We start from the raw sequence: 72,089 nt of genomic DNA, 5'->3' as shown, positions 1-72,089 counted from the left end.
CACTGGCCATCAGAGAAATGCAAATCAAAACCACAATGAGATACCATCTCACACCAGTTAGAATGGCGATCATTCAAAAGTCAGGAAACAACAGGTGCTGGAGAGGATGTGGAGAAATAGGAACACTTTGACACTGTTGGTGGGACTGTAAACTAGTTCAACCCTTGTGGAAGTCAGTGTGGCGATTCCTCAGTGATCTAGAACTAGAAATACCATTTGACCCAGCCATCCCATTACTGGGTATATACCCAAAGGACTATAAATCATGCTGGTATAAAGACACATGCACACGTGTGTTTACTGTGGCACTATTCACAATAGCAAAGACTTGGAACCAAACCAAATGTCCAACAATGATAGACTGGATTAAGAAAATGTGGCACATATATACCATGGAATACTGTGCAGCTATAAAAAATGATGAGTTCATGTCCTTTGTAGGGACATGAATGAAATTGGAAATCATCATTCTCAGTAAACTATCACAAGGACAAAAAACCAAACACTGCATGTTCTCACTCATAGGTGGGAATTGAACAATGAGAACACATGGACACAGGAAGGGGAACATCACACTCTGGGGACTGTTGTGGGGTGAGGGGAGGGGTGAGGGATAGCATTAGGAGATATACCTAATATAAATGATGAGTTAATGGGTGCAGCACACCAGCATGGCACATGTATACATATGTAACTAACCTGCACATTGTGAACATGTACCCTAAAACTTAAAGTATAATAATAATAAAATAAAAAAATAAAAGTAAATAAAATAAAAAAAAGAAAAGTACATGAGTCTTCTCCAAAGCTTTCTCATAGCACTAAGTGTCTGTGCCATGATATTTCCATCAGTAATTGACAGTTTCCATAAAGCTTTCTTATCTGCCAAGGAAACTTGAAATTGTATAAGATACACTAGATCATTTGGCCAAAGGAGCAGAAGAGCTGACACTTTTGCTTATACTTGATAGGAAGCCTTCTCTTTCTTTGCCTGCCATTCAGAGCTGAAAGCTTTACAAGCCACTTGGTAAATGGATTATTCTGGGAGAATGACATTCCAGGCAAATGGCACAGCACATGCAGAAGTGGTTGTGTCACTTCTATTATCAAATGTGGCCAATAAAGAATTGTGCCTCTCGTTATAGTACAGAGTACAAGGTACACCAACTGGCCCTTTAGTTGGGGGTGAAACACTTTAAAAAAGCTCAAGTTCATCCTCTGTCAGTCTAAGTTTCTGTCTATGATGGCAGAACTTCCCATAGACTTGTTTTGAATATTTATTGTGGGCATATGATAACTATTTTATGCTAATTAATTCAGGGTTTGTTTTTGAATGCAGTAAAACCTAGCTTATCCCAAGTAATAGAAATACAACAATAATGTCAATAATTAAAACTAATTCAGAGTTTTCTTTTATATTTATCTAAGCCAATTTATTCATTTGTATGCTAGATTTATTTGAGGGCTTAGGTTCTTTTCCAGATACTGTGATTAGGGCAGTTAGAGAAAGAGAGCAAGAGAGAGAAAGAGAGAAGTGCCTAAAAACTTGCCTTCCAGAAATAGAAGACAAATAGAAAAATAAATTAAAAAATAAATTATGTATTAATGGTAATAAATTTGAGAAGAAAAAATAAAGAAGCAAAATAAAGAGTGTTGGAATAGAAGTTTACAATTTTTGACAAGTGCCCTTACTAGAAAACATTTAAGAAAATACTTGAAGGAGTTATTCAAGAGGAAATGCAGTTATTTGCAACTCCAGTTAGAGGGTACATAAAATCTAAAATCCCTAAAAAAGAACAGTGCCTGATCTTTTTCAAAGAAGAGTAGAAAGTATGGCCCCTTGAAAATTTGCTTGAGTTCCCTGTAGTTTCTGGATGTTAGAGCTTTGTCAGGTGGATAAATTGCAAAATTTTTCTGCTTTTCCGTAGGTTGCCTGTTCACTTTTACGATAGTTTCTTCTGCTGTGCAGAAGCTTTTTAGTTTAATTAGATCCTATTTGTTAATTTCTAATTTTGTTGCAATTGTTTTTGGTGATTTTATCATAAAATCTTTGCCCTTGCCTAGGTCCTGAGTGGTATTGCCTAGATTTTCTTCTAGAGTTTTTATAGTTTTGAGTTTTACATTTAAGTCTTTAATCTATCTTGAGTTAATTTTTGTATGATGTATAAGAAAGGGATTCAGTTTCAATTTTCTGCATATGGCTAGCCAGTTCTTCCAGCACCATTTATTGAATAGGGAAATCTTCCTCCATTACTTGTTTTTGTCAGATTTGTCAAAGATCAGGTGGTGGTAGGTGTATGGTTTTATTTCTGAGTTCTCTATTCTGTTCCATTGGTCTATGGGCCTGTTTTTGTACCAGTACCATGCTGTTTTGGTTACTGTTGGATAACATGATGTCTCCAGCTTTGTTCTTTCTGCTTAAAATTGTCTTGGCTATACAAGCTCCTTTTTGGTTCCATATGACTTTTAAAATAGGTTTTTGTTTTTCTAATTCTGCGAAGAATGTAAATGGTAGTTTAATATGAATAGGATTGAACCTATAAATTGCTTTGTGCTGTATGGCCATTTTCACAATATTGATTCATCCTATCCATAAGCATGAAATGTTTCTCCATCTGCTTGTGTCCTCTCTGATTTCCTTGAGAAGTGTTTTGCAGTTCTCCTTGAAGTGTTCTTCACTTCTCTTGTTAGCTATATTCCTAGGTATTTTATTCTCTTTGTGGCAATTGTGAATGGGAGTTTATTCATGATTTGGATCTCTGCTTGTCTGTTTTTGGTATGTAGAATGTGTGTGATTTCTGCACATTGATTTTGTATCCTGAGACTTTGCTGAAGTTGCTTATCAGCTTAACAAATTTTGAGGCTCAATGGATTTGGGTTATGGGATTATGTCATCTGTAAACAAAGACAATTTTACTTCCTCACATCCTATCTGAATACCCTTTATTTATTTCTCTTGCCTGATTGCTCTGGCCAGAACTTCCAACACCATGTTGAATAAGAGTGGTGAGAGAGGACATTCTTGTCTAGTCCTAGTTTTCAAGGGGAAAAACTGGGCAAAGTGTATGAGCAGATACTTCTCAATAAAAGACACATGTGGCTAAACATATGAAAAAGCTCAACATCACTGATCTTTGAGAAATGCAAACCAAAACTACAATAAGCTACCATCTCATGCCAGCCAGAGTGGTGATTATTAAAAAGTCAAGAAACAATAGATGCTGGAGAGGTTGTGGAGAAATAAGAATGCTGTTACACTGTTGGTGGGACTATAAATTAGTTCAACCACTGTGGAAGACAGGGAGGTGATTCCTCAAGGATCTAGAACCAGAAATACCATTTGACACAGCAATTCCATTATTGGGTATATATCCAAAATAATATAAATTATTCTCTTATAAAGAAACATGCACGTGTATGTTCATTGCAGCACTATTCACAACAGCAAAGACATGGAATCAACCCAAATGTCCATTAATGATAGACTGGCTAAAGAGAATGTGGTGTCTATAGATCATGGAATTCTATGGAGCCATAAAAAATAATGAGATCATGTCAGGGACATGGATGAAGCTGGAAGCCATTATCCTCAGCAAACTAGTGCAGGAACAGAAAACCAAACATCAAATGTTCCCGCTTATAAGTGGGAGCTGAACAATGAGAACACATGGACACAAGGAGGGAAACAACACTCACTGACATCCATTGGAGGAGGGTGGGGCGTGCGGGAGAGCATTAGGGAAAAGAGCTAATGCATGCTGGGCTTAACACCTAGGTGATGGGTTGATAGGCAGAAAACCACCATGACACATCTTTACCTATGTCCCAAACCTGCACATCCTGCACATGTACCCCAGAACTTAAAAAAATAAAATAAAAAAAATTGTTAAAAAAGAAGTATAGCCCTAAGGATAATTTTTCTCTACTTTGAATATTTTATTTCTAATTTCTCTACATGATGAAATAGTCATTCAAGATCAGAAAAACTCCTTTGGAAATCTTATCACTTGTCCATCGTTTCAGTCAATATTTATTTTTTCCTCTATATCAAGTATCCTCACCACCCAGAAAAACTGCAGATAAATATGCTTACAATAATGCACAAAAGCATGATGGAAACATGCTTCAAAGGGGAAATGGAAAACCAGTTTCATGGTAATGGAATATATGTAGCTATTGGCCAAAGGGTAAAAAGGGATGAACCTGAAAAGATAGTTTTTAGGGGCTCATTTTTACTTAGTGTTGGCTTCACATAGAAATATCCTCTGCTACACATTTTGAGATGGGAAGCAATTTCAAATTTGCCTCATCTCTCTACTTTTCATCTGTTAGTGCTGAATCTGTGAGTACATTGTAAGTTATAAATAAACTCAAGTATTCAACAAATTGTACCACACTTTAATTTTCTAATACAGCCCTCAAATTTTATGATAGTAATACAAAAATATATTTTGTGGTGGTCATAATTTTCGAATAACTTTTCATAATATCATGAATTCATTGTCCCAGAAATGAAGCCCTTTTGCCTTTTCCTTTTTCTTATTCATCTCCATTTCTTCTTTACTTTTTCTGTTTATCCCTCCTTTTTAACTTTGTTATTTTTGAAGAGAAGGTATGTTCCTGAGACCTATTGCTAAACAAATGGATTTACCTGTTAGCATATTTTTAAAAAAATTCTATGTGAAATAAGCACTAAAGCTGGACTATTGTATCTTTTAAACTGTGTAACCTAAATAAATAAAACATTTGTACCTACTGGGAAAACAACCTTTAGGATTAATTTTGGCATTGACAGATAAACATCCAAAGGAGTTCAATTTCTCAGTAGTTTCTCTATTACACTTTAAAGCCCAGGAATATAGAAGGTAGATTTTACTTATGGACAGATAACTTTTACTGAGGAGAAGAGTTTGAAATATGAAAATTGCAAAAGAAATAAATGTTCACTGTGAAATAAACTGAACAAATAAACAAGTGGTTTGTGACTAATACTGCAAACAGAGTGACTTTTATTTCGTGTTTATACAGTTCCTTTGAAGCTAGCCCCATGTGATTGATCCTGAATCCTTGCTAAAAGCACCTATACATTTCAGTTTTCTAGTCATGTGGAGATTCAACTCTACTGTGTTTTCTAGAATTAATTTAGTGGATTGATTGTGTTCATGGGCCATCACATTCTAAAGAGGGAATTTCTTTTAATAATAAAAGAAATCTTTAAAAGTAGGGTTATATGAGACATTTCTAAATGTCATCCCAATGAATATATCATGATTTATTCTTATGAGTACATTGTAGCAATAAAAATCTATTATTTCTCAACATTGGCAAGGAAAAAAAATGAAATTGTTACAAAGTAAAGACCCTAAATCCTAATTCAAGAAACATTCATTTAAAATATAGCTGTTATGTAAAATACTACGGATCTCTGAAAAGATTTGCTTATAATTTATGATCAACATTTTTATTTCAGTGTCTGTTATAGTATTATCATGCATAATAAGTATTAAGAATAGTAATTTTGGCAAGTTTATTTTTTTTTATAAGTTGAAATTACCACTGCTATGTATGTGTACACTTTTGCATATGTATACACAGATGCATCCATACATATACATATATACATACATACATATTAAATACAATTTTCAGAACATTTGTGCATTATACTTTCTGGAAAGTGGATATTGAACCATGTATTGTACACTAAATCTCATTTATCGCAAAATAATATCAGTGTGTTATTGGAGTTCTTCTTTCTAATTTATAGCTGTCTAGGTATGTCTTCATGCTTTTTTTATTTTCATTTTTTTTATTATATTTTAAGATCTAGGGTACATGTGCACAATGTGCAGGTTTGTTACATATGTATACATGTGCCATGTTGGTGTGCTGCACCCATTAACTCATCATTTACATTAGGTATATCTCCTAATGCTATCCCTTTTCCCTCCCCCCACCCCACAACAGGCCCCGGCATGTTTTTAAAAGCATACTTAGCCAAATATACTAGGGGTAAAAAAGGCAAGTTAAATTACTTTAAGAAGAAATATATATATTTCTCAGTAAAGACATTACAAACTTTGTATGATAGTTATTTACTATGCTAAAGTCTTAGAGAAAATGAGAACCCACAGAGATAAGCAGAGAACCAGAGATCATTTGCTTTGGGGTCATTTACAGAACCAGGTTTGGGCTTTAGTTTCCTTTTTAGGCTGCTGGGAATAAAAGGCAAAGCCCAAAACCAAAGGGAGAGTTAAATATGAGACAAATCCTTTATAGCAGGGATCCCACAGGTTTATCCCTTCTGGAAGCAAACAAATTTGACCTCACAACCTTAGCTGACTGCAGTGAAAATACTATCACACAGTCAAGGAATTAAAATAATTCTCCGTGCGAAGTTATCATCATAAACATGCCCTCATGTGGATTTGCAGCACAAATTCATATTATCTGCACGATGAAAAACAAAACAAATAAAACTAAAAACATCAAGCCATGAATTTATTTAAAATGGTCATGGACTAATAGTTGCCCAGTTGACTATCTGAAAGATGTAAACCCCTATGCATTCTGGAGGAATAATTTATTATCCAAGTCTTGAAATAATTTTCAGCTATTTTTCCAATGAAAATCAGAAACACGTCAAAAAAATCTTTGTAAATGTGTGAATATTTCAGTTGTCTATGTGTGTGTGGATGGAGATGGAGAGATAGAAAATGATGCCTTTCTATCGCCCCAGCATGGATCATGATACACAGTGAAGAGGCAGTAGATAATACTTAAACTGGAAAATCAGAAATAATAAAGTGGCATGCATAAATAACCTACTGGATGAGCTGAATTCAATGTGGTGAAACCTAGAAAAAAAAACTATATTTTCTTTCTCTTTCTCTTTCTGAATACTTTATGGATTATTTCTTCTTCACCATTTTAGAAAGAACTCTCCAACTGGCCTTTCAATTTTGGTGTACAATGGCATCACTTTCAGCCAAGAAGAATCTATACTCAGTTAACAAAATGTCCAAGCCAGTGTCTTTAAGGGGAACTCCCGTTCACTTGGTCTCCTCTCTCTTCTAAGCTGTCTCAAACCTATGAATCTTTGTAGTAGGAGTGAAGGGGTGTAGTGATTGGCTGTTAAGTTCATGGCTGTGTCTCCTCAATTTCCTTGAATTCCGACTACTTCTCTGAAACTCCACCCTAGTGCTTAACCCCAACTGTTGTCTTCTCTGGCCTGAAAATGTGAACCATTTTGCTTTTTTTCTTTTCTTTCTTTTTTTTTTTTTTTTTGAGACGGAGTCTCGCGGCACGATGTGGCTCACTGCAACCTCTGCCTCCCAGGTTCAAGCAATTCTCCTGTCTCAACCTCCCAAGTAGCTGGGACTACAGGCACCGACCACCACACCAAGCTAATTTTTGTATTTTTAGTAGAGACAGGGTTTCACCATGTTGGTCAGGCTGGTCTCAAACTCCTGACCTCAGGTGATCCACCTGCCTCGGCCTCCCAAAGTGTTGGGATTCCCGGCATGAGCCACCACGCTCAGCCTGAACCATTTTTCTTATCTTAAGTTTAACTCCCTTGCAACCTATTCCCTATAACACAGCCAGGGAAAATTATTATCTGAGGACAGAAAATTATTATCTGAAGACAGATAATAATTATTGTATTTCCTTTGGGAAAATGGAGAGCATCTTATGACTAAATCCAGGACAAATTTTATTGAAACAAAGTCAGGTTTATTTAGTTTGTTATAAGATGAAACACACCCCAGGGAACAGCCAGGACGATTTTAATATGGAGCAATTGGGAGGGACTTTATAATATTAAAGAAGTAATTCAAAAGATGGGCCATTTTCTGAATTTGAAGTGATGTTAATTTGGTGATTGGATATCTCAATAATCTTTATCCGTAGGCTGGAATATTAAAGCTTGGTGAGGTTTGTCACTGGTAAGGAAGTAGTGATAATTCAAAAACAGGAGTGCTATGCATAGGAAGAGGAGACAGTTTTTTGATTGCTGTGTTTCGCGTTTGGTTGCCCATAGGGTCAATTTCTATTTCCTTGGGAAGAAAAATAGAAATAATTGACTGGGAGTATTGATTATCTAATTGGTCTTTGAGATCATAAACTTGTAGGGTCATAATTATGTCTGCTTTAATGATAGAGGCAAGACTTTGCAAAATATTTGCAAATCATAAACTTGTAGGGTCATAATTATGTCTGCTTTAATGATAGAGGCAAGACTTTGCAAAGAGGCAAGACTTTGCAAAATGTGAAATAGGCGTTTTGTCACCTGAGGACACAGAAGTGAATTGAATAAAGGAACTTAAAGTGCTGAAAAGCTTTAGGTAGAGTGATATACTGTAAAATATTTACTGAACAAAGAGGAAAATGAAGAAGGAGGAATCCAGAAAAGATAAAGACAAGAGAGATTTGAGTTTTGGGAGAAGTGGTTGATAACCACTGTCAATAGCAAGAATGTGGTCACACAGGAAAGGAATCACAGCATTAATATTTTAGATGTGAGGAAACTTCTGGGTGTTGATTAAGGCCATGATGTAGCCACGATAAAGGAGAGCTGAAATAAGGAGAAGGTGAATAGTATTAGAGATAATGTCAGGTTCTGTTTAAGTTACCCAGCTTGATGTCAGCATGGAAAGGCAGATGTAAGGCCAGTGCTCAGTAATTTAATGAATGAGGAAGAGTTAAGGAGATGTCAGTAAAAACACCAAGGTCACGAAAAAACAAAGATTGAAAAATTATATCATCTTAAAGAGGCCTTAAAAGAATGATAAATGATGACAACCTGAATTGAATTCTAGACTAGAAAAAAAAAAAAAAAAGAGCACCAGTGGGACACACTGGTAAAATTAAAAAATAATCTATGCATTATATAAATAGTACTTTATCAATTTGATTTTGTGATATCTGTCAGTAAACTGTGGTTATTTGAAATAATGCCCTTTTTTTTTTTTTTTTTTTTGACGGAGTCTCACTCTGTCGCCCAGGCTGGAGTGCAGTGGTGCGATCTCAGCTCACTGCAAGCTCCGCCTCCTGGGTTACACCATTCTCCTGCCTCAGCTTCCCGAGTAGCTGGGACTACAGGCGCCCGCCACCACGCCTGGCTAATTTTTTGTATTTTTAGTAGAGACGGGGTTTCACCGTGTTAGCCAGTATGGTCTCGATCTCCTGACCTCATGATCTGCCCGCCTCGGCCTCCCAAAGTGCTGGGATTACAGGCATGAGCCACTGCTCCCGGCTGAAAGAATGTCCTTTTAATAAACACACACACAATTATATACAAAATCATTCACAGGTAAAGGAGCAGCTCACTTAGAATTTACCCTCAAATGTGTGTATGTGTGTGTGAGAGAGAAAATACACAGAAATTGAACAGAAGTTTGGTAAAATACATAGGATACAAGTAAAACTTGTATACATGTTCTTTTTAATGTTTTTAATTTTTTTGTATAAATTGAATGTCTCAAAATTCACTGTTAAAAATTGAAAAGAATATGATATATAACACAATGCTAAGAGCTTCTAATTCACAGATGATTTCACATAAAAGTGGAGAAGTTATAATTTGGAAATAGAATCACAGCAGCAGGGATCGTGGAGGTTCCTATATAATCTCCTTGACCCCCAATTTTGTGAGAGATGGAAAATGAGCAACTTCTACTTGAGAGAGCTTAAGATGAAGTGCTGTGTTCAGGAAATGATAAGCTAAAATGCTTTATCAGTAGTAGCAGTATTGATATTATTATTATTTTATTTAGTAATGAAGTAGAAACTATTTCCTCAAGCAAAAATATGAAAGTAAGCTTGCATATGAATAATTTGATTTTTTCCAGTTAGTATTGAGTTTAAAGATACATTATGTAGTTACTGTTCCTATGTGAAACAAAGTGGCTTCTATTGGGACTGGGCATATATCTTTGGCTTCATTAGAATATACCTACCAATTGAGCCAAATGCCCAGATCCTGTAAACCTACACTTCACACACTGAGTGATTAATAAAGTGGAACTGGAGAAGGAAATTGATAAATTAGTACTTAGGTCCCAGTTTAGAAAACACAATGAAATGAAAAGTAAAGGAAATAACATACTCAAATTTCAACTGAAATAGCTAGTATTTCTGTACTTAATTCAGTTTTCCATCCAGGTGTTATTAATTCAGTTTTATTATGACTGTGACATATTTCATGAAGATGAAATAAAATGTATTTTAAACACTTATTTTTAAAAATCTTTTCATGCTGATCTATCTTTTGAGATAACCTCTAAATCTATTCTTATTATTTAAAAAGCAATTAAACAAAAATTTTGAAGTAGTACAACCTCATTATTTCTTTGAACATAGGGAACACAGTAATTAATAAAAGTACTTAATTTTTTATACTGATTTTTAAATGCATTTATAGGGCTTAAGTAGAAATCTTGACCACAGAAGATGATCTTCTAACATTTGATAAATTGTTCCACAATATAAATTATATAATTAGTTTTAAGTAATCATTTGAAAAAAATTTTGTCTATTAGTAATACGTTCAAATTATTTTCACAGTATTCTGTGCTTTGCCCTGTGAATTCTCCTGAAAACTACATAACTATATTGCAGTAGGTGTTAACACATTATCAACTGTCGGTTTTGACAAAGTTATTAGATCACCATTAATATTGTCTTAGATTTCAAGCACATTGATGTATCCTTATGTACATACTATACAAAGTATGTATTCTATGACTGAAAATATATCAATCTACATCCCAAATGGAGACACATAGCACATTTCAGTCAAGATAATTTGAAGAAGTTTTATTTATGTAAGAATAAATTATAAAGGTGTGAATAAGGTGTAAGAAAATTCAAGTATTAGTGCAGATTCCTGCACTAGGTGAAATTTTTAAACAATAAAGGAAGGGTGAGGTTATAGGAACAAGAAAAAATATAGCTTTGAGGATTAGTTGTCTTCAGTAAAGGAACACAGCCAACTGTTGTGATCTTACTAAGAGGGAGCCTGAGGATAATTTTCCTGACCTATGTCTCCTACACCCTTTAGATTTCCTACTGGGGCTAATCATTGGTGGGACTCAACTAGAAGTCAGAGGGTCTTGGAGTCCTGTTGATAGAGCCCACATATGTCAGTGTCCTGAGTCTAAAACAGGTTTGGCAGGGTTCAAAGTGGATGTGGAGGCCAAGCAAGAGAGAACTATATTTAGAAGACTTTGAATGAGTTGCAACATACATTGACTAATAACTCAATAAAAAAAAATTTGGAGCTGAGTTTTAAATTAATTCAGGAAAAATTATGCAAATAAAGAATGGGTCATAAGAACAGTTCACCTGCCTCTTTCTATTTAGACCTTAATGACAATGAAAGAGCTAACTAATTCAAAAATAAAAAATTTACAATAGACAAATTCAAGTTTTAAAATATATGGACTAGGGTATGGTGGGTCTGAGTGAAATCTATATTATCTTTCTTACATTTTCCTAGGTACATGTGCTATGTATTTACATACACACAGTGTATGTGCAAGTACACACAGTATATATAATTCACAATGAACATTTTCACTGGTTAGCACACAACACCCCAGAACAGGCCTTAGCACCACAGTAATAAATCCTCTTCAAAAAGGCCATTATTGGAAGTGCTCCAGTTAGTGCTAGTTGTATTTTTTATCTTGTGGCTGTGACTGTAAATGTTAGCAGTCTGATTTAAGACAGAGTCAGTTACCCTTGCCTATAACTAATTCTATAATTCACACATATGTAAGTTAAAGCCCAAGAAAATATTATTACATATGCTGCCATGCTTGGTACTATGTTAGCTACAGATACTTTAGTTTAGATTACTAAGACAGAAAAAGATTGTAAAGCATTAGATTTTTAGTATCACTTTTATGAGACCCAACTTATTGAAATCATAGACTTTTTCAAAAGATTATTTATCTTCAAATTATATAATGGTTAATACTGAAACTCTATTCTGATTATATAATAAACAAGTGCTGACTGTAAACAGTAATAGTAACTATGACAAATTAGGAAATATAAATACCAATATGTCACTAAAATACTGATAAAAGTTGGCAATCTCATTACTGTTTGGAAGGAAGAAGATATTAATAAATTTTAGATGTTTTAAAATTTTTCAGGGGACAGTTTAGTTATATTGAACCTTTAATATTGCAGCTTTTCATCAGTAGATGTGCCTAGATGTGTTTTAGTTGACAAAGAATTCATTACTTACACCAGTAACTGCTAAGGCACAATAAGTCATAATTGCGAGTTTTTTAAATAACTATCACATTTTAAATATAATTGTTAATTTTACTTATGTTGAATTAATATTGTGACTAAAGTAATTTTCAAACTCCACAAATTATATCTCTCAAAGCTTTCCATATAACATATTTTCAACAAATTCTTACCAAATTTTTTACTCTTAATTTATAAATGAATAAATGAAAAATAGTCCATTATACTATTATTCTAAAAAGCATCAGCGAAAATACTCAACTCAATTTTTTAATTACATTTTTAAATGTTGAATGCATATTTCAAATAATTATTTAAAAATCATTGCAGTAATTTTATTAACCACATTCTTTGATTGTTCTTAGTCTTGCATCAACAATTTGAAGAAAAAAATCAAATTATGTTTGCCATGCTTTCTGTAAAAATGCTTCAAAGGTCAGATTAAAAAATAATTTTAAAAGCAATTATGGAAGTAAAAATAATCCCACATCCTACAAATATAAAATATAAAATAATTCAGGCCAAGACATAGTAAAGAGCACTCGTATGTAATATAAGAAAGTTGGTTAAAAATCCTGATAATGTATATTCTACAATTTCTAATTTTCATGAAACTTCTGATGTAAGAAAAATAGAATATTAATTTTTTAGATTATGAATTTAAAATACTCTAAAACATAGTGGAGAATAATAATAAGGGGAGCTAGGCATATTTTGAATATTTACAATATATTATTATCATATGTACTTTGTATTACCTACAATAAATTATGTATAATAGTTACTATATATAACATTCTAATATTGGTACTAATTCTGATTTACAATATTTATTTGTAGCATTTGGTTTTTCAAGAAAGCATTGCTATAAGTAATTAATATTTAGGGACATAGTTCACATAAAATATTGAACACACCCCAAACCAAATACTCATTTATGTGTTTTTAAATGGATTCTGCTATAGAGATATTTATGATTCAACCATATTCTCGTGGACTCCAAGTATGCTCTACATTCACTATGTTCTTATCAAACCACAGGGGAAATAAAGAGCATATGAGAGGGATTTCCAGAAATGGGTGTGAAGATGAGTAGTGGACAAAATACAAAAGTTAATGTCAATTTTCAGATGAATATTGAGAATGAGTTTATTCAGTACTTTGGGAAATCTTTGTCTATATTTTAGGTTATCCGTTTATAGATATCTGTTATTTTATATTGTTTAAGATGATTGTCTATATTAGAAAAGTATATATAAGATAAATTTTGATTATTTATACTTTAAATAACCAAGATGAGAAATAAATTCACACTAAACAAAATTCAATTTTCAAATTCTCATTTGCTCAACTTTATCATAGCATATGAAGAGTCTAATGCCATAGATATAAAGTTTTTAACAGAAAATATAATAAAATAAATAAATATTAATATCTAATAGACTTCTCAAAAAAAGCTTATAAATTCAAGTGCATAGAACCAGGAATGATGTCTGAATGTAGGAATCAGAGCATTAGAAGTTGTTCCATATTTGGGGAGTGAGAAACATTACATATGTATCATGAGTTTATAAAAATCATTGAAATCATCTGCCTGAAATAAATCTTAATAGACTTTATTAATTGGCTTTGGTTGGTTAGTTTGTTTTAATTTCATGAACTGGTACATTTCCATTAGAAATTGGTGATTTGCCTAACTTTTCAGCTTTTTATTGTCTTATTCATCAATAATTTGATGGGGAGTTTCTTTCATAAAACACCTGTTTACATCAGTCTGATTACTAATTATCTTTATTACTATTATTATTATTTAATGTTTGTGATTATTTATTTGTGTTTGTTATTGTCACACAACTCTCTTTACTTTGTAAAAAAATCTGAAATGTCTTGCTTCTGTGGAATTTAAAATAGAGTATATCTTCTCTGGGTACCTTGAAATTTTATTTTTAAAAATTATTTTCTTTATCTTAAGCCAGAACGTAACAAAAATGAACATTGTAAATACTTTCAAAATATAAAAGTGGATTAGTTTCAACCCATGTTCTCTGGATTACCTGTGGGCAGCATTAAGCTGGTTCTGTACAAATAGGAGCCACCAGAACAAAAAGTGACAGTGAGTCCTTTACTTTTGGGTCTTTCAGTGGTTTGGACATCTCATTACTTCTAAAGCAAAGGCTTTGTCTTCTTTCATCTCGTTGTATTTTGCCTTACTGTATCTCATAACAAACAACCTTTAGAGAAACTCAAAATAATTTCACACTTATTTTAGAAATAAAAAAGCAAAAAAAAAAAGAAAGTAGATTAACTTTTATAAACATAAATTAATTTAACAGCAGAAGGGGAAACACATTATTTAAGGGAAATGTGAAGAAAAATAGGAAAGAGATCCTGTATGGAAAAGAAGCTTATAGTATTTATTAACAAGTAAAACTCCACAACACTTTTTCTGCTTTAAAGATGATCTACACAAATTGTAGAGATTCTAATGAATATCATAAATGTGAAGGGATCACCCCTTCACATTACCATGGTTGCCGAAATGTGTTCAAGGTTCTGTAGTTTAGAGGTCTAAATGGGACTTTCCCAGGAAGGTTAGCAGGTTTTATGAGAATTAGTACTAATATCTAATTATAGGTAGAAGAAATGTTATGCTTTCACCTTAGACTATAGGAAAAGTAAGTACTGTGGCATTTAAATTTTTTAATTGACATGTAATAATTGTTCATATTAATGGAGTATATGTTTTGATATATATAAATGATTAGATCACTAATATTAATTGAAGAACTAATTACTATTAGTAATTTTATATTACTGTATAGTGACTAGACCACTAACAGCAGTTAGTGATGTATGCTATTATCCGGGTAATTAGCATAACCAGCATCTCCAACATTTATCATTTCTTTGTGTTGGGAACATTCAACATCCTCCTAGTTATCTGAAACTGTATAACACATTGTCAACTATAGTCATCCTACAGTGGTACAGAACACTAGAAAATTTCCTCCCATCTAGCTATAATTATACACCCCTTAATAAATCTCTCCCTATTCCTCCCTTCCTTTGTTCTACTTTTTAATTTCTGTGAGACCAACTTTTTTAGCTTCCACATAGGAGTGAGAATCTGCAGTGTTTAACTTTTTATTCCTGGCTTATTTCACTCATATAGTGCCCTCCAGTTACATCCATGTTGTTATGAACGATATATTTTCATTCTTTTAATCTTTTTATGGCCAAATAGTATCCCATTGTGTATATCACACAATGTGATATTGTGTATATATCACACAATGTGATATTGTGTATATATCACATTCTCCTCATCAATTTATCTGTTTTTGGACACCTATAGGTTAATTCACTACTGTGAATAGTTCTGCAATGAACATGGGGATGCAAATGTTCAACATACTGATCTTATTTTTCATTTGGATAAATGCCCAGTAATTGGAATTGCTGACTCATATGGTCTTTCTTTTTTTAGTTTTTTGAGGAATCTTCATACTGTTTTCCATAGTGGCTGTACTAGTTTACATTCAAACCAATAGTATATAAGAGTTCCCTTTTATCTGCATCCTCTCCAGCATTTTATATTTTTGTCTTTTGGAGCATGCCCACAACACTTTTGTTTTCTTCTTTTGAGATTGTCTGTTTAGATAACTTGTCCATTTTTTAATCAGATATTTTTAGTGTTGAGATATTTGAGTTCATTGGATATTGTGAATATTAAACACCTGTTGAATGAATAGTTTGCAAATATTTCTCCCATTCTGTAAATTGTCTTCTCACCCTGTTGTTTCTTTTTTATGCAGAAGATTTTAGTTTGATATAAAGTCATATTTTTTCTTTTTTTGCTTTTGTTGTCTGTGCTTTTGAAGTCTTATATTTGCCTATATGAATGCCTGAAAAATTTCCCACATGTTTTATTCTAAGTTTTTTAAATTATACTTTAAGTTATGGGGTACACGTGCAGAACGTGCAGGTTTGTTACATTGGTATACATGTGCCATGGTGGCTTACTGCACCCATCAACCTGTCATCTACATTAGCTATTTCTCCTAATGCTATTCCTCCCCTAGACCCCCAGCCCCTGACAGGCCCTGGTGTGTGATATTCCCCTCTCTGTGTTTATGTGTTCTCATTCTTCAACTCCTTTGAGTCTTACATTTGTGTATTTCTTCTACTTTAAGTTGATTTTTGTATAGGATGATAGGTGGGGGTATAATTTTATTCTTCTACACATGGATATCCAATTTCCCCAGCACTACTTATACTTATAAGTAATTTTATACAAAAATGGGAAAGAATTACATTTCAGGGATTGATTTCATTCAAGTATTGTTACCATGATCAACGTTGAACATAATGCTATAAAATGTTAGTCGCTATAAAATGTTAGTCACTATAAAGGTTATATATGTGCAAATATATGCATATATACCTACATGTATATAGGCATTTTCTGTATTTAAAGAAAAAATTTCATAAATTTCTTGTAAGATAATTTCTTGAAAACCGTATTTTAAAGTCTAATCAACCTTATTTTTAACATATTAGTTCAAAAAATTAATGAAAGATATCCATACCTAGGTATAACCTTTCCTCAAAGTCATGGCTAATCTGGGATGAGAACCTGCACAGTATACCATCCGAAGTGTCTAGTAATACATAAAAATGACTAAATATGTGATGGACTAGGAAAACATGACTGAAGGAAAATTAATAAATAAATAAATAACCCAAGAAAAACCAGTGATAGAAATTAGTAGGCGGAGTTTTAAAGCAGTTGTTTGAAATATGTGCAAACACTTTAAGAACAATAAATCTTAATAAGTAAAACTAAAAATAGAACTACTACAAAAACAAAACGACATTTCTAAGAAGTTAAAATAAAAATTTATTGGATGTAACTAACAAAAGATTAAAGATGTCGAAGAAAGATTCAGCGACCTCGTAGACAAAGCAATAGAAGGTATACAGTTGGGTGAAGTGGCTCACACCTGTAATATCAGTGCTTTGGACAGCTGAGGAGAGAGGATCTCTTGAGTCCAGGAACTTGAGATGAGTCTGGGCAGCATTGTGACACCCTAATCTCTACAAAAATTTAAAGAAATTAGCTGGTGCATACCTATAGTTCTAGCTACTTGAGAAGCTGAGGCAGGAGAACCACTTGGGCCCAGGAGTCAGAAGCTGCAGTGAACTATGATTATGCCGCTGCACTCCAGCTTGGGAGACAGAGCAAGACCTTGTTTCTAAAAATCAATTAATCAATCAATAAAAACTATAAAATATGAAGTACAGGCAACAAAACAGGCAGCAAAACAGATTGAAAAATGAGTAAATTTGATGCATGTATCCAGTGGGTTCAGAACACGTGTAATTAGATTCTTAGGAAAGAGAGAATGTGAGAGGGGAATATATGTGTGTATGTGTGTGCGTGCGTGTGCGTGCCTGTGTATTTGAGGAAGTAATGGCAAAGATGTCCCAAAGAAGAAGAAAAATACAAATTCACCGATTTGAGATGTACAGGAACCCTTTAGCAGGCCAAATGCAAAGAGAATCACACCTAGACATATTGTAATTAAATTGCTGACAACTAAATATAAATCTTGAAAGCAGTCAGAGTAAAATAGAAATGATACAAATAATGGTGGAATTCCCAAGAATCAGAAAATATCAATACAAGCACACAAGGAATGGGCCAACATCTTGAAGGTGCTTATAGGAAAAGTGAACAAGGAAACAAATGAAAGAAAAGAAACAAAAATTCTATATCCAGTCAAAATGCCTTGAAAAAGCAAGGTGAATTAAAAATCTTTTCAGAAAATGAAAGCTAAAACAATTTATCATCAAAAGATCTGTACCACAAAAACTATGAGAAATTTTCCGACTCCAAATGGAGCTGACCAAAAGAGAGGCTGAGACTAGATAAATATATTGAATAAATGCAAAAGACTTACTTTTTTATTCTTCTCTTGATTACCTTAATATACGTTATAATTTAATACAAAAAATGTAATCTTGTATGGTTATAACACATGTAGATGCAAAATATATGTCCATGGTACAACAAATTTGAGGTAAATTAAATACAAATATTATAAAATTAGTACATTTTGCATAAAGTGTTAAAATATTAACCTTATACTGAGATAAACAAACACAAAATAATCCCAACAGAAACCATACAATACATACAGAATGATATGGCAGAAAGTCCACTAGTGGAACTTAAGTGGAATATTAAAAAAATAGTTGATCAATTCAAGAAAAAGAATGAAAATGACAAATACAAATGGGAAAATTAAAAAAATGAATCAATAGATATGGATGGAAAATTGTAAATATAAATACAACTGCATTACATCAAATATAAATTGAAGTTACAGTTCAATTAAAATGTACAGATTGTTCCAAATTGCCAGCCCAAACTCTGAAAACAAAAAATGATAAACCATACAAAATTATTCCTTTCAATAAGATGCAATTCAAATGTAAAGACATGAATGACTCACAAGTAAAACATTAAAATGTATCCCATGCAAACATTAAACATAAGCAAACTAGTGTTGCTATATTAATATCTGACAAAATAAACTTCAAGACAAGCCATTGTACAAGAAATAAAGAGGGACATTTAATATAAATCTAAAAAAAATTATGTCTTGAACACTAATTTTTAATTGAGCCTAATCAATAATTCCTACTCATACTCACATATTGAGATTTTTATTATTATTCCATACCAGAAATTGCTTACTGACCTAGGATTGGTATATATTCAATATTTTAATGTATCTGATGGTTAGGCAGTCATTACATAAAATATACTTTTGATCTTGTGCTGCGTAGTCTTTAACTCCCATTTATTTATAGGTCAATGTCATAAGAGATAAGAGGCATTATTAATGCTGCACAACAGGGACTAAAGAATTCTTGTTCTGTTCTGTACAGGCTCTTGTGGAACAATGAGAAATCAGAGAAAGAACAAGAGGTCATCTGCAGCCAAACCTGGTCAGAAGGATTATAGAACATTTTATCTTTCTTTTGTTCCCTCAATCCTATTGTCATCATTCAATTAGAAGTATTATTTTGAATAGCTTTAATAGAAAATAAATGGACTTAATTTTTTCTGATTTATTGTGCCAATCATTTCAAAATAAATATTAGTCACTGAGCTAAGATATATCAGGCAACATCTGGGATACTATGTTATTAATCAAATACATTTTAAAGTGAAAATGCTGATATCATAGGCTGGATGCAGCCTCTTACCTAGTGAGGATCTGTTAGACAAATAGTGCCTCATTACTGCTAAAGCTAAACAAATGTAAAAAAGAAAGCAGAGATGAGTTCCCTTGCTCAGCTTAAGCCATGACAGACACAATCTATTCCTGTTACTACTAATCCTATAATACTTACTTAAGAATTCTTATCTTTTAAAAAATTGCTTTTCACAGACTATACAAATATAGAAATGATGGCATGCTATCAATGTCGTCTATGCAGTCACCTTCTTCATACTTGGCAATACAAACCTATTAGTTAGAATGACCCTGCAACACAAGAAAAAAGAATATATTCCCCAAAATGAAAAGGAAACCAGAGTAACAGATAATGAGTGTTGGCTGTTTAAATACAAGCTCAAATATTTGCCAGAACATGGGGAAATCGTGTCAACAAGATTTACAATTACTGTCACATTTCCAAATCAAAAGACTGATAAAAATTAGGGATTGAATTTTCCTGTTTTACCTGAAGAAATGCAGTTGTATACTTTTTAAATGTTAGCATATATCTAACTAATAAAAAATTAGTTTCTTTTCATTGATGTTTTGAACAAAATAATTTTAAATTTGTAATTTAGATACCTAGTCTTATTTTAAAAAATAATATTTCAAACCATTTAAAATGCTTAGCTACAAGCAGATAACAGTTGTTTTAAATCAGTTTGGAAAATCAAATTCCAAATTCAGTGTGAGTTTACCATTTTTTTATTCAAGAAATTTAAACATTGTCTTGACATTATGTCACACATTTAATTCAAACTAGGATTCCTTTCAATTGAAAAACAATTTTAATCGATTGAAGGCTTAATTTAAAGAATGACTCATTTACTGAATTATTTGAATTTTACACAGAGATTGAAAGAGTTCACATTAAGTAAGCAATATACCATTTAACAGAGTTTTCTTTCTTGACTGGGGTTTACTATTATCAAAAATATTACAAATGTTGTGAGCATCTTCCACATGAAGCATATGACACAGGGCTTGCTCTCTGGTGAAACCATGATAGGAGCAACTGCTATACAGGCAGTCACAGGAATGCCAGCAGAGAAAACAGGTGACCCAGACCAAATATCTCCAAGAGCTGGAACATGAGCAAGTCTCCACTTAAAATGGTTTTGAGGTGTTGTTTCAGTCTGAGTCATAACATTGTCCATGCTCCCACTTTTTTTCCATGAAAGGAAATTGGAGTTTTTTTGGAATAGCTTGCATAATACCCTTTAGAATGTGCTATGGAGCATAAAAATACAAAGTTCATGTCTGAAAAGAAGGACATCGACAAGAGACCAAGTCATGTCTTATGATTACTAGCTTTGTGATATTTGCATAAGACATCATTTCTTTCAACTTCACTTTGTTCAGATGATTATTCCATTAATCCTCTCAAGACCTGTATAAGGTCTTGAGAGGATTAATGGAATAATAAACATAAAGCGATTGGCAGAAGACCCTTAGAAAAAGACAGCAGTTAGTTGTTATTATTTTATTTTACTTTACAAAGTAGTAGTGATATTAGATGTAGCTGATGAAAATAGCAATAAAATACATATATAAAATACAAATATGAACAAGCTAAATGTTAGACCATTCATTCTCAATCATTTCAAACTAACTTCTCACATATTGTAATGAATTTGTTATCATGCAATGATAAACAGAGAAACAGTAACTCAACTTCATAGGCAGCTACAAAAAGAAATAATGCCCTAACTGTATTAGGAAACATAAAAGCAAATTTAAGTTAAAAAAATAATATGTCCTTTAATAATCATACATTTGGGAGAAGACACAAACCTTTGCATCATATTAAACAGAAAATTGCCACTGATAGTGGTAGGTGAATATCAAGAGTGGCATTGCCTTTGCTGATATAAGTTTGGGGAAATACTGAACAGTTTTTTATCATATGCCCCCACAAAAAATTATTTTCTGTATTTATATAGTTTTAATATTGTTAGAAAATTATAAGCATCCAAAATGTGGTTCCAAAAACATTTTATTTATGCACAAAAGATTAGTTCTAGGTTTTATCATATATAAATACATATCAGATCATTAAAAATATGTACATGACAAAGATCTATTTTTGCACAGTGCAGAATGCCTAACAGTCCTCATACATATACGTTAAATACCATCCACATGTGACAACAAAATGCTCATACAAATTTCCAGATGCCTCATTGAATGGCATTTTCCTTACTATGATACTCCTTTTTGCATAACACTTCCTATGATAACTGAGCAAAGAAGTCATCTTTTTTGTTGTTCCAGCTTTGTCAAAGAAGGATACTAAAATTAAGTGGCATTTAAAAAATAATCATACCTTGGGATTCAGATTTTGCAGTGCCTTTCTTCTTTTTTCCTTTCCTTTCTTCTCTCCTTTCATATTTTCCTCTTTCTTTCAACCAATATTTATTAAACACTTATCATATTAAGAAGAACTCGATTTAGGCACTGATGATAGAATAGTGAACAAAAAAACAAATCTTCCTGTAGTCATAAAGTTATGAGATGGAGAGGCTAGAAATGAATAGAAGTAACTACAACAAAGTATGGGTGTGTGTGTGTATGTGTGTGTGTGTGTGTTAAATTGAAGGTGAGATAATAAATCTGTACATCTAGATAGAAGTATGAGATCTGATGGTTAAGTGTAGATTAGGAAAAAAGGAAGAGGCAAAATGCAGAATGAAGTGAGAGAGGCTCACAAGGTTGATGACTATTTTACATAGGAAAGTTACTAATGACATCTCTCAGGAAGTACCATTTGAAAAATACTGATGTGACACTGTGATAAGATCTGAGGGAAATGTTTCTCTGGTGAAAAAATCTAAGAGTAAATTTCCTAGGTAAGGCGGAACTGGCTTAGTATTCTTATGGAGTGAAAAGTAGCAAGCCTATCTAACATGAAGTGTGTGATAATGGGAAGATAAATGAGATATTAATTTGGAAAGGTTTTGAGAAGACAGTTTGTACAGGGCATTGCAGGAGTTTAAAACTCATTGTAAGAGAGATGGGAAGCTGTAAGAGGGTTTGATATTTGAAAGCATAACTCCAGATAAGGAATTGAGTTGAACTCTGTGAAATGGGAGATTGTATTGTTGAGGCTGTATGAAGGTAGAACAGACAGTATTTGATGGTGTATTGGTGAGGTAGAAAGAGTAAAATCAAACATTATCATGTTTGAGAATGAACATCTAGGTGAATAATGGTACAATTTACTGCAATGCAGAAGACACAGGGAGTAGGTTGCGACAGGGACATGGTAGAGTTAAAACAAGATGTTTGGAGACATTATGCTTGAATTTCCTATTCAATATCCAAGTGAAAAATCAAGCAGGAAGTAAAACTAAGTAAAACATATAAATTTTGAGCTTAGGCATGAGTCATTACTAGAGAAATAAATTGATTTCTCATCAGTAGCTTATGTGGATCTTTGGGAAATAAAAATGGAATCTAACAAAGGGCTTTAACTACAAAAATTACAAATATTTAAAAAAAATTAAACCATAAAATGACTAAAATATTTTAATTGGGCAAGATCAAATAAATTGTTTATGATTGTTAACTAACAGTTATCACTACTTAAACAGTATTAAAATATTTTCTGTCACTGACACATAATAATTTCCATGAAATTATCAGAAAAAAATGCAAAAAGGAGGTTAATTGGTTTTCTCTCATGTTAAGAGTAATAAACAAAGCTTTTATGTTATTCTGTGATTTCTCACAAAGGAGACATGCATGGTTTTGTAATTACAAAATATATTATTTGTGAAATAGTGTATCATAAAGATTAATCTGCTGGCAATGTATAGAATAAATTAATATCAACTAGGGGCACATTGAGATATAAAAGGTAGACCATCACTTGGAAAGCTACTGCATCATTGAATCTTTTAATAAGGTGATAAAACCTCCCTGGTTAGCAGAAAGTTTATGTGTGTGTGTGTCAGGCAAATTTAAGGAAATGATATCTTGGATGAGATCACCATGAAGTCTTGGATGCTTAATGTTTAATAAATATAACACTGGCCCTTGATGTTCTGTGTTTTGTCTTACTTATTAGCAAAACTAAAACTCAAATTAAACACATCACCTATTCCACACATGCAAATTTATGAACACAAATGACTAGAAAAAAACACATAATTATGTCTATCAGTTACAATTTAATTCAGGAAAACAATGTTCAAAATGATTCAGAGATCCTTTTCAGAGAAGTAAATACTGAGATAATTTGTTACCACCAGAGCTTCTGAAGAAAGCACTAAATATGGAAAGGAAAGACTTACCAGGCACTACAAAAATACACTGAAATACACAAACTAGTAACATTATAAAGCAATGACATAAACAAGTCTGCAATATAACTAGCTAACATCATGATGAGAAGATTAAATATACACACATCAATACTAACCTTAAATGTAAATGAGTCAAATGCCCCAGTAAAAATATTACAGCGTGGCAAGCTGGATAAAGAACCAAAACCCATTGGTATGCTGTCTTCAAGAGCCCCATTTCACTTGCAAGGACACACATAGGCTTAAAATAAAATGATGGAGGAAAATCTACCATGCAAATGAAAAGCAGAAAAAAGCAAAGGTTGCAACCCTAGTTTCTGACATAACAGATTTTAAACTAACAAAGATGAAATAAGACCAAAAAAAGGGCATTAAAGAGGTTCAATTCAACCAGAAGAGCTGACTATCGTAAATATATATGCACTCAACACAGGAGCAACCAGATTCATAAAACAAGTTTTTAGAGATCTTCAAAGAGACAGACTCCCACACAATAATAGTGGAAAACTTTAACCCACAGACAATATTAGACTGATCATCAACACAGAAAATTAACAAAGATATTCAGGACCTGTATTCAGTACTGGATCAAATGAACCTGGTAGATATCTGCAGAACTCTTCACCCCAAAACAATAGAATACAACTTCTTTTCATTGCCATATGGCACTTACTCTAAAATCAATCAGATAATCGGAAGTAAAACACTCCTCAGCAAATGCAAAATAACTGAAATAACAAACAGTCTCCCAAACCTCAGCATAATCAAATTAGAATGCAAGACTAAGAAATTAACTCAAAACCATGCAATTACATGGAAATTGAATAACCTGCTTCTGAATGACTTTTGGGGAAATAAGAAATTAAGGCAGAAATCAAGAAGTTTTCTGAAACTAATAAAGACAAAGATATAACGTACCAGAATCCCTGTGACACAGTTAATCCAGGGTTAAGATGGAAATTTACAGCACTAAATGCTCACATCAAAAAGTTAGAAAGATCTCAATTTAACAACCTAACATCACAACTAACAGAACTAGAGAACCAAGAGCAAACACATTCCAAAGCTCGCAGAAGAGAATAAATAACCGAAATCAGAGGTAAACTCAAGGAGATGGATATATGAAAAAACATTCAAAAGGTCAACAAATTCAGGAGCCATTTTTTTTGAAAAAAAATTAATAAAATAGATAGATCACTATCTAGACTAATAAAGTAGGCAAGAGACAAGATTCATATGAGCACAATCAGAAACCATAAGGGGGATATTACCACAATCCCACAGAAATACAAACAACTATCAGAGGATATTATAAACAACTCTATGCACATAAACTAGAAAATCTAGAAGAAATAGATACATAGATACACATACACCCTCCCAAGACTGAACCAGGAAGAAATTCAATACCTGAACAGACCAATAAAGAGTTCCAAAGTTGAGGCAGTAATAAATAGCCTACCAATCAGAAAATGACAGCATCAGATGGATTCATGGCTGACTTTTACCAGATGCACAAAGAAGAGCTGGTACAATTCTTACAGAAACTAATCCAAAAATGTGAAAAGGAGAGATTCATCCCTAACTCATTCTATGAAGCCAACATCATCCTCATACTAAAAACTGGCAGAGATACAACAAACAAAAGTTCAGGCCAATATCCTTGACGAACATTAATGCAAAAAATCCTCAACAAACTGGCAAACTGAATCCAGCAGCACATCAAAAAGCTCATCCACCAAGATCAAGTAGGCTTCATCTCTAGGAAGCAAAGTTGGTTCAATATTTGCAAATCAATAAATATGATTCATCACATAAACAGAACTAAAAACAAAAGCCACATGATTATCGGAATAGATGCACAAAAGGCTTTTGATAAAATGCAATATCCCTTCATGCTAAAAACTCTCAATAACCTAGGTGTTGAAGGAACATACCTCAAAATATTAAGAGCCATATATGAAAAACCCACAGCCAATATCATACGGAATGGGCAAAAGCTGGAAGCATTCCCCTTGAAAACTGGCACAAGACAAGACTGTCCTCTTTCAACAATCCTATTCAACATAGTATTGGAAGTTGTGGCCAGGGAAATCAGGCAAAAGAAAAGCAGAGGCATTCGAATAGGAAGAGAAGAAGCCAAACTATCCCTGTTTGCGGATGACATAAACCTATATCAAGAAAACCACATCATCTCAGCCAAAAAGCTTCTTAAGCTGATAAGCAACTTCAGCAATGTCTTAGGATAAAAAATCAATGTGCAAAAGTCGCTAGCATTCATATACACCAACAATAGTCAAGCCAAGAGTCAAATCACAAATAAACTCTCATTCAAATTTCCGCAGAAAGAAACAAAATATCTAGGAATACAGCTAACCAGGAAGGTGAAAGATCTCTACAAGAAGAGCTACAAACAGCTCCTCAAAGAAATCAGAAATGACGCAAACAAATGGAAAAACATTGCATACTCATGAAAAAAAAAGAATCAATATCAACAAAATGGCTGTAGAGCCCAAAGCAATTCACAGATTCAATACTATTCCCATTAAGCTATCATTGACAATCTTCACATAAGTAGAAAAACTGTTTTATAATTCATATGGAATCAAGAAAGGGTACATATAGCCAAGGCAATCCTAAGCAAAAATAATAAAGCTGGAGGCATCACATTACCTGACTTCAAACTATACTACAAGGCTACAGTAACCAAAACAGCATGGTACAAGTACAAGAACAGACACATAGACCAATGAAACAGAATAGAGAACTCAGAAATAAGACCACACACCTGCAACCATCTGATATTTGACAAACCTGACAAAAACAAGCAATTGGAAAATGATTCCTTATTTAATAAATGGTGCTAGGATAACTGTTTTACAATATGCAGAAGATGGAAACTGAACCACTTCCTTACACCATATACAAAAATTAACTCAATATGGATTAAAGACTTAAATGGAAACCCAAGACTATAAAAACCCTGAAAGACAACCTAGGCAATTCCATTCAGAACATAGCTATGAGCAGAGAGTTTATGACAAAGATGCCAAAAGCAATTTCAACAAAAGCAAAAATGGACAATTGAGATATAATTAAACTAAAAAGATTCTGCACAGCAAAATAAACTATCGAAATAGTAAACAGATAATCTACAGATGAGAGAATTTTTCACAAAATAGGCATCCAACAAATGTCTAATATCCAGCATCTACGAGGAACTTGGACAAACAAGAAAAAAACAAACAACTACATTAAAATGTGGGCAAAGGAAATAAACAGGCACTTCTCAAAAGAAGACCATGGAAAACTATGCACCCATTAAGAAAAATGAATTTTTGTTTGTTTGTTTTGTTTTGTTTGTTGGCAGGGACATAGGGACATGGATGGATCTGGAGGTCATTATCCTTGGCAAAGTGACACAGGAACAGAAAATCAAATATGGTATTTTCCCACTTATAAGCAAAAGGTAAATGGTGAGAACACATGGACGCATAGAGGGGTACAATACACACTGGGGCCTTTTGATGGGTGGAGAGTGGGAAGAGAAAGAGCATTAGGAAAAACAATGAATGAGTACCAGGCCTAATACCTGGGTGATTAACTAATCTGTACCAACAAAATCCCATGACACATGTTTACCTATGTAAGAAATCTTTACTTGTACCCTTGAACTTAAAAGTTTTTAAAAAAGTATCTACATATTCTCACAAGCACATTTTTCTTACTTGCCAGTATTTGCAAATACTGACTGTATTCTTGATGTTGCTATAGATATACTATCATGATTCTGCCTAAATTCAATATTTCCTTTTCTTTGAGCTTACCTTCTCTTCTTTCATCTTTTGACTACTTACATACATGGCCTGGGAATACTTTTGGCTCTACCCCACATAAAAAAAATGATTTTTCATCATCATAAAAACATAATGTTATTTTCCTATCTTACACTTTTTTAAACACATTTTTTTCTTTAATCACTATATACCAAAGCTGTTCCATTTTTTTTTTTTTTGCAAATCTCTTAAGAAATAGTTTAGGCTAACCACCTTCAAATTCTCACTTTCCATTCTCTCTTAAATCCAATTCAACCAAGATTTCCCTCCTAGAGTTCCACATAAATACTATAATAATTTCTATGCTGTCAAATCAAGTGTCAAAATGTTCCCTTCTCAATAGAATTTATTTATTAGTAGTCTTTGACAAAGCTTAACATGCTCAATCTTGATGCACTACTTCTTTGTGTACTAAACACCACTCTCTCATTTTTTTTCTACATCACTAGTAGTCCTTCTCAGTCACCTTGACTGGTTCCTCTTCTTTTCCTATTCTCTTTTTATTTTATTTTTCTCATGTCCTACATTCAATACCTTAAAACAATATTTGGAGCATTACTGGTTCTTAACACTTCCACTGATATGAATATGAATATGAATATGACCTCTTGCCCCTACTCTCCACACACCACAAAGAATGCCTAATGTATACAGGTTTTCTTGCTTTTTTCCTTTGACCATCATCCCTCCCTCCTCCTTTTGTTTTTTCACCACAGAACACCCAGAGAGGTTGATTTAAAATGTAAGTCAGTCCTTGTGCAATGACTTATTGTTGTGTTTAATGTATAAGCACAAATCTTTAGTGGGGCACAAAAAACCCACAGGAACTGATTCTTCATATTACTTCTCTGACCTCCTCTGCAACTCCTCTCTCTCTCTCTCTCTGTCCTTCCAGGCCCTATGTCCTCCTTTCTCTTGGGCTAATATTTCAGGAATGCTTCTAGCTTCACACATTGGCTATTTTTACTCATTTTGCTTGGAATGTTACACACCAGATAACAAATACCCATCCTCCTTACCTGCTCCAGACCTTTCTGAAATTTCATTTTTTCTGGGATGCCCTGATTTACCCATTTAAAATAACAACTACACCTTTCTTGGGAACTTATGACCTCCTTCATTGTACTCTGCTTTCAAAAGAAGAGAAATCTCCATTATTTATGATGTTCTAATGTTGTATTGTCAATCCTCATTATTTGCAGAGTCCATATTTGCTAATTCTACTAGCTAGGATTACAGGTGCATGCCACCATGCCCGGCTAATTTTTGTATTTGTAGTAGAGACGGGGTTTCATCATATTGGTCAAGCTGGTCTCAAACTCCTGACCTCGTGATCTGCCCACCTCAGCCTCCCGAAGTGCTGGGATTACAGGCATGAGCCGCCACGCCTGGCCTATGTATGTTTATTCTAAGAAAAGGATAGATTTGTTACACTTCCACCTCACGAAGGCAGCAGTAAAGAACACTTAATTTCATGAAAAAAATTTCTGCATTATTTTGTTATGCTCTTATAAATTCAAAACATTTCAAAAGAAAGAGTAACAACAAAATGAAATTATTGCCTTATCACTTGTCTTTCCAAACAAGCTTCAACATATCTAATCAAAATGCCTCTCTTTCTTAGCATTAACAAATAGTGTTCTAAAGTAATCCAATAACTGTTCCAAAACATTAGACATGCTACAAAGAAAACATTTCTATAATATCTTTTTAGAGCATTGAAAAATTAATAAAAAAATTCCAGGCTGTTTCAATGACAAGTACATTAATCTCTAAGAAACTATATTGATATTTCAAATAGTATATTTTAAAAATATTTTTCATGACATTATAAAATTAATCTTTAAAAAAGTATTTTTTGTTGCTGTTAAGCAAAGAAGAAATCAACTGTTTTAATAGATTACCTGGACTGACAAACAGCATGCAGGGAAATACCACAGGGGCTCTGCCACAGGGACCTCAAATATATGTCATCAAAGACCACATCCCTGGTCAAAAAATATAATGCAAAACAAAATGTAGAATTGATTCTTAGCTAGCCACTATTTTCCTCTAAAATCGAAATAGTGTTTAAATATTCCAGTTTATAAACCAGAGTATGGTAACAGAATAAATAAGAGCTTAATGGATTTGGTCTATGGTACAATGTCCATTAATGAATTATAAACTTTCACATCACTCTTGTAATACAGTGTGTCCTAAAATTATATGCTACTGTTTCTCATCCTCTTCTGCTTATTTCTGCTAGGAGCTTTGTTATTATTTGCCTTATGGAATTATTGAGCAAATATTTTATGTTAATTTGTGTTGATGCCCTAAGAAATTAAGTCAGAATGTTTTGATTAATTTTTCAGAGTTCTTCTATTCTATATTAATGGGAAATTATATATTTACACTTTTAAATGAAGGTTAAATGTGATTGTATTTCACAGTGCATTTAAAATGCAATAATTTTTCCAAGTTTCTTTAATAATGAGAATGTAGAATTTCATTAACTATTCACATATAAAAATATAATACGTTTTGAGAGAGATGAGGTAAATTTTGTTGCATATTAACTATTGGATTGAATTAGAATCTTAGATTAATTAACCTTCACTTGATTCAAAGCAGAGATTTTATTTTTATTTGGTAAATGTATCTGTTCTTTACATTTATGTTCTAAACAAGACTCATAACTGACCAAATGGCTGATAGTTATTTCATGACGACATAGGTTTATGATAGAGTTAGCTACGTGTCTTCGTTAAACACAGTATGTTTATTGATAACATTACTACATACATGAATTATGAAGTACAGATTTAATGCCTCTTGTTTCAATGGCTTGTGTGGGATTTTAAAGTGTGCTTTCTTATAGACAAGCTTATAGTAATAATAGTAGAAGTGCTAAAACTTAATTTATATAAATGACAAACTTGGGCAAAAACCCATGTAGAATTTTAATTCTACTTTATCTGGTTCAAGAAAAACATTGTATATTGCTTTTAAGAATTATTGTAGTTCTTGCTTATTTAAAAGATATTGTTACTCCTTAGGGCTTGGGGCAAAGATGGCAGAAAGTAAATCACTTTATGATGATTCAGACCAAAATGATTTTGCTAACAATAGCCATAAATATGAAAAATAATGGTATAATTTAAGATAAATATTCTAGTCACTGAATGATTTACTCTATTGTGAATCTATCATTTGTCACAAAATTTCATTTAAAAATAGCTAAATGTTTACTTTCTATTTGCAGTACTTTTTTTTATTTTTTAACTTCTCTTCTGCATAACTCATTATTGAAAGAATAAACATTTAAACAAATAGTAAATAATGGCAGGAAAGCCAATGAATGTCTTCCGTGATTTTCTGTTTTAGCAATTATAATGCGGAAAACAGCTAAAATGATAGATAGGTATATAAAAGGAGAAATAGATGAATAAATTGATAGAAGGATAAATGGTAAATGGATGGGTATAAACAGATAAATTGATATTTAGAAAGCTATACCTCCCAAATACTTAACTATGTTATTCTATAGACATAAATTTCATTAAACTTTTATGTTTCTGCATGTGTAGTTTTCAAATTTTTGTCTATTAATTACTTTGACAAATGTATATTTGTATATATATACATATACGTAAGATAATGTGATTATACAAATTATATATGTACACAAATGCAACTACGGTACCCGTGATAAGAGGGTGGAAGGGGTGGATCCATTGTTACTTGCAGAGGTTTGTAAACAAGGTCTCAGACTGATGCTTGTTTGTGATAACTTTTGAAAATGGATAGAAAGCACTGCCTATACTTACGGGATTTTTTTTTTTTTTTCAAATATCACAAATCATCAGGAGTAGGCTATCATGAAAACATTTGTCTGTCACCATAGACCGCAACACATTCTGCAGAGGCAATCTGAACTAAGTCAAGCTTTCCCCTTAGGCATTTCTCTCAAAGATTTACACAATATATTCCTTTTAACTTGACTTGGAAGTTCCTCTTTCCTCTGGAAGACTAAATCTAGTGGCAATGCCAGAAAACTGAAGCAAATAAAATAGCCACAGTAGAATCCCTAGCTTCAGTGTCAAATCCAGAAAAATGTATTTCTTGAAATTGCAATGTATGTCTGATTTCTATAACCGTGTGGAGGTAATTAATAAATGTAATATTATTTTTATGAGTGGACATGGAAATATTTCAGTATTTTAGTAGATAATATACTGGCATTTTAATATGCTGATATAAAATAATATTTTCTCTCTGCCCTGGGAACATTTGTGCATAGCATACTTCTGTTTTTTGAAAGTTTAACCAATTGCATATGGGGAAAATATCAATCATTTATTCACTTTTCAAAGTAAATTAATTATATTTCAATTTATCCATATCTGTCATTTATGAATTTGAATATTTGCTTAGGCCATAAGCATTTGTGGAGGTTGGTAAGTCTGTTTTTTTTTGTGTGTGTCTGATGCTGGGCTTAGGAGTCCACAGGGCCAGCAGTTAAGAGGAGATGCTGGGTGTAAATTTGTATTAGTCTGCATTGCTCTAAAGGAAAACCTGAGGCTGAGTAACATATAAAGAATAGAGATTTATTCGGCTCATGGTTTTTCAGGTTGTACAAGAAGCATGGCACTGGCTTCCGTTTCTGGTGAGGACCTCAGGAAACTTCCACTCATGATGGAAGGTGAAGAGGAGCTGACATCACATAGTGAGAGCAGAATGAAGCAAGAGACAGAAGGGAGGTTCCAGGCTCTTTTTAATAATCAGTTCTTGCAGGGACAAATAGAGTGAGAACTTATTATAGAGATGACACAAGGCTATTCATGAGGGATCCACCCTGAGGACCCAAACACCTCCCACCAGACCCTACCTCCAATCTTGGTGATCCAATTTCTACATGAGGTTTTGAGGAGACACACATCCAAACTATATCATTTCACCCCAAAAGCTTGTATCCTTCTCACATTGCAAAATACAATCACCCTTCCTCAATCATCCCCAAAAGTCTTATTTCAGCACCAACTCAAAGATCCAAAGTCTAAAGCCTTGAGTGTCAAGGCAAGTTCCTTCCAGCTCTGTGCCTATTAGGTCAAAAACAAGTTATTTACTTCCAACATACAATGGTGGTAGAGGCAGAGGGTAAACATTCCCATTCAAAAGGGAGAAATCAAACAAATAAAAAGGGTAACAGGCCACATGCACAACCTAGCAGGGCAGACATTAAATATAAGTTCCAAAACGATTTCCCTTGACTCCATGTCAGGCATCCTAGGCACACTGGTGTAACAAGCGGGCTCCAAGGCCTCAGGCAATTCTGTCTCCCCAGCTTTGCTGTGTGTAGGCCATGTGGCTGTTCTTAGGGTTTGAGGCAATTGCCTGCAGCTTTTCCAGGTTAAAGGTGTGCATGCTGCTCGTGGCTCTAACTTTCTGGGGTCTGGAGGGATGTGGCTCCATTCTCACAACTCTTTCAGGCAGTCTCCCAGTGGGAACTGTTTGTGGGGCCACCAATCCCACATTTCACCTCAGTACTGCCTTAGTAAAGCCTCTCTGCAGAAGCTCTGTCCCTACGGCAGGCTTCTGTGTGGGCACCGAGGTTTTTCTGTATATCCTCTGAAATCTAGGTGGAAATGGCCAAGCTTCTACCATTCTTGCATTCTAGGCACCTAAAACTTAATCCCACATGGGAGCTGCCAAGGCTTATGGCTTGTGTCCCCACAAAGCAGTTATCCAAGCAGTACCTAGGACCCTTTGAGCTGAGCCTAGATCCAGAGCAGCCTGGTCAGGGGTTTGGTGGGGAACAGCACTCTGAGTTAGCACAGGCAACCTGGGCTTGCCTCCCCCTCATACCATTCTATTCTCCTAGGTCTCTGCTCTGTGTTGAGAGGGGCTCCCTTAAACATTTCTGATGTGCCCTCAGGGATTTTTACCCATTACCTTGACTATTAGCACCTGACTTGCTTTTAGTCATAATGATTTCTCTAGCAAGTTGTTGCTTCCCAGTCCCCTTGGATTCCCGTCCTGAAAATGCTTTTTCCTTCTTTACCACATGACCAGGTTTCAAATTTCCCTGTTATACACTCTGTTTTCTTTTTAATTACAAGATCCAACTTTATATCATTCCTTTGCTCCCATGTCTGGTCACAGATTGTTAGAAGTAGCCAGGCCACATTTTGTATGCTTTAGCATTTAGAAATTTCTTCCACCAGATAACCTAAATCATGATTCTTAAGTTTGGCCTTTCACAAAGCCTTAGGACATGTACACAAAGCAGCCACATTCTTTGCTGAGGCAGAACAAGGATGACTTCTTTTTTTTTCAGTTCCCTATACGTTTCTCATTTCCATCTGAGACCTCATCAGCCTGGCTTTTACTATCTATATATCTATCAGCATTTTGGTCACAACCACTTAACCAGCCTCAAAAAATTCCAAACTTTCCCTTGTCTTCCTATCTTCTTCTGAGCCTTCTGAATTCTTCCAACTTCTGTCCATTGCTTAATTCCAAATGTCTTTATACATTTTCTGGTATCTATCTGGTATTTTCAGGAAATACATTTTTCTGGATTTGACACTGATGCTAGGGATAGCAATGCCCCATTCATCAGTACCAATTTGTTATTTTAGCCTATTTGTGTTGCTATAAATAAAACACTGAGGGTGGGTAATTTATAAAGAAAAGAACTTTGTTTTGTTCCCAGTGCTGCCGACTGCACGAGAAGCATGGTGTCACCATCTGATTCTGGTGAGGGCTTCAGAAAGCTCCCCACTCATGGTGGAAGGCAAAGGGGAGCAGGGATCACATAGCAAGAGAAGAAGAAAGTGAGACAGAGAGAAAGGAGGTACCAGAGTTTTTTAAATAATCAGCTCTCCCAGGAACTAACAGGCTAAGAACTCACTCCTTACAGTGAGGATGGCACTTCCTTCCTCAAAATCTCCCAAAAGAATATTTCTTGTGGAATACAGTCTCTGAAAACATACATATTAGTTAGTTTCCCCATTGAAAGGAAGAAAACCAGCAGATCACACACCACTGCACTAGCGTAAATGGAAGACAGGACCAAAATACTAAGTGATATAGAACTGCAATAGAGAGAGTTTCTACAAAAAAAGAATGCAGAATTTTATTTAAAATATAAATTATATTTTATTGCTGTAAAAATAAAGTTTATTTCAACCTCTACAAAAGAACAATTCAGAATCAAATGTTAGAGTTTCTTGCCCAGTTTTCTCCCCTAACCACCTCCCGTACCTTCTCTCCTTTACTTCATTCATTCCACTCCATTTCTGTTATGCATGCCTCTTTGCTGTTCCTGTAGCCACTCTTGTGAGCAATGTGTGCTGGTCCTTCTGACAGGAACATTCTTACAGCAGAAATCTCCACATTTATTCTTTGTGTCCTTGGGGTCTTTTTTAAGAAGACCCTACCTTCTTAATTACACTTCTATATAATAATAAATTAACTAAATAATAAACTAACTAAATAATAAATAATAAATTAACTAAATTTAATTAATGTTAAATTAATGTTAAATTTCACTTCCAACTTCCATTTGTAATACAATTTTTTTCATAACATTAATATCCATGTAATGTACTATATATTTTACTTATTTATCTTGTCTAGAGTCTGTCTCCACTCACTGAAGAGTGTGCTCAATGAGAATAATGTGTTTGCCTGTTTTTATTCACTGATCTATTCTAACCTTTATGAGAGTATAACAGCACCCGTGACATGGTATGTCAGATATATATAGATATAGATATAGATTGCTGGATGGATGTATGGCTTGACTGTATATAAAACAGTATACATAACGAATTAATGAATACCAGAAATATTTTTAAAAATTTACTTGATAAATACTTTTCAATGCAAACAGGAATTGCTAATGCATTGATGAAAATAGGAATTGTGAATGCATAGCTCTAGTCACTTTACTTTATTGCTATGAATGAGGTAGCTAAAACAAACTAACTTGATTTGCCTGTATACTTAGAGTTATAAAGTTAGTCATGTGTGCATGTGCATATGTGTACGCATAGTGAAGTTTAGTGTCTCAAATAATTAAATATAATTAAGGTCCATGTAACAGGACCTTTAAAATAATTTTCTGTTATTAGACAGTGCATAAATGTAAACTTGCACTTTCTTTATTATAATTTTCTTTTTTTAAAAAAGTAGAGACAGGATGATCCTCTGTTGCTCAGGCTCACTTCAGCCTCAAACTCTCGGGCTCAAACAATTCTCCCATTTCAGCCTCCTGAGTAGCTGGGACCACAGGCATGCACCACCACACCTGGCTAATTTTTTTATTTTTGTAGAAACAGGGTCTCACCACCTTTCCCAGGCTGGTCTTGAACTCCTGCGCTCAAGCGATCCTGCCACCTTGGCTTCTCAAAGTGCTAGGATTACTTTTCACCAACCTATAATAAATTACTATAAAATACACACCTGTCTATCTTATTGTAAACATTTTGCTGAAAATGTGTATGTGCACATGCATGTAAAGTCCAGGATAAACTGGCTTCTGTAGTGTACTAGTTCCTTAAGTACATATTTTACCACCTATAAATTGCATTACTTATTTTTGAACTAATTCTCCAAAATATAGTGTCTGATACTTCAGATACAATCTGAAGAATTATTTTATCTTTGAACTAATTGCAATATTTATCTTTGAACTAATTCTCCAAAATATAGTGTCTGATTCTTCAGATGCAATCATGACTATAATATGGGAAAATATTCTTAAAGAAATAATATGCATTTGTCTACTTACCCACCTATTAAGAATATGAAACAGTTTGATTAATGTATATGTTACTTTTTTCTTTCCAAAATTGGATACAGGGAATTAAACTGTGTTCATAAGTATGCCTAAATTTGTGTTCACCCATGATTATTTTTAGTGAGGGATAGAGGAAATCCTGTTTAATTTACATAAATAATAGAAGTGGCAAGTGGAGTAGATGTGTGATCTTATCCTTTCCCTTGTACAGTATTCCATTAAAATTTTATTGTTTTAAACAATAACTTTACTTCTATCCTCAACCTATCTTTTCTCATTTTATCATTAAGGAAAAAAATACCTAACCAACAACACTGGGAAGAAAAAGTTGTGAACTGAATATGTAATACGGCATCTTTCTATATTTCCTACAGAGACATATACAATGCAAACAAAATTAATTGTGAACTATTAAAGTATTGTTCTACAACTATTAAAGTAATGTCTGCAGATTTGTTGTTCTTTTGTTCTTAGCAGCAAATCATTAATGTGTTCTCTTAGAAACATGAGTGCCGGGGCTATAATAAAGCTTGAATAATGTTAAGTTCTTAGAATGAGTTAAGACTTGAATAAGTTAAGTCCAATAAAAAATGAATAGAAATCAACTTCAAAAGAAAGAAAAATATTTTTAAAAATAAATGAGAGGAATGCAGTTTTATTCCTATAAGCCAATGTAACCTATTAGTATGAAAAAAGGAAACAGTGTCAAAGATAAATAGTATGGGATCAAATGGAACTTGAAAGAAAATTGATTCAGGACTGCAGTTTTTTCCTTTAAGAAGAAAAGTTTGTATGGGGAAAGAAAGATAGGGAGCAACAATTTTCCAATAACATAGATACTAATTACCTTTGTTCTTAAAAAATATTTTTCCCAAAATATGTATAGATATTCACTTATGTATACATGCATGCTGCAACTATGTGTTGAGTGCTAACTTTATGATAGGCACTGGGTTATTTGTTGGGAATAATAAAAAAGTATAAAACATGCCCCCTGCTTCTACACAGGGTAGTAGAGAGGCTAAGACAGAGCCACGTGAATTAAGTAGAGGAGAACCCTTCATGTGTGGGAAATAACCTTGTGCAGGGCATAGAGAGGAAAAGAGGGAATAAGGCAAGGAGAAATTAATTTAGTTTCCCCTGGGGTTAGGTTTCAATGATAAGGTGGAAAATTGTTCTGAATCTTAAAAGATTACCCAATGATCAAGAAGTTGAGGATTTAGGTTGCAACATGAAAAGTGTAGAATTTTTTTTTTTTTTTTTTTTTTGACAGAGTTTTGCTGTGTTGTTCAGGCTGGAGTGCAGTGGAAAGATCTCGGCTTACTGCAATCTCCACCTCCCAGGTTCAAGCAATTCTCCTGCCTCAGCTTCCTGAGTAGCTGCGATTACATGCGCCTGCCACTATGCCAGCTAATTTTTGTATTTTTAGTAGAGACAGGGTTTTGCCATGTTGGCCGGGCTGGTCTCCAACTTCTGACCTCAGGTGATATCAGTGTATATTCTGATACATATTTATTATCAGTGTATATTCTGATAGCTATAGCATAAGGTATTGAAAAGAACTCAGATTTATATGGAGGAGATGTCAAACATTAAGAGTTTAGGATTTCAAGCAGGGTATCAAAACTTTCTGTAAAGTTCCAGATATTTAAGCTTTGTAGACCACATGGTCCCTATCATAGCTACTCAACTCTGCCATTATAGACCAAATCAGCTACATACAATTATAAATGAATGGGCATGGCTAGTTCCAGGAAAACTTTTCAAAAACTGCTGGAAGCCAGATTTGGCCCACGCACCATAGTTTACTAGTTCCTGATTTAGAACGTGAAGAAGCTATGAAAAAAAATTTTTAATTACATTTTGGAGTACATATCAGATTTTTAAGCATTTTGCTGGGGTTTGGGATTCTAGTGAAGTAATCACCAAAATAGTGGATATAGTAATCAATAGGAAGTTTTTCAACTCTTATTCTTCTCCCTCCATTCTTCCCTTTAGAGTCCCCTAGTGTCTATAGTTTCTGTCCTCATGCACATGTGTACCCATTGTTTAGGTCCCATTTATAAGTGATAACATGCAGTATATAATTATCTGTTTCTGTATTAATTCACTTAGGATAATAATCTCAAGTTCCATCCATATTGGCACAGAGGACCTGACTTCATTATTTTTCATGGCTGTGTAGTATTCGATTTTGTATAAATAACACGTTTTCTTAATACAATGTACAACTGATGGATGCTTAGGTTGATTCCGTGACTTCACTATTGTGAATAGTGCTGGGTAAACATATGAGTGCGGGTGTCTTTTTGATACAATGATTTCCTCTGGGCAGAAACCCAGTAGTGGGATTGCTGGGTCAAATGGTAAATCAATTTTTAGTTCTTTGACAAAGACCCATAATATTTTCCATGGGCAAAAGATATGAACAGACACTTCTCTAAAGAAGACATACAAGCAGCCAACGAACATATGAAAAAAGTGCTCAACAGCGCTAATCATCAGAAAAATGCAAATTAAAATCACAATTAAATACCATCGCATATCAGTCAGCACAATTACTATTAAAAAGTCAAAAAATAGCAGATGTTGGAAAGGCGGTGGAGAAAAGGAAATGCTTAAACACTGTTAGGGGTGTAAATTAGCTCAACACCCATGAAAAAGTTTCAAGTATGGATGTGGTATAATCATGCCTATGTTGGAAGAAAATTACTCTGGAACAGGTATAAGAAGTTTGTGAGTGATGTGGGAATGCAGGCATGCAGCATGCTTAGAAGACAATAACTCAGGACTAAATACCTGTCTGAATAATATAGGAGTACTGGATACAGGCAGACTAGATATGGGAAGTATAAAGGAGATAAGACCTATAGAATTTAATGACTGATGGAGATTGAAGCTAGGAGAATAAATAAAATAGGAAGGCGCTAGCTATATGACTCGAATGACTTGGAGGATAGTACTCTTCAAAGGGAAAAAGGTTAGAGAAGGAAGAATATTTTGTGGACCTGATTTGCATTCACACTGGGAGAAGTATCAGGGTAAAAATGATGATTATATTTAATTTTTATCTTTACGTTTGATAGATCTTTCTGATGGTCGTTTGTGACTTGAAGAGAGATTCTTGGCTAGAAATTACTCCTTAAGTACAGCTGTATGCCCCTTTATCTGCAGGGAATGTGTTCTAAGATCTTGTTGGATGTCTGAAACCACAGAAAGTACCAAACTTTATAATTACCAAGTTTCTCTTATACATACATACCTATGATAAGTTTAGTATACAAATTAGGCACAATAAGAGATTAACAACAATTACTACTAATAAAGTAGAGCACTCATAACAATATACTGTCACAAAAATTATGTGAATCTGGTCTCTCTCTCAAAATATCTTATTGTACCATAATTACTGATTTTCTGACCTCAGTTGACCACACGTAATTGAAACCATGGTGGTAACACCATGCATAATGGGGGACTACTGCAGTGATGAGTTTGTAGGTGGTATTTGTTGATATTTAAGGTCATTTTCAAATGAGCTGAAAAATTTAAGAGTGGAAAGAGAAGAAGTCCAAGGACAGAATCATGGACAAAACTACTCTGAGGGACCACAAGGGAGGCACAGCAAGACAGACATAAGAAGAAAATTGACAGTCAAGATGTACTTATGCAATACAAAATAAATCATTAGTATATAGAATAACTATCATATAAATAGAATGCTATTATGTTATGGTGAGTAACTATTTATTAAACATAACATCAAGGCACTCTAATAAATGAATCCTAAAATCCAGAAATAAAGAATGGCTTTGTTTGTAGCAATTTTTTAAACAATCTATTTAGATATTTTGTTTTTTTTTGTTTGAGAGAATACTTTTTAGTGACTAAATTACTTTTAGAATACAGTTTAAATGCACTGAAAATATGCATGTTCATTATAAAAAAGTTTTAAGTCATGCATAATAAAAGAAGACCGAAGCATCATAATTAGAAATCATATTATTAAATAAACATACATATTTTTTAACATGAGCATTGACTCAATTATCTTGTTGACTTTCTGGGAAAGCACAGAAATAGAATAAAGTACAGAAGAAAATGAATGAAGATGGAAGACAAAAAGAAATGTAGCAACAAACCATCTCACCAGTACTCCCACAAAAATAAGAGAACTTGCCCATTCAGCTTAACTCCCTTAGTATAATTCTATTCCTTCAACTGAGTAAACTTAACATATTCCAGGAACCACCAATGACTATAACATTTTTATACATATTTTTTTCATTTTTGTGTTCTCTTTCAAATCACTGTTAATTATATTATTTCATATGTTTTCTATGACTAAACTTTGAAATATGTACTTCTTTATGAAAAAAAATTGACAATTTCAATTATACCATGTAATGTTCTTGTTTCAAATACAAGTGTATCCTTCTTCAATCACCTATAGAGAATTGTAGAGTACCAATCTCTGTCAGACAGCATATTTTTTAATTATCCAATTATCAATTCTATCTAAATCTCACTTGAGAGATAATTAGAAATATATTTCGAAGTCATCTATGTTTATTACTTATAGCATTTTGACTAACAGTTATGTAAAATATATGAGCTTTAATCAAAGAATGACAATTAATGATGTTTTAGCACATTACATATCTGAATATTATTTATGCATTTATGGTAACTTTTTATGAATAATCTCTATTATAGTGGCATTTCTTAAGTAAGCTCCATTATTAAAGTTTTACTTTTAGATTCAGACCCTCTTAGTTGTTGCTTTTGAAATTTAATAAAATGATCTTAAAATCAAAGGGCATAACAGCTGTGCTAGAATACTGAACAACTGGCAAGAATATTTAAAAACTTACTGTATATGAATTGAGAGAATAAATCATAAAGCCTCTGAAAACAAGTTGACATGGTAACTGCATAGGAAAAGGTATGCAGATCAAAAGAACAAAATGAACTACACAAAAAATATGAATAGAACTTAAAATGTGTGAAAAGATTGCATTATGAAGTTAGCATTATTTCAGTGAGAAGTAGGTTAGTTATTCAATCAATAGTGAAATTCTCAACACCAACATTAGTGACATATCAGGCCTGTCACAATATACGACCAGAATTTCCCAAACTAGAAATGCCTGTATATGGTGGATTAAGGAGTATTCATATACATTAACTATTACAGTCATTTGAAAACTAGCAACTTGTTAAAATCAAGGTTAAGTAGCACAAACTCTGGTCCCACAATTAAACAACCGATAATCACTTTCAAAAATGCAAAGTACCATATATTAACAAATATATATTTATTCATTTAAATGCACACACAAACACACACAATCACCCAAAAAGGATACATTGTGAGACAAACAAGCAAAGAAATACCCATCATTACAGACAGTTTTTTTTTAATGTCAAAACCAACAGTGGTAGATATATACCAGTTGATTTAGAGAGATTTCTGTGATTAAGTTAATTATGGGTAAGATGACCCAATTTTTGAACAGTCATAATTGATCTTAATTCTTCCTGTATTTTCAGATATACAAATTAAGGGCAAATACAAGAAGGTATCTTAGTGAACTAATATGGATTGACAACTGGTAGCAGTTTTATGAAAAGTAAGAGAAGGGGCTACTTACACAAATTTTAAAAAGGAAAGTAAAAGGAAAAAAACTACTAAAAGAATAGCACATATGATAGTATCTTATTTATATATTTATCTATAGATTTAAAGATTGTATTTTTAAATGTTTGTATAAAGAAATTTTAAAGGGCCATAAAAATAAAAGTTCATTCTTGAATAATTGAAATTCTTCTCTTTGATATTGAGCTGTGTAATTGTTCTGTCAGATTTCTTTTTTTACTATAGATTTTTACTCTAGGCAAGTGTTTCAAACTGAATATTAGTTGCAGTAATTCAATTCACTTCATAGTGAATATGTTTCTTTATTTTATGTAGTTTTCTTTTTATGTATGTTTAATATTAATATGTATGTATCAGTGAATAGAACATATATACATACTTTCCATAATTCCTTCTAAAAATGTATCTTTCAGTATGTATCTCCCTCATTTCAACTATATCAAATTTTACAAGAGCTGAATAAAGTTATAATATTGAATGAGATTAAATGAAACATATAAAAGATTAAGAATAATGGCAATGTCTCTTACTATTTTTCAAGAGACACTAATAAGACATTACTTTTGACTCTACCAAAGATTAAGGGGACAAATCTATAATTTCTAAGAACCATAAAGCATACTAAATAATGGTATCATTAAAGACAATGTCTTTGTCTAATTTGATTGGAAATATATATTTATATATTTGATTATATATGCATACATATATGCTTCTATGATGAGTTCACTACACCTGAAAATTAGATTTCTTGGTAGACTGTGCAAAGCAATTTTAGAGGAGGACAAGCTTGCTGCATCAAACCTCAACTTTCTGTCTAGAAACAATCATAACAACCAGAAAGTGACATTGAAGGACGAAATTCGCCGTTTGAGAATGCTAGTGTATGAACAAATCCTGTAACAAATTTCCACTTTTGGCAAAGGTATCTGTCTAAATTTAGTATAATTTTACAATCTTTTTATTCTCTTTTAAAATATTTTATTAATTTTTGAATATGCACAAATTATTTTTGTTAATTTTAAATACAAATAATAAAACACATAACTGTGTATCTTCTTTGAAACGTGGGTAATACAAATTCCTAATTTTCTGTATTAGATCCCCTGTATGCCTCCTTTCCAATTCTTTTTCCCTTTCCCTGTTCAGGAGAGAAGTATTACCCCAATTCTATGTTAACCACTTCCTTTCTTTTTTATGTGGTTTTGGGATATATATGTGCATTCCTTTTTATCTTACTTGGCTTTGTAGTTGGAATTGTATATAAATTAAATCACAATGTATGTATTCTACAACTTTATTTCTTTGGCTCAACATTTTATTTTGCTTTATGTTATTATTTTTCTTTCCATTGTAATAACTTTGGTTGGTTTGATATTATTTTGCTTTCTTTTTCTACTTTCTTCCTCTAATTTAGAAATTAAATACGCCATTTTTGTTTTGTTTAAAGTGTTTACCATCAGCATTTCAACATGCATAATTTAAAAGATTTAAATTTATTACATAGCCTTAATATTCTTTTTAGAAAAGAAATAAAATCAATAATTTAAGTCACATTTGCACATCAAATTTTGCTATTATTATTTTGCTATTATTCTTTAGTTCACAGTCATACTAACAGAATAGTCTTTACAGGTGTCAGCTTTGTTTTTTGAGTTTTCTATCAGATTTCCCACAAAGTCAGTTTCTACACTTTGTCTTCTGCTACATGGTAGCAAAAATTGAAGGTTAAAATCAATAGAATTTGACAGATGACCGTTTTAGAATCTTTGCCTCTTTTTACTTTCTGTTTGGCCTCTGAGAATTTTTAAATTATTTTTCATATCATTGATAGATGCGAAGTTGTTTTCATGTTATGCTTTTTTAATAGTTTCTTGGTATTTTTATTCGTTTTGCAGCAGTACCATTAGGGTAGATCATTCTTTAACAAAAGACTGGTTTAATATGTTCTTTCCATTTCTACTATATATATGTTTTAATTATCTCATGTTTGCATTTTTGTAGAATTCTCCTAAGCAATTGAATAATCCCAAAGTTCCACCTTCAAAATTGCTTTTCTCATAATCTGTACATCTAAGGAGTTCCTGTAAACTTCAAGCTAATATTGATATTATACAACCCTATTACATAAAATATTTACTTTCTGTCATAGGTAAACATTTCCCTTCTCAACACTTACATTAAATTCCTAAACATCAGAATCTCTAAATATGACCTTATTTGGAGATAGAGTCATTGCAAATATAATTAGTTTAGATGAAGCAATAATTGCACAGAGTAAGCCCTTAATGACTACTGTTGTTGTAAAAAGAGAAGAGACAGAGACACAGAGCAAAGATTTCTGCATGTGGACGGAGGCAGAGCTCACACTTATGCATTTATAATCCAAAGAAGGCCAAGACTAACTGGTAACTCTCAGAAGCAGAAAAAGAAGCTTGGGACGGACTCCCCTTCAGAGCTCTGTAGGGACCAATTTTGCTGGTATGTGATTTTGAAGTTCTAGTCTCCAGAACTGCGAGAGAACAAATTTCTGTTGTTTTAAACCATCCAAGTTGTGGTAAACTGTTACTGCAGCTATAGAAAACTAATACATATGTCAAATCTAAAGTATTTTCTTACAGATATTTTTCATGAAAAGCCATCTAACCAATACTCTCATATGAAAGATCTACCATAATTACACTATTTTCTACTTTTTAATATCATGTTTCTATTCTCACCAATTCTGTTCTTTTCTCAACCAATCCATTCTGCCATATTATCTTCTTTATCTACTAAATACAATATGATTTTGAAGTTCTAGTCTCCAGAACTGTGAGAGACCAAATTTCTGTTGTAAACTATCCAGGTTGTGGTAATCTGTTACTGCAGCTATAGAAAACTAATACATTTGCCAAATCTAATGTATATTCTTACAGACATGTTTCATGAAAAGCTATCCAACCAATACTCTCATATGAAAAAAATCTACCATAATTACACTATTTTCTACTTTTTATTATCATGTTTCAATTCTTACCAATTCTGTTCTTTTCTCAACCAATCCATTATGCCATATTATCTTCTTTGTCTACTAAATTTAATATCAACAGCTCCTTTTCCTACACTGTTACATGTGTTCACATATTATTATTTTCTCAGAATCTTTATGTTTATGTGTCTAGTATAATATATTTTATATTTGTACCTCACAAAATGTAGTGCTGTGCTGTACTCATTCAACGCATTTCATTTAATTTCAGCACAATTCTGTACAATGACTCTGTGACTTGTTGATAAATCAGGCCCCAAATAAAATACATTAAACCTTTTTCCAAACAAAGGGATGTTCCCTTATTACTAATGCAAACAAGAATATTCCAAATTTAATGTTGCAAACTGTTGACTCCATGTTTCACAAAGAAAAATTGACTTATGAACTTAAACACTTCTGGTTTTTAACAGGCGATTAGGAACAGCAGTTATCATTTTTCTTTTGTCAGCTGTTGTATGTGCTTCTGGCATTATCATTTGTCTTAAACATTTTGTCTCTCTGATTTTGACCAAGATGGGGTGTCAAGCATTAAAATATTTGTTGAATAATATGCAAACTCTGCAAAGAGAAGTTTAGTGCATTTGTGTAACTACAGCTGTGGATATTTAATTCTAAATGAGAAAAAAAGATAATTCTGTCATGAGCTGTCTTTTATTAGTATGAACTAATATAATAACTAGCTGAATATTTTATATTTAACCAAAATCCACCTAATTATTGACATTTGTAATTGTGTGTGCTAGTATTATACATTTTAAAAATGCTGTTTTGCAGTCTGTTCTTAGAAATCTTTCAGTTCATGTATTACTATTCTTTAATTTTTGTAAGTTTTAAAACACGTGTAAAAATAAATGAGGTCCAAATAAGTTATTTGCCCATGATCACACAGACAGTGAGAAAAGAAATAGTTAGTATTCGTTATTACTAATAGTATTCCTACTCTTGGTTTTTTCTTTTCTTGGACACAAAGATATTTAGGGCATCTATACATGTATGTGCAAATCTGCAATGTTTAACACCATTCTGCTAGCTAAATAGCTGTTTGATTATTTATTTTTCCCAAGTTTTGCTTTGTTGTACTTTGAAGTTTTCTAAATTCATAATTTCGCTTTCTTTCTCAAGATCCTGTATCTAACTAACCTCTGAAAATCCCATGTCAAGAAAGTTTTGGTACAATATTTATGAGGTATACAAGATCTTTTGTTTAGTTGTGATCTTAGGCTTAGAGCAAGAAGGGATGCAATCTCTTCACAGCCTCTGCTATTTCATTCTGTGTTTACCAAGCTTAGTGATTATATACTGTGAATAGACACCTGGCCAAAATCCTAGGCAATTTAATGTTTTTATGCCTCTGACATTCCAATTCATCCTCCAAGTCTCATTTGTTCATAAATAAAATAATCTATTTTCAGATCACGGGTCCTTAAATAACTGAAACAGTTAAAACAAAAAGAACAAAGAGAATAAAATCTAGTATTCTAAAAAGATCCTCCAAAGACTATTTAGGTAATTGAATAGTCAATGAATGTTAACAAACCAAGGTTTACTGAATTATATTTACATTGTGTTGTAACTTTTTAAAATTGATTGTCTTACAGGATTTAACAGGTATAAAGATATTATGTCAAACCAAGCCACTAAGGCACATATTGTGATATGAACTGAGCTGTTGGACTGATCATTTTGCCTTACCAAATATTTCATATTATCCCTTTCCCCATCCCAGTGGACACATGCGTGCACACGTGCACACACACACACACACACACACACACACACACACGATGTATTCCGTAAATGCCTTGAGTGTCACAGCATGAAAAGCAAATGAAAAACTCTGTTTCTTGAATTCTGGGAACAATTTAAAATCTATTAAACCCTGTTCATCCTTGAATATGCTGTCTCTCCTAGATCCTTCAAGATTGGAAAAAGAAGGTGATGAGCATTTTTAAACTCAGTTCACTGAGCACTGAGCAATTGCTTAAGGGAAGGTGAGTTTGGCCTAGAAGACAATAACAAAACCATGACCAATTTGTTTTCTGGTTCATTGTTCTTTGTGCTGTTACTATTGTGTGATATAAATCATTTTACAATGCTAGGAGTTGTTAAAATTAGCATTAATATTAAGAAATTTTCTATCTCTACCCAAGATGCTAGGAAAAAAAAATAGAGTTTCGCTTATGCTTATGTCCTTTGTATTAGAAAATTACAATTACTATCTATGTATATGTGATGCAAAATCACTCACGTGTATAGTGCAACTGAAAACATCTGATGTGTGAAATTCAGTCATTGCCTGCCATCCTGTATATATGCTTAATCTATCTAGTGGTTAGCCATTATTTTCAGACCCTGAAGCTCTACCCGAGACTCTATCTTCTGCCAAAAGTGTAATGTCGCTTGAAAGTTAAATGAATAGGACACTTTTGATTATGACATGGATATATGGATATTTTGTCTGCTGCTGCTACACGATGGTCAACATCACTGTTTTACTGATTTTTATGAGAAAAACATCCTATGTTTCTCTTTATTTGTGTAATACATTTGAATGTATTATTTTAAGAAATTTCATATAAAATCAAATGAAATGTTATTATGTACCATTTAATATTAACAAAATGGTCTTATATATCTTCATAATAAATTCATGTTAGATAATTTTATATTAAACCTTAGATTATGGTGAAGCCTGGTGAGGCTTTAAGGACACAGGTCATAATAGAAAGAGAAAACCTGGTATAAGAGAGGCAGAAATAGAGAAATCAATAGCAGTTACCCATTAGAAGTTCACATTATAATATTTAATGAGTGTGACAGACTTAGGTTTCAGCTATGCCCAAAGCCCCTAAGCTAATAGAGACTTGTGCTAGTGAGGGAGGCATAGTCACAACATTTCCAAAGTGGACAGAATACATCATGGGACACTTGTATTTAATTGGATTGGGTTGTGATAAAAAAAAATAGGAAATGAGGATTACAGAGTGTATCCCCTAAAAACAGAGGGCTTTAATGGTTTTGAGTGTTAGGTTGAAACTTAGGAGAGAGGACTAGAATAAAAGTCATAAATAGGTATATAAACGGGTAAGAAAAACAAGAGAGCAGGAGAAAGGTCATAGTTTGCTGACCTAATAGATACTCAGGACTCTGAACAGAGATCCAGGTAAATACTAGATGCAGTACAGAAAAATAATACCAAACACAGCAATCTGTGAGTCGGAGCCTATCTGCAGTATTTTTCCTTTAAAAAAGTATATTTTTAAGAATTGTTTTAGGGATCCGATACACTATATTAAAAATAGTTTTTGCTGAGACCTAAGAAGGAGCAGGAACTGTTTGTTGTTTAAAACAAATGTCAGTTAATTGATGGAGTTTGCTTCATTTGTTTAACATAACAAAACAAATCCTGGTAAAATCCTAGCTTTAGAATTCTGATTTCTTAGTTTATGTTGCACTCCATCTGCTTTGCTGCATTCCAACAAAACATGGTGTCTCTGATTGCTTGACCTTATGCATTTTGTAATTCTAATTAATAAGATTCTTTTATCTTACTGATAGTACTCTTAAAATAACTATAAAAGCAATGGCCATTTTTGGTAGCTGCAAGTACCAAAAAGACACTACATTGATAAATAATAAGTAATTATTTCACTTTATACAAATCACACTTTTTTGTGTATTTTACTTTTATTGTTTTAATAATTAATAATTAATTTTAATTGACATTAATTGCATATATGAATGGGAAAATAAGATATATTAGTCAGAGGTATATTGTTTCATTTAGACTGGAGGAATACGCTTTTGTGATCTATTGCACTGGATGGTGGCCAAAATACAAGTTTAAACTCTACTAGACCAGTGAATTCTGTAGCACTTCATGAAAGGCAGTCTTGGTTGGTGTATAAGACAGGCTGGAAGGGGTGAATGGGCTCTTCTATCTCCCCTAACTATTGCGAGCATGAATAAGAATTCATATAAATAAAGTGTTCTGTAATCAAGTATTTTAAAACTACAATTTGAAGTCAAGAATACAGGAAATTATATTTTGATATCTGAGTGCAATCTTGTTATTTTTGTCATATGCTGTCAATATATCTGCAATTTATGAGATACTTTCAGCCATGATATGCAATAAAAATATTTGTTTTGTATTGTCTTTGAGATGAAGAAAATAGAATTCTAATTCATAGCCAATTAGAATTAAAGAACATGTGATTACCAATTACCAAAGATTGGTCTTTTTTAATCTTTAATTTTTATTTTTTTAAAGGAGAGAAAAGAACTTTAGACATAGAGGTTAGGATCATGCCCCACAATCCCATTGGTAGTTACACTTTCCCTTCCTATGTGTATTAACTTACTGAACTCTTGCAACTACCTATGAGGAAATTATGATTGTTATACTCATTTTAGAGATGAGGAAGCCGAGACATAGAGCTTAACTTGCTCAAGGTCATACAGCTAATAATTATTGGAACTAGGACTCTAGGCAACAGGGCTACAATTTATCTGATTTTTATCTCAACGCTATGTGTAATCTAAAATTAGAAATCAGGAAATTTAATCAACAGTAGTTACTGTTTCAAAGTTGGAAGGACATAGCAACAATCATAAAAAGTAATGCCTCAAATACATTGTCTCTTTTGTAAAGTAATAAACTTCTGTATTGAATAAACTGTGAGTATTAAAGGGACATTGATAACCTACGGATAAGGGAATAGCCATATATATATATATAATTTTTAACCTATAGATAGGTAATTTTACCTATATATGTATATATACAGACATTAATTTCACACACACACACAACACATATAGATGAAGATGTCATTCAATCTTTAAACCGTAACTAATATATCTTTTAAAGCTGAAGTCCTGAATCATAACCTTTCCTGAAGTTTTCGTTAAAATCCAAAATTTTTAGCACATAGTCAACTCAATTTAATTATGATAGTAAACTTACATCACTGCAGGCTTAACTTTTGGAAAGTAACTGAATTATAAATTTAAAGCAAACAACTATTCTCTTCAAAAATAGTATGAATGTCTATCATGTTTGGGCTTGATAAGTCCAGCTCAATGTAAATGTCCCCTCCTCCTTTCTGGGAAATGAATGAAAAGATACTGAACTTCATTAGTAATTACTGAATGCTTATGCATATATACATCCATAAACAGACTGCAAGGTGTCCAAGAAGATGATGAGGAAATCAGATCATTTAAATAGCATGATAGCCTAAAGGGTCTCAGAGGAAAGCATGTTATTTAATAATAAAAGGGCAGATTCATTATGATGCTTCCATTTGCCTACTGAAAGCAACATCCACTGATATGATGCATGACACCTCTTTCCCCCACCGTCACCGAGTTTTGAATAGTTATTAAAGTTGCTAGTAGTTACTAATAACCAATAGTAGTTATTAGTAACATTAGATAATGTATTTCCAAAAAAAATTTGCCTATGAGAAAAATGGCCTAAAAATTAGCTTTTTGTCATATGGCATGATTTAGTAGAATGTATCGAAAGCTTAATCAGTCTATAGATACATAATCTATGTGGAATATAAAACCTAACAAATAAAAAATAAGAGGCTTAATTATTTATATTTAAAATAAGAGACTCCCCCCTTTCCTATAGCATTTATTTTATAATACAGTTTTAAGTTATTTTTCTGTCTTTTTGAAATGTATGGAAATCTTTTTAAAAGTTAAATAAGCTTCCTGTCAGGTTTAAAACCCAAGAATATCCTTCTCCAGGTCTTGGGAATCTTCTCTTTGAAATGTAATCATCAAGAAAGATAGTGCCTCTATATCCCAGTTTTTTGTGAAGGAAGGAGCCTAACTCAGTGGGTGCTTCACTCCAAGTTGTAAAATTCTCTCATGAGAAGGATGTGAAAAGTTGATTTATTTATTAATTTTGGATTAGCCTATTAACAAACACAGATGGCCATTTCAATGACCAGTTGATTATGGAATGACCTTTGTGGGTTAAATGGTGCTGTTGGGGCCTCTTATTTGAGCACTAGTTATTGTTTATCTTGAGAACACATATGTAATGGATTAGATCTGCTTCACTATACAAAATAATAATATTTATTCCCATCTTTGCATTTCCTTAGCAGATTGTCTGTGATGAACATCACATTCTGTTTTGATACCTATTCAGTTATAAAAGTTGTTTTCTTTTACTTCTACATTTGCAGAGAGGTTTTCTGGGATTGGAGTAAATTTTATTTTTAATTATATTTACCCAACAGCATTTATGTCATGAAAGGGAAAATTCAAATGTTTCTCACCTGATGTAGACATCTTAAGTGTTATATAGTGAATGTAATTTAAAACTATATCTTATTCATCTTTAATTCTTAGATCTTGCTCTTAGTGAAAGTGTTTTGCTGAGAAATATAAACTTTTTATATTACTTAAAATTGGGGCTCCTACACTTCATAATAATTATTTTATGGAATTTAATGAATATTGCTAAAGTGGTTCATAAATTTCCTAAAAAATATCAGTTTTGATTTATAAAGCAAAATAACAATAGTTTCTTTTTTCTCCCTCAACTTGATTAGTGATATAACTTGTACTGTTTGATAGTTTAGTTGTGATGTTAAAATGCTGGTATTCTTTCTTGGGTCAAGACAGAAAGCAGTGAAGCATAGAAAGGGAGAGAAGTTTCCACAAGTCAGCTATGCTCTACTGCTCATTGCATTTGACATGCTTCATGATGAGTGAGGGATACACAGAGTACTATATGCAACTTTACTGCAGCCAGACACAATTACATCAGTGAATATTTGAAATTATAGCTATTTATAATTCACAAATTGACAATTACATGCACACAAATCTTTAGGAAAATTAGAAAATTGATATTTATTAATATTTTTTCCTAGCAATATTCCTTAAGATGAAATTATTCATTCGAATGTTACTATTCCAATGTCTTTTTTCCTTCTCAAGCACATAATCTACTTTTCCTATTTTATATAATGAAAAAAAGCAATTTGCTACAGAGTACTATTTTTGCACATTAGACCAGAGTATTTTCTCTTTTGACATATTACTTGGAAGTTTGTCTTAATATTAAAATGAAAATTCTTGTTTTCTGGTCTAGAAAAGCAAACAGATAAAATCAAGCAAAGAGACCTGGAACATAGATACTAGTAGTAGATACTAATAGTAGATAATACAACTTTGAAAACCGAGATGAAAGTTAACTTTGCACTATAGTCTTCCAAACATTAGTGTTTATAATCTTCCAGTAAAAATATAGGGACTTTTAAGAAAATGACTTCTTTAATGTGACCTAAAATTAAAACTGCAATGCAATTGTGACACAATTATTTACTAAAATTATCAGGGTAAGTCTAGCTAGATTTAATCTTTCATGTGTGTTCAGACATGGGGAACTGGAAAAGTAATTAGCTTAATTATGAAACTATACACAGGTCTTGAATGAGGCGCTCTATCTACAGACTAACCTAGTGTAGTGTTGTTCAACCATGGAATCTTGAGGAGTTATTTAACCTCTCTGACATTCAAATTCCACAACTACTAACATAAAATCTGAAGACTAATTCTGCTTTTCTTTCTTCATCTCATAATGTTTCTTTGTTCATTCATTCATTTTTATTGTTCTCTTTTTTCCCTGAATCAAATGAGATATTCTATGTAAAAACAACTTGTAAAATGTAAATCACTATATGGATATTGTTACATTTGCCCCCTTTTCAAGCTTCCTGGTGCATGAACACCCAGCCTGTGCTTTCTTAGCAGGTATTTGAGATACTCAGTGCTCAGTAGTTCCAGAATTTTTTCAGGACTTCAGTGGCTCTAAGAGTTTGACAAGAGACATGATTTAAGAAAGACAAATTCAGAAGAGTCTGCATTTCATTAATGCTGAAAGAAACCTACTTCAAAGCAATTTTGGTTCTCCTTTTTGGCTGTACAATTGAAAGTTCTTTTTAGACTTTCTTAATTTGTCTATTCTTTCTTTTGTTTGAAAAATCTTTAGATTTGCTTAAACCCAAGAACAACACTCATATACATGTATTTGCACATTAGTACAAGGTAGGACATCACAGACATGAAACAGTAAAATTACGATTAGAGACAGCACTCTCATCCACTCCAGGAAATGGTTTTGCATTCTTTTAATACATATAGAACAGAGCAATATGGAGATACAACTTGCCATGTAAATCCTCAAATAAGTTTGAATAGAAACAATACTAAAGTATCCATCCAAGTAAGTTTTGTTGTCCACTGTGTTAGTCAGTTCAGGTTGCTATAACAAAATAACATAAACTGGGTCATTTATAAACAACAGATACGTATTTCTCACAGTTCTGGAGTCTGGGAAGTCTAAGATCAAAGCACTGGAAAATTCAGTATTGCCCTCTTTCTGGTTCATAGATGGCCATCTTTTGACCGTGTCCTCACATGGCAGAAGGGCAGAACTCTGATCTCTCCATCCCTTTATATAGAGTTAATCCCATTCATGAAGGCTTCGCTTTCTTGGCCTCTAGTCAACTCCCAAAGGCCCTATCTCCTAACACATCATCACATTGGGGGTTGGAGTTTCAACATATAAATTTTGGAGGAACATAAAATCAGGCTATAGTACCGATAGACATGTGGGGTGATGAGAACCTTGAGCAATCCTGTTGAAACCCCCCCTTCAACAATTGCCTCAGAAAGAGTTTGTAACATTTTTATTTGTGCAGCTCTTAATCTTTTTAAGAAAGCATTGAGACAAATAATAGTAAAAATGCCAAAGGAAGTTATAATAGAAATAAAAAATAGCATTAGTCTCAAAAAAGTACGAGATAAATATAACAAAGAAAACGAAGACCACAAATTCATAGGCCATAAATTAGTTTCTAATTATTTGCTTATTTTTTTAAAAGCAGGCAAGAGGAAACAGTATCATGTGGTCACTTATGGGATTACTATCATCAGAAAGAGAAAGAACATTGATTCCTTAGGGGATGTGAATTGTGCCTTGCATACCTCTTCTAAAAGCAATATGAACTTAAATCTTCACCTGAAGCTTTGTCTTAAGAGCACAGAGTGAAACTTTTTTCTGCAGTCTTCATGCAGATAATGAAATCACAGATTTCAAATGGCTGGATATTTTAACTTCTTTAGACAACAACCAAGTGTTGAATGCTAAAGTAAAACTCAGTGAGCTTATGTTTGTGTGGTTTGGCTTTCAACGACAGACAAAAAATCACATAGAGGAGTGGCTATATTAAATATCATCTAAAGCATTTAACACAGATAATTTCTCCAATTCAATATATTTATGGGGACTGATGAACAACATAGAAAAGTGTGTTCTCAGATGACAGGCTAGAGCACTGACTCTGAAATGCTAATGGAGGTGCATTCAGATGCATTAAAATTGACAATGCACAAATATAATTAGAAATTTCTCTAGAGCTGATGGTCGCTTTAATTTAGACCATAGGTGGTTCAAAGTAGTTGCTGAAGATCATGAAGAGGTCAGGCTTTAAGTACAGATTTCTTTTGTACATGCACAGTTAGTCTTATTTTCATCAAAATTCCAGGGAAGTCATTTTAGTGTATGCATATTTCTTCTTGCTAACTCAAATTTCAAGATACATATTCTTTGTTATACTCTATAAACAAAATAATCATTCTCTATACCAGGCTTGTAATTCTTTTTTTGTCTTAAATCACTAAATGCATAGTATTCATGTAGCTGTCAGACAAGAAATACTTAAAATACTGTTGTTTTATTAGCTATCATAAACTATAAGTATCAGCTAAAAACAACTTACATATAATCTGCTGAAGCAGATTACAGGTCCTGCCTACTCCCCAAACAATAAGGAAGCAAAGTCCCTTTAATAAATACAGGAATGACATGATCTCAAATTTAGAACTGCCGCACTGTGGCAGGGTCTATTAAAACATCATTTGTACTTCTCCCGAGATTGTATTTCCCAGCTTCCCTTCCAGTTGAGAGTGGCCATGAGTTATATTCAAGTAGAGGCGAATGAATGTAACCTATGAACTTTTAGACACATAAAACAACTTTCCATCCATGGTCTTCTGTGCTCTTTCCCTCTGTCACATGAACGTTGATGACTAGGAAATTCTTCCAGGAGACATATTAAAGTTGTATTGTCGCTGACACTTTGCTATTGAATTACTACATAGAACTGAGCACTTCCTCCAACCTGTACATTCCTTGATCTGGATACTTGATTGAGAATAAGTTTATAGTCTAGAAACATTACACATTGAGGGGTATATTTGTTAGTAATGGTAGCCTGTTCAAGTCATTTAACTTTATCCTACACAAGAGACCTTGCTTCTACTGAGAAACATACTTCTTTATATTTCTATGTATTTGTGAAAGCTGACCTCTAACATTGTATTTACACATGGATTAGTTTGATTGTAGCTTGTATTCTCCAGATTCTTTGAATTCATCTCTTACCTCTTATCATGATCCAGTCACTCTGGTCTTCTTTCAGTTTCTCAAATACATCATATTCATTTCTGCTTTAGAACTCGTGCACTTAATTTTTCTTTCTGCCACATTCCTCTTTCTTTCCTTCCTTCTATGCCTGACTTCTTCTAATCTTTTAGGTGTTAGTTCAAATGCCATCATATCAGATCTTCCTTTGCTCACATGAATATAGAACACCTATTGTTAGACTCCATCTATCGCATTATTGTGCTTATCATTATTAGAATGAATGCTGCTGTATTTTTGAGCCATATTTGTATGAGTGTGTACGTGTATTTGTTTCTCTTCCTGCTCCAAATCTAGTCTCTAATATGACAAGAACTTTGTCTTTTTTATTCAGCAACTTTTCTTCAGTGTCAAGGGTAGATAATTCCAGGTACATATCAGGAGTCTGATAAATATGTTTTCAACTCAATACGAACATTGCTTTTTCAGATAGACCAATAGGTAAAGAATTAGATACTTAAAGCCAGTAGGTTCTCAGCAGATTTTAGTAATGGCAGTTTATTTTCGAGTATTATTGAGCAAAATAATTTACCTACCATACAGCTGAATTACAAGGTTAGGTGAAGCAAATGTTGACCGTGGCTCAAATTCTATAAAAGTTTTATGTGTACCTATTTAACATTTTATAAAAATTGAAATGAATCTATAGTGTTTTACATAAACCATAACCCCTTAGTTAATGAAGGCTTTACTGCTTCTGAAGAAAGTAATTAAGTAAATGTGAATTATTCATTGATTTTGTTAAAAATTCAATAAACTTTTAAATATAGTATCACTGTATGCTGAAGTTAACAGAAATATAAAAACCATGTTTAACTTATTTAAAAATTAAAGTCATGAGGCTTTGTATTCAAACCTGATAAATTAAACATGCACTAATTAGGAAAACGTATAGAGCTGCATTCAATATATATTATATATTTTTGCATAAATGGTTTATAGGATGAATGAATGTGGAGTTGTTGAGCATGAAAAAAATAAATCTGGTTAATTTATAATTGATGTCTGCATTCATTATATAGTATACTTTGGGTTATATTATTTACAGGACAAATGCATTTTAAATTATAAGCATATATTTGAAAACCCATTTTTAAGAAGACTGTGTGTTAAGAATAAATATATATGTATATATAGATTTTTATTTTTATTTTTATTTTTTTTGGAGACAGGGTCTCTCTCTGTTGCCCAGGCTGAAGTATAGTGGCCTGATCACAGCTCACTGCAGCCTCGACCTCTTGGGCTCTGGCAATCCTCCTACCTAAGCCTCCAAAGTAGATAGAACCACAGGAGTGCACATGTTTCTGTATATTTGTATATTTTCTTGAGACGAGGCTTTGCCATGTTGCCCAGGTTGGTCTCGAATTCCTGTGGCTCAAGGGATCCACTTGCCTTAGCCAGGCCAAAGTGTTAGGAATACAGATGTGAGCCACTATGTCCAGCCAAAATATTTTTAAAAGATCAAAAAAATGACAAAATAATATGTTTAAAAATGTGTAGAAAGTAATAATTAAATGTTGTCATTTGAGATTTTTTTTTTCAACAATACAGGAAGTCAAGACACACACTACAATAGCATGGTTTATATGGGAGGATGATTTACCATCTCCCATATTTATATCTACCTATGTACGTATGCATTTCCTATTTATATATTTAAAACAATCAACTTCATATTTATATCTTCTCAAATTGAAATCAGTACAAGAAAAAACGTAAGTAAAAAAGTAGGTCTCTAACAACAAGGAAATTGTAGGTAATTTAATGAAACTAATGAATAAACAGATGAATCACAGGTAAGCATACTTGATTACTAAAATAACATGGTATTTACATGTTATTGATAATATGAATAATGTAGAACAATAGATTCATTCCCTTTGGGTAAATGAAAAAACATACTTAGAAAAATTGATATGCTCTTGTCGATAAAAATGTAGTATAAGTCTCTGAGAAAGAAAAATGCATCACAGATATTTCTCCCTTTTAGAAGGAACAACGCTTTAATTAAAGAAAGGTATTATGAAGCACACTTTTTGAACTTAGAAGTGCTTTCTTTATTCAGGTAAATTATTTAACTTTCTTTATGAGTTGAAAGGAGAATTTATTACTGAACAGAAAACCTTATTTCACTAATCAGTTTAAGAAATTTTCTTGATGAGATTAAAATTTTAAGCTCTTTATCAAAAAGGATATGTTTTTCTATTTCTATTGCTGTTTTTAGTTTCCGTTCAATAGAAATAAATATGAACTCTGGTTGACTAGTTTTATTACAGAGATTGACTGGTCTAAATGGTAAATATTTATATTTTTATGAATGTCAAGCTCTTGAAATGAATTTTAATTATTTGTAAACACAAAAAAACATAAAACTATAGTGAATAGTGACAGTTTATAAATATAAACACTGTTACTCATTTCAAATATAAGAGGACTTGAAATATTTTTTTCTACGTGTTAGTACTTTTTTTTTGTCATTGCAAACAAAGCTGCATTTATTTATTTATTTATTTTTATTTTATATAGATATATATTTTATTATACTTTATATACTTTATTATACTTTAAGTTCTAGGGTACATGTGCACAATGTGTAGGTTTGTTACATAGGTATACATGGGCCATGCTGGTGTGCTTCACCCGTTAAGGACTTTTCTGCATCTATTGAGATAATCATGTGGTTTTTTGTCTTTGGTCCTGTTTATATGCTGGATTACATTTATTGATTTGCATGTGTTGAACCAGCCTTGCATCCCAGCTCAACTACATGGAAACTAAACAACCTGCTCCTGAATGACTACTGGGTACATAACAAAATGAAGGCAGAAATAAAGATATTCTTTGAAACCAATGAGAACAAAGACACAACATAGCAGAATCTCTGGGACACATTTAAAGCTGTGTGTAGAGGGAAATTTATAGCACTAAATGCCCACAAGATGAAGCAGGAAAGATCTAAAACTGGCAACCTAACATCACAATTAGAAGAACTAGAGAAGCAAAAGCGAACACATTCAAAAGCTAGCAGAAGGCCAGAAATAACTAAGATCAGGCAGAACTGAAGGGGATAGAGACACAAAAAAAACCTTCAAAACATCAACGAATCCAGGAGCTGGTTTTTTGAAAAGATCAACAAAATTGATAGACTGCTAGCAAGACTAATAAAGAAGAAAATAGAGAAGAATCAAATAGACGCAATAAGAAATGATGAAGGGGATATCATCACCAATCCCACAGAAATACAAACTACCATCAGAGAATACTATAAACACCTCTATGAAAATAAAGTAGAAAATCTAGAAGAAATGGATAAATTCTTCGACACATACACCCTCCCAAGACTAAACCAGGAAGAAGTTGAATCTCTTAATAGACCAATAACAGGCTCTGAAATTGAGGCAATAATTAATTACTTACCAATCAAAAAAAGTCCAGGACCAGACGGATTCACAGCTGAATTCCACCAGAGGTACAAGCAGGAGTTGGTACCATTCTTTCTGAAACTATTCCAATCAATAGAAAAAGAGGGAATCCTCCTTAACTCATTTTATGAGGCCAGCATCATCCTGATACCAAAGCCTGGCAGAGACACAACAGAAAAAGAGAATTTTAGACCAATATCCCTGATGAACATCGATACAAAAATCCTCAATAAAATAATGGCAAACTGAATCCAGCAGCACATCAAAAAGCTTATCCACCATGATCATGTTAGTACTTTAAATTGAATTCATTTCCCACAGACATTATAAAAACCCCAAAGTGATTTATGGCATTTAAAACAGCAGCCCCTCTCTTCTATTCATTCTACATTGTTAAAAATAAAAGGTCTTAGGAGGCTGAGGCAGGAGAATCGCTTGAACCCGGGAGGTGGAGGTTGCAGTGAGCTGAGATCATGCCACTGCACTCCAACCTGGGTGACAGAGCAAGACTCCGTCTCCTAAAAAATAAATAAAATAAAATAAAATAAAATAAAATAAAATAAAATAATAAAAGGTCTTTAGGTAGTTTCAAAATCTCATTATAAATTGATCTTTGTTTCTACACTTAATTGTTTTCTAACAGCTCCTTTATGTAAAAAGCTAATAGTGTAGACTAATAGGAAATAAGTACAATATCAAAAATCATTCCATGTTGGAAGTTTTAAAAGGAGTATATTTAACATTCAATGGTTGTATGATAAGGATGTATCTACTTCTGCTCTATTTTTTCTGAGTTCATGATATTATTATTTTACTTTTACTTCTTACAAACATCTTTAGTGGATGGAGCTGATAGCTATCTATAAACTAATATAAAATGGGATTGTTTATTAAATAATATGAAAAGAACCTATGTCATTAGTCTGGCCTCTCTAGTCCCTTTCTTTCCATAGCCTGAGTAACACAAACCTCACCAGTAGGTATTATAAAATATGTATTTTCCCTAGTTTAGATAATGACTGAAGGAATTTATTTTCGGTCTCAACTTTTTACATCGATATTAATTCATTTCTGATTATCTAATTCCAACTGAGTGAAAAATCTTAATAACTCTTCTACTTTTTTTTCTAGGTTCAGTTGAACCTAGAAAATGATGTGGCTCAAGTGATGAATCTATTCTTTTAAATGAATTTGACTTGCATTCATTCCTTCTTGTGAATAAAATGCACAATACTAGTATGTCTCAGAACTGTGCCTCATATCTTGTTTTATTTATTTATTTATTTATTTATTTATTGAGATGGAGTCTTGCTCTGTTGCCCCAGCTAGAATGCATTGATGCCATCTCGGCTCACTGCAACTTTTGCCTCCTGGGTTCAAGCGATTCTCCTGCTTCAGCCTCCTAAGTAGCAGGGATTACAGGTGCATGCCACCACACCTGGCTAATTTTTGTATTTTTAGTAGAGATGGGGTTTCACCATGTTGGCCAGACCAGGTGATCCACCCGCCTTGGCCTCCCAAAGTGCTGGGATTACAGGCGTGAGCTACCGCACACATCCTCTTATCTTATTATTGACTCCATATTTGGCAGCCTTCCTGTATGTACGCTGTTGGCTTGCTACATGGCTTTAATATCATCTTAATTTATACTAAGTACCATCATCCTACAGCCAAAGATAGCATGCCTATCTATATGTTCCCAAAGTCCTGCAGGTAGGAACTGTACACCTTACTCAGCAAAGGCTGCAGTATGCCACAGAAACTACTGAGCCATGGACTCTATATTTTCTGCTCATCTCAGGGTTACGTTCATATATTGTGTGTTGTAGAATGCCCATTGTAATGTGGTGTTAACCCTCTGAGGTAGCTTGTTGCTTTATGTGTAACTTCCTATCACACATAGGTATCTGAAAACTGACTAGAGAGTATGAACACCGTTGCACAATGCATTTATCTACCACGCTAAATATTTATTCTCAGAAGTGCTAGAGGATATTTTCCTTCAGTTCAGACTTGTGTGAAATGTGCATATCCTCAAAACTAACCTGTCCCAACTGTAAATGATAAGGGTAAATCCTTGTCAAGCCAAAAGAAGGATGATAGGATTTGGGATAAAATAAAAATAAACACATTAATAATAAATAGGTTATTTCTAAAGCATGATTAATAAGATGTTTTATGTTTCTAAACATAACAAAAATTTACTTCTGTTCTTCAGTTATTCTTTTACAATACATATGAAATTTTAAAGTGGAATCATTAAAAATAAGTAAACAAAATACCCTTTGTGAGATGCAATTAGTAAAATCTAAAAAAATGTAATTCATTAGGCCAATGACGTACAACAGCAAGACTTATAAAGATGGCAAAAGTTATCTTTGATAGATGAGGTAATTTTTATGTGCTACACACATCATTGGCTTTTGAGAAACAGATGGAAAGTACATGTATAGAAACACAATTTATTTTCTTTTCATGAATTTTATAGCTATATAACTTGTCAATTTTTCCTAATAATGCACCTGCAAATTTTTTTTGGGGAGGGGGCTTCTCTATGACAGCCCGTCATGATATCTTGGGAAATAATGTGTTTTTATTACTTTTTTCAATCTTTATAGAATTAATTTATTTTGTATGTTTTAGTGTGCTTATTAGAATTATCAGGACAAGGTGAAAGGTAAGCTTTGATTGCGGAGATCCTTGTGTTATTCCTTATTTTAAAAGAATTTTCCCAACATTTCCTCATTGATGGATGTTATGCAATAAGATATTTGCAGGTAATCCTTAGCATAACAAAGAAATTCCCTTTGTTTTCTTGTTTTTTAAGATGGTTTTTATATTATGAAGACATGTTAGACTTGAAGAATACTTATTCTGAATCCATCTATCTTGTATTCTCTTATTGTCTTCACTCCGTTAATGTACTGAATAGTTTTTTTATAGATTTTGCTTGTTCACCTCCCGTTGCCAGTTCCCAGGATAAATCAACTTTTCATGTTGAATTACCATTTAATGTACTGCTAGAGTTGGACATTAATAGTTTATGAAAAATATTGGGAGCTTTGTTGATGAAGAAATTCACTATACCTATCTGATAATATTCCCGTCATCTTTTGGTATGTAGGTGATATGGCTTCACTGAATGAGATAGAAGATATTCCTTTATATATTACTTTAAAATATTTGGATATCTTTAGAATGATATACTCTAGGAATGTCTTATAGACCTTTATGTTGGCAATCACTGGGCCTAGTGTTTTTCTTGCAGTTTCATAAGAAATATTTTAATTATTTCAATTTTATAGGGGTATTCAGATTTTTTGTGATTCAGATGCAAGTTCTATTTTTTCTAAGAATTCTGATATTTCATCAAAATCTTCAAGTTATTACTATAATACAGTACTCTCATTTTTAAATGCAGTTATCTTTGCTTTATCATTACTAATATTATTTTTATATGTGTCTGTTTTTTTTCTTGATCAATCTGGCCAGAGATTTTTCTCTCTTATTTTTTTCAAAGAACAAACTGCATTTATTGTTTTCCCTATGTTATGCTATTTTTCCAATTTCGTTGTTGCCTAATATTATCTGTACTATCTCCTTTATACATTTTCTTTTTGGGTGAATATTTCTAATGTCTTTAGGTTTATCATTCAGTATAATAATTCTTTCTTTGAAAATAAAATATTAAACCATAATAAATGTATTTTTCTAGAAATTTAGTTCTTAATTCATATTTGTCTTTTTATACCTAATATTCCTTGTCAATTGGTGAATTTTGTGATTGTATTCTTATTTTGGTTAAATTACATACAGAGTTGTATGTGCTGTATCTGTAGCTAGAGCTCCTGGGGAGTCTGAATATTATTTTCATTTTTTTTTCTATTTTATTCTTATTTATTTATTTATTTTAACTTTTACTTTAACTTGAGGGTACAAGTGCAGGTTTGTTACGCAGGAAAATTTGTCTCATATGATTTTGTTGTACAGATTATTTAATCACCCAGTTATCAAGCCTAGTACCCATTAGTTATTTTTCCTGATCCTCTCCATCCTCCCATCTCCACCTTCTGAAACGCCCCAGTGCATGTTGTTCCCCCTATGTATCCATGTGTTCTCATCATTTAGCTCTCACAATAGAGTGTGGCAATTCCTCACACACCTAAAGACAGAAGTAGCATTCAACCCAGCAATCCCGTTACTGGGTGTATATCCAGTAGAATATAAATTATTCTATTTTAAAACACATGCACCTGTATGTTCATTGCAGCACTATTTATAATACCAAAGACAGGGAATCAACCTAACTATCCATCAATAGTATTTTCATTAATTCTAAATCACAGGGACTTTGCTTTCTCAAGTTTTGTCATATCAATTAGCCTGTATTAGTAAGTCTATATATTTATTCTCTTAAACCATAAACAAGTCATATTACGTACATGTTACAGTCTGTCAAGATCATCTTCAACTATGAGTTTCTCTCGCAGAGTAATAAAGTTTTTGACATCTGAATTTTGATAAAAATGAACAGCAAGGGTAAAGGCTAAGGCATCTGAAGAATAACATCAATTCCTTCATCTTATTTTGTTGTTTATGGTAACTCATGAAATTTGCTCTTCATAAGTTACCTCAAACTTTTCAGAGTTGATAGCAAAGCACTATTGCTCTATCTGTGAGTGTGTGGGGAGTCTTAAAGATAACAGTGTTAATAAATGTCCAGAGTTATTTGAAAACAATAGGAATTATTAAATATCTATGTGATTTTCTACAATCACATATTAGAAAGAAGGCCAATAATTCACCACTTTTTATTTCACCTATTAATTTTATAACTTTTGTCAGTTTTATTTTTGGAAGAAAATCAATTAACATATTTATTTATATGTATCACATTTATTCTGCTATTTAATCTCTACTTGATTATTTACATATCTCAATTCACAATTTTAGCAATATCTGGTATTTATTTATTTATTAATTATGAGGGTGACAGTCATGTCCCAGAGGAGAGACACAGTGAAAGAAAACATCGTCCTCTGAGGCTCTCCTGGTGTGAAGTTCTGACCTCGAACTATCTATTCAAATAGGCAACTGCTACAACTGGAATGACTAGATAAATTCACAAGAGAATAAATCTTATTTCAGGTCAAAGAACAGAAAAAATATTTGAAGAAAAGAAGAAAAGATCTAACCTTCATTATACAGGTGCAAACAGGTGATATTTGTTGAGTGTGTGTGTGTCTAACTTCAGGATGAATAAGGCAGATGAAATATTTAAATGTAGACATGTTGAAAGCCAATATAATTTATTCCAGTGAAATAACAGATTGTTAATCTAATGCAATTATTTCTTTTAGTAAAATATTTCTTAAAATATATCACCTTCTAATATTATTAGTATATTTCCCCAAGGTAAACTCTGTATTGGAACATTTCAAAATATAACTTTGACTAATTTAATTGGAGCAGAAGAACAGTGCGTGCACCTACATTAAACTGACATTAAATGGAAATAGCAAGAGCAATGCCTAATAGTATGTGCCTCTAATCCACTGAAGGCCTGACCCTAATGGCCAAAAGCACTTCAATTAAGTTTCATTGCTCTTCATTACATTTTCTCAATATATGTGTCTGATGTGATTGTTTCTGCTCTCACAAGACACAGGAACTTTTGATAAGGGCTAGGGGTAACTTTGCTTTTTATGTAATTTAATTCTAATGGGAAATGTCTTTACAGTTTTTAGAATTCCACTATTCAGTGGTATTTTATCTTTCTCTTTGGGTTATTACTGCTTTCTAATCTTGCTTAGAATATGTAATTAATTTAATTGTTTTTTTCTCTCTATGCTCTATGTCCTTCTATAATACAGGATTACACAGATTGCCTTTTGTGACAAAAACAGAGGAAGAAAAATGGCAGCAACCCAGATTATTATTATACTTAAATGGTCTCTCACACTTTATGAAAATTTTTGTGTAAAAGTATTAAGCAGTCCATTTAACAGAGAAGTATGTTTGTTTCACATGTATCAGAAAATGTGAATCTTAATTAAAATAGATCCTGACGTCAAATGCTATTGATGAGCAGTTATTATTCTATATGTTATATTTTATATCAGTGTAATGTGATAGGAAGTTTTAAAAGACCTTCTATGTTTCTGTCAGATAGTGATACAGTGATAAAATATCAGCAGTTTACAAAAAAAGAATGAACGGTTTATATGAATGATGACACTAAAAAAAAAAAAAATCAGACCCTCAGAACTAAGGTATATCTTGATAAACAAAGCTGTTAAATGTTATGTGGCAATATCAGATGTCAGGAGACAGAAAGAAAATATTAGTTGCTTCCAAGGGACCTCATATAATGAATATAGTAATTAGGTAGATTGATCATGGTCCCTCCGTTATAGAATCAAGTTGGTAAGACTCTACTAGTGAGTGGAAGTTGGTGGGGTCAAGATTTGTTAAGAAAATCTTATGTATTGTTTAGCAAACTATATGTAGAAGAAACTATTAGAGGCATAGAGAATTACACAATGTTTATAGGTAGACATAAAACTGAATAAAACTTCATGTAATTGTTGTTATATATACTACTTAGTTTTTCACCAACTTATTTCTTTTAATATTTCATTAAAAATATGTTTTTAAAATTAATTTATATTCATATACATAGTTCTAGTTTAGTCACAATGTTTCAGAGTGCATACATATGAAGTAAAATATAAAGAATGTAAAGGGGTAATAAATATAAATTCAGAAATGTAAATATCTCTGTGTGGAAGAAGAATACAATCAGTAAAAGTTTGTGGGAATGATTCAACTCTGTTTTAAGTTTTATTTGTTAATAGTGGAGACAGAGAATTTTTTATATTCTTTCTTCATTTTATATTGCTGAAATAATTCAAAATAAATTTAAGCTTTCTCCAAAATGTCTGGCGATATAATTTATAAATTAATGGCAACACTATACATCATAGTGCATGAAGATAAGAATATATCATGAACATTATGAGGTAGAATTTGAGAAGGAACTGATATTAGAAGTGAGGTTGCTGAAACACCTGCAGTATTGAGTATTTTTTTTTCCTTCTGTCATGGTCAGAGCCCAAATCTCTTTCCACAACAAAATGATCTTCAACTAAGATGTCACATTAATGGTTCTTAAATAAGCACTAGTGTAGTATATAGACTTAATTCTTACACGAAAGCTTATTTCACAGCCTCTTATGATTTTTTCAAGGGTACATATGTTTATTTGTGTAGTCCTTGCAAATCCAAGTGTTTAATGACTATATGTAGATAAGTGTGTGCATGTAAACATACATACTTCCACATTAAGTTCTGTGTGTGTTGGCTTTATATCTCCTTCTAAAATATCCGTCATTACCTATTGTTCTAACACAATTATATTCAGTAAACAGAAACACAAAATAAAATGTCATTATGTTTTATTGTCCCTGTGAAGACAATAGCATATGAGGTAGCTTTAATATTAGAATATGATACAATTTTTTTTTTTTACTTAGTTGGCAAATTGTAAAGACAATTTATTGTATGGTGGAAACAGCATTTAATCTTAATGAAATCAGGGTGGAATTTCTTTTTCCATTACCCATAGCAGTTTGGAAAATTGTATTCAGTTTTCTGGTTTTTACATTTTGGAGCTATGCAAGAAACACTTGAAACTATAATTTTGAAACTCCTTTATGGTGTGAAAATTTTATGGTCATTTATCACTAAAGATGATGGGAAATAAAAAAGCATAGAGCTAATAGGAGGTATAAAGATATACTTAGAATATGGAATTGAGATAGCATTTTTAATCATCTCTGTTATTCTTACTTATGTCATTATGGAATTGAAATTCATGCACTTTATATGCAAAGCTACATTTTTTGTTAAAATCAAATAAATATACTGTCAAACTCCAACCTCCCAATTTAATATTTGCATGTTTTCTTGATTTTAAATTGTACGGTTGAAGGAAACAGAAATGCTTTTATTTTGAAATTTGAGAAACACCATTTAAATAAATTTTACATCTGCCAATCTGCAGTTATATAATCAGAGTTAACTAAGTCAATTAAAAGGTACACTATAAATTAGAGGTGCCTTTATTAAAACCTAGCCTAAATGGAGGAAGCAATTATATATTCAGTGTGAAAACCATAGAGAAAATAAATCCATCAGTCCAGGAACTACCTAAGTTAAACTTCCTATATTATCAAAAATTTATTTTGCTCTCTGTAGGAAGACCCCCTGAAACTATTGCTACGGAATAAAAGATGAAATGCTCCTGATTATTGTAAATACAAAATTTCATGCAGGATTGTGTAAAGACAATGCCAGGTTGGACTGCCAGAACGAGCCAACAGCGCGTGATGTGCTTCCCCCTGCAGAGAGCCTATGAATGGACATGCAGTTAGGGAGGTTTCACATCACCAAGATTCCTATCCCAGAAAAGCAGATGTTCATAGCTCTGGGAATGGAATGCAACCCTCGTGGAGAGCCTATAAATGGATGCATGGTGGGCGCCTGTCCATTTGGATAAGATAGGGCTATAAACGCCCTCATCTTGCCACGGCTCTTCTAGGCCTCTTTAGGGTTAAGGCATACTCCCTTCTGAGAATTTCTGGTCTAACTGGTTGTCTAGCTTCACGTCCTGTTTCCGTGGATTGTTTGTAACCAGCTTTTGTTGCAATTGTTACTGCTGATTAATATCTTGCTAATCATAGGTTATGGAAAGATTGTGTTTCTGTTTTAAGGCTCTATTAGAAATTACTGATGCACACACTATATTGTAAATTCTTATCTCTGTATACTGTACTTTTACATACAAATGTACTGTACTTCTACATACAAATGTTACATTAAATGGTATGTTACTTCATCCCCATGTGACCATCACACCTCATAATCAAATGACCCTAAATCCCTCACTAACCTACCCCCGCCCTCACTAAACTTAATAATAAATGCTGGTATATCCAGTGCATTGTTGGCACCATGGGACCAGAAGGCAGTGACCCTCCTGGACCCAGCTTTCACTATCTTGTGTGTGTCTATTATTTTTCAACCTGCCAATCCACCTGGGAACAAAGAGAGAGCCCCATTGCATTGCGGGCTGCTGGCCAGATCCTGCAATAGCTCTCTTCATAACATTACATGTATATGTGGCTACAATTTCTGGTTGTTTAGTATTTTCAAAGTTTCTGGGGAAAAAATTCATTTAATTGAAATCAGTAAGGAATTTACCATCTGTTTACAGAGCAGCGATATCAAGGCAAAGTGTTGCTCTGTGTTATATTTCCAAACCCCTAACTGAAATGCACAAGGCACATGTGCTTGCAAACGTGATTTAAAATAAGAATCCGGCCAGACACAGTGGCTCACGCCTGTAATCCCAGAACTTCGGGAGGCTGAGGTGGGTGGATCATCTGAGGTCGGGAGTTCGAGACCAGCCTGGCCAACATAATGAAACCCTGTCTCTACAAAAAAAAAAAAAAAAAGAAAAAAGAAAAAAATTGCCAGGCGTGGTGGTGGGCTCCTGTAATCCCAGTTACCTGGCAGGCTGAGGCAGGAGAATCGCTTGAATCCAAGAGGTGGAGGTTGGAACGAGCCAAGATCGCACCACTGTACTCCAGCCTGGGCAACAAGAGCAAAACTCCATCTCAGAAGAAACAAAAACAAAACAAAACAAAATAAGAAGACAATTAGTGTGCTCAACATCTCCATACCTGGTCTGGATGCACATTACTTATAAATAAAGAAGCTGTAGTTTAAAGACTTAAAAATCATAATTAAAGGTACGACTTAGCACATGTTCTTGTTAATAATAAGCATGTTAGATAACACTGACAACTTTTAAGGATCAAAACTCTTCAACGCATTAACTAGAGGTTAGATTTACAATATTTTTCCCTAATTTTAAGACTTTATTCCAGTTACTCAGCCTATTAATTATCTCTATCTAGAGTTATTGAAATGACTAAACTTACCTAAAGGACTGAGTTAATTATATAAGCAAATATTATAATCTCAATAAATGATTTCTGTCATCTTATGTAATTATTATTATATCACATGATATTATATTCTGGTTTAGGTCATTCATATCATTTAGCAAAAGTAATAAACTATTAAAATTCAGTGAAACTGAAATCTGTATCAGGCACTCAGCTAAACTCATTTAAAACTTGAAAACCACCTGATGAAATACACATTATTATTATTATTATTATTCCCATCTCAAAGGAGAAGAAATTAAATTTTAGAGATTGTGAGTAAATTTTTCAGGGCCCTGCAGTTAGTAACCATTGAACCTGGAGTTAAATCCTGAATCTGGCAGATCTTAAGTCTTGTTCTCAGAAGGGTTAAATATATTGCCGCATAGGTAGAAAATCACTTCAGAAAGTAAGTCGTTGAAAAGATCAGTGTTAACCTAATTATTATTTTTTTACAGTAGCCCTCCCTTATCCAAAAGGGATAAATTTTGTGACTCCCAGAGGATGCCTTAAACCACAGATAGTACCAAACCTAATTGTTGTCAATAGGAATATGTTTGTTTTCATGTCTTCCTCTCCTTCCATGCCTTTTCCTTTTTAACTAGGAATTTATTATACACTTTGGCCATAACTATTGCAGTTTGAGGTGAATCAGCAAAACTAACACAAATTTATTTCTTCTTCTTCACAATTTCACAAACAGAAGAATTGTTCTTACTGTATATCATAGCAACCTCAGGATATGACCTATTTACTTAAAGGAAATCTTTTATGGCTCGTCTTTGGTATATCTGAATTGTCAGCACCACTATGCATACACTTTTAGGACATTATTAAGTAAAATAAGAGTTACTTGAACATAAACACTGCAATACCATGTCAGTTGATCTAATAACTGAGTGACTAATGGGTAGGTAGCAAATACACTGAGATTATGATAGAGAAAGGGAGGACTGACATTCCTGGAGGGATGAGTGAGATGGTGTGAGATTTTATCACAGTACTTAGAATAGAGTGCAACATAAAACTTATGAATTGTTTACTTCTGAAACTTTCCATTTAATATTTTTGGACTGCTGTTGACCATAGGTAACTGAAGAAATAGAAAGTAAGTGTGTCTAGGTTTTAAAATTTCTACTGGGTGGCATCTTTACTAAATGAGATCTTAAAAATCTTGTCCACCTCTCCACCCCTTCCAATTTTCTCAGCTGTTAAGTTTACAACCATACAAGTGAATTTCCTCAAGAGCTCAAAGCTAGTGGTAAACCTACATGAGCTCAAAGCTCAGCTTTCACTTATGCTTTGGAATTTTCTGTCTTTCTCTAGAATCCTCAGCCCCGCATACCACTGCAAATTAGACTTAGCTTTCCACTTCTGAGGTTCCTTAAAACAATAGAGAATTATGCTTATCCAGTGTTTACATCCCATATTAGACAAGAATCAAATTGAACTTCAAGTGTGATGGAATGAGCACAGTTATCACTGAGAGGTTTTGGTGTAAACATACACCTGGATCAAATTATAATATAGTGCATCCAACTGAAATGAATAGAAATTAAATATTTTATTAAAATATATCAACATTCTATTACACATTCCCTGCCTCAATACTGTACTAAACATTTCAGATTGTTAAAGATCAAAATCAATTATATCATTATGTATTATATTTCCCTGGAATAAAAATACTTTTAAACATACAAGCATTTGAAAGAAATAAATTAATGCCATTCTGTTTGACATTATGCTTATGTTTTCAATTTATACTTGGAAGTTTGAAAACAGAGAAATAAATTGTGTGGCTGCTTCACATTAGTGTGAAAACTCCTCTGACACTGTAAAAATAACAACAGCATTAAGTTACTTAAATAATTTGTAGTGCTTGAAGAAAGCTCATTAGCACCTTGTAAATTTTCACATAGCCTGTGTTATAACTTCATTTCCAGAGGAGTTATCATAGCACAAAAACAAATCCCATGTGCAATTAATAACTGAAAGATTCACTGAATGATTTTGAATAGAAGACTACATAATAAAGAATAAATTTTCAACTTAGTGTGTAGGGCTGAAACATTAATAAGAGTCATACTGGTAGAAATTATTCTTTTCTTTTTACCTATCCACCCACTTAGAAGATTAGTTCTATATCACAGATGCTACACTTCAGTAGATCACTCATTTTGTTGGAAAGTAATGTCAGGTAATTTTACAGTTTGAGATAATTTTTTTTTTCAAAAGTTCAATGCATTATTTTCCTGAAAATATTTTCCTTGTTAATTTATTCTTCAACATAAACAATAAAGATAATACATTAGAATTCAGTATGTGCCATCACATAGTATTCTGATCGAAAACTCAACAGATAAACAAACGTTCAGGAACAAGGGTGATCTTCATTTTCACTCATGTAATTGAGGCTTAGCAAACTTCTGCCATGGAGATCAGGACCCACAGCTGCCACCAAGAGATGATATGTATCCAGTTCTAAAGAAGACCCTTAGGGATTAGTAAAGAGAAAATGGAATTTATTCCTACTGTAATTGCCATTTTTCCACAATGGTAGCTCTCCAGCTCTTATCCCCAAACTTTATGCAACAATGACTGGGGATAAAGAGTTGAGAGCTGCTGACATAGACTTTGTAAGATTTTTGGAAACATATTGTAAAGGCTACTCAGAGGCAGACAGGTGAGGGGGCCCTCAGAAGAGTAATTCATAGAAAACAGAGGTATTGGGATCTCACTTACTTGCTGAAAGCTAGCTGAACTTTCAGAATCTTCAGATTACCCTCCCACCACCTTCTCTGCTGAGACTTGCCTGGTGAGAGTAATCTTCAAGGAACATGTTCTGTTTATGGAGTTGGAGTGCATATGTGGAAAAAAGACCACTGACCTGTAATACATTTTAGTTCTAAAAGCACTATGTAATAAAATAAGCTCTGTGGAGTATATAAG

The 72,089-nt window shown here is 32.9% G+C and overlaps 1 long non-coding RNA gene across 1 annotated transcript; it reads left to right on the top strand.

The window, feature by feature from the left end:
• The first annotated feature begins 19,225 nt into the window (after positions 1–19,225).
• On the top strand, positions 19,226–65,199 carry LOC112133128 (uncharacterized). The gene is made up of 3 exons (XR_002914799.2): positions 19,226–19,284; positions 64,273–64,342; positions 64,998–65,199. It is a non-coding gene; the product is annotated as an uncharacterized LOC112133128 (long non-coding RNA).
• The last annotated feature ends 6,890 nt before the right edge of the window (positions 65,200–72,089 follow it).

This window comes from Pongo abelii, chromosome 3 (assembly GCF_028885655.2).
Source record: "Pongo abelii isolate AG06213 chromosome 3, NHGRI_mPonAbe1-v2.0_pri, whole genome shotgun sequence".
Taxonomy (NCBI): Eukaryota; Metazoa; Chordata; class Mammalia; order Primates; family Hominidae; genus Pongo; species Pongo abelii.
Note: the sequence above shows the minus strand (reverse complement) of the source record. Positions and strands in the feature narration are given on the sequence as shown.